Source organism: Vigna unguiculata, chromosome 3 (assembly GCF_004118075.2).
Source record: "Vigna unguiculata cultivar IT97K-499-35 chromosome 3, ASM411807v1, whole genome shotgun sequence".
Classification (NCBI taxonomy): domain Eukaryota; kingdom Viridiplantae; phylum Streptophyta; class Magnoliopsida; order Fabales; family Fabaceae; genus Vigna; species Vigna unguiculata.
In genome coordinates this window covers 24778165-24850253 of record NC_040281.1, presented here as the reverse complement: position 1 = coordinate 24850253, position 72089 = coordinate 24778165, and the positions used below count along the sequence as shown (strand labels likewise).

Here is a 72089-nt window from a genome sequence, read left to right as displayed (position 1 = left end):
TTGAAGTGAATATGTTAATTGCATGGGTTTTGAAAATGAATAAATATGTTAATGGAAGGAAGATATTGTTAAGTTAACCCCATACGTGGGATCGGGACACTGAAAATGTTGGGCACAGAGAGAAGAAGCAGTTGTTGGAAGATGATGAGAAGTTTTTGTAGCTAAGGTGTTGAATGAAAGAGCAAAATCCACCTCATAAAAACACATCGTGGTAATGGGAATGGAATGGGATAGTGTCTCTTTCTCACCGAGGTGGATGACAAGGATGCATGCAATGCCCACGCCACATCAACCATGTATTCCAAAAATGGATCACCTTCACCTTTTTAGATTTTCTTTCTCTTATTTTGCTTTCTTATTTTCTTCTCTTTCCTTTTCTAGCAATTCACTCTGTCTGCATCTTTTCTACCAATTCTATCTTATTTCACCTCCTCATCACATAATTCAACTCTTTTTTTATCATACCCTTACATGTCCCCTATTCACAATTATCCACATATCCCACTATTTTCATTTCATCTCACAAAATCAGGTTTCTTTTCAACATTTATTGAAACCACAATCGATAGTTCACCATACTATTTTATATGATTAAATATTAGATCTTTATATTTAGGGTTAAACATGAAACTTTTATGTAAAATTAAAATTAGCTACTGTTTATAATTTTGATATATTTTGATCTCAAACTTTAAAAATAAATGAAAATAATTCTTTTAATTAAATTACGTTAAATATTTTTGACATGTAAAACATGTTTCATACTAGCATTTGAATTATTTACATCATTTGACATGTTCACATTATAATGTCAACTAGAAAATGTATTTAATATGTCAAAAAAATTTAACATAATTGAATTTCACCAGTGCAGAAAGGATATTTGGCCGCGGTTAATTTTGTTATTCTGCACCGGTTTTAGAACCAAGACATATAAGACCGAGACCAAAAAGGTTAACTTTTGGCTTCGGGTGTTACCCGAAGCCATATCTCTCTATTACTGCCTCGGTTCTGATACAACCGAGGCCTAAGACGATCAAAATTTAAAAAAAATTCAGAAACGAATGGGGTTCTGGAATGCGTCCCTTCCTCACAAACCTCAACACCCAATCTCAATCACCTGCACAAAATCACCAAACCAGAGGCTGTCAAACCAGATTCTTGTAGCGAGTCCAGATCAGTCTTCAACCACACTCAGATCTGCGAGTTTCTCTTCAACCACACTCAGTTCGAGCGACTGCGGCGGGATTTGCTGAGCGCGTTTCCGGAGAAGTCTTCGCTGGGGGAAGCGAGACGGGGGTGGTGTACACGACGTCGTTGCGGGGTGTGAGGAAGACGTTCGAGGACTACAACAGGGTGCACCGCGTGGTGTTTGACGAGCGCGACGTGTCGCTTCACAGGGAGTTTCTCCGGGATGTGAAGGAGTTGGTGGGTGAGGCGGTGGCGCTGCCGTGGGTGTTCGTGAAGGGGAGGTACATGGGGGTTTGGAGGAATTGGTGGAGCTGAACGAGAGTTGTTTGGATTGTGGTGGAAGTTGCAAGATTGTTGTGGATGGGGTTGAGAAACAGAGGTGTCCCGCATCAAGGATGAAGAAGAAAGAAATTTCACCCTGCGACTTTAAGGTTTCTGCACAGATTGAAGAAAGGAAAATTTGGGTCTAAAGCTGGCCATTTTAACTGGCTGTATTACCTCGGGTTCAAACAACCGAGGCATATAAGGCCTTACTGCTTCGGGTCAGTATCAATCGGTGCATAAAGCTTTTGTTTTAAATTTAAAAATCCAAACGGTAGGAAGGGGGAAATTTTGGAGAGGCTTTAGGCCTCAGGTCTCTCAGAACCGAGGCATAAAACTAGTTTCTGCTTTGGGTCAACAAGTAACCGGGACATAAAATGTTGCATAAATTACAAAACTTCCACCGCATGTTTATATGCCTCGTTTCCACTATAATCAAGGCATAAAGTCCGAAGTAAAAAGCGTAAAATGCACTAGTGTTTAAAGAGCTATATCATTTATTTTTAAAGTTTGAAAATCAAAATGTATTAAAATTTCAGATAAGTGAATTACAATTTCACGTTAAAATTTGGGAACTAAATATATTTAACCCTTATATTTATTTGTTTGAAAAACATTTGTTTATCTATAAAAATAAAGGTTTAATTATTCTTTTGATTATGTTTTTGTTCAAAAATGTCAAGTTGGTCATCCATTTTATTTTAGTCTCAATTTGTTTCCGAATTTTGAAAAATTGATGTAATTTGATCATTTTTATTAAATGTTTTAAAATAAATCAACAATCTTTCTTTAAAATTGAAGTTATTAATAAGAATGATGTGTTTTATTAGTGTAATTAACGTAATGCAACTTAAATCACAAGAGCTTACAAGAAAAATAATGTAGGGGACATATAATATAAATTAAATATTTCATCTTCTGCTGTTAAAAATTATGCATACTCTTCTTCTACATCACCTCAAAATACAAATCAGACTAAATGTTTTAAGGTTTGGAGTTTGGTCATATTCTATCTAATTCTCTTAACAAAAGATATGATAATAATAAGTGTAATTAACGTAATGCTAGTTTGAATTTAACTTGGTTTCACATATGTTCTAACATGGATGCGAAAATCCACATTTAACTTAATTTGACAAAAAACTAAAATGTTGTAATATGTAACTTTGAGCTTGTTCATTAAAAGAAAATGGAAGGAAGTTTGAATGAGATAGAAGTAGCAAATTGATTGACCTTATCATATTAGGAGTGAAAGCAATGGAAAAAGGAACTGAGGGCGCAAAATCTTTTAGACCTTGAATTCAAAAGAAACTGGCTTTGCATATTTTTTGAGTGAATGAATATAACCCACGTATTCACCTAGCGAAGAAGTGGTGAATCTTTGCAAAGTTGTGAAACCAGTAATAGGCAACCATCTTCTATATGCTAGCACCCAAAAGTTCCTCACATGAACTAAGAGCCGTGTGAAATCCACATTCCTTTATTTCTTTATTGGGTTCCAAACCAACCGCATCAGGTTCACATCCTGACAGGGATGGAACTCAAAAGCTTCAATTCAGGTTTAGACTTTGTACTTCCTACATGTGTTTAGAGACATCGGATAACCATTGCTTATTGCTCACACTCTGGATAAGGCATTTATTTAGTCAAAACCTTAGCATACGACACACTCACAACACTTTCTCCGAGTAGCATCTCAATACATGTTCGATACACTTTCAAGGAATAACAATTGGGAATTATTTTTGTCTGCTACCTATCAAATTCATTAAGGTGCTAATTTCTTCCAAAGTATCAGTTCAACAATAATACAAGTCGTTAGCATTAGATTTGGCACAGTGATTAGCGTATCAAGATCTCTGTGGTGACATAAATTTGTGCAGAGTTGGGGGTGAGAGAAATAAGTGCATCAAATCACCCAACTGCATATAAGACATGTTTTAATTTTGTTGGGCTTAGAATAATTTTAAATGTATTTGTCATTGGATCTCTAACACGTCCCATTACGTCGAGACATATCGAGTATGAGATTAGACATGAATGGATAATCTTATAATGCGTGATAAGATTGGTCTAACAAATAACAAATCTCGCTAAAATAGATTCTAACATATGGTTTTAATAACATATTAAGAAGTGAATTTTAAACCTAACTCGATCCAACAAAATCGACTTGTAAGATTTACACCTACTTATATACTATAAACTTATCTTTAGTCTGTGGGATCTACTACAAATATATTAGTCGATGGTGTCTTATAGATAGTTAATGTGTTAATCATTTTAATCTGTTTAACACACCGATCAAGAATATGTGAGTTGTATTGTCAATTACATGAATAACACAACAAGAACATATGTATGTTAGTTTATTCATAGAATAAATTTGTTGTTCACAACATTTAATGAAGGCTTTAAGTTTTGATAATTGTGTGGTGAGAGTGGGTAGACATGATTGGTAGGATAGAATTCATGTTGAAAGAAGATACTTAAAGAGGATATGAGAGATATGATAGTAAACTATGGATTGGGAAATCCAATGGAAAGAGAAAGTGGTAGGTGAGACTTGGTGTAGGTAAAAGTGGGATGGCATCCCAACAAGGAATCAACAATTTATGTGTTCTGAATTGGAAAAGGAGAGGAATGGGGCAGAGCCGTACTGCTTTGGCACTTATCTTGTGCAATCTTTTTGCATATCTAACAACAAGATTCACTTTTGCCTCTTTGGATGCGACTCATGGCCTAGCTATCTGTGGCGACCTGCAAATTCCAAAATTAACTTCGCCATGATTGCAAGCGTGGAACAAGAATAATGCTCTTACTTCCAACAATATCTTACACACTCTTTTTAAGATTTACCCACATCTTTTTTTCAAAACTATACCTATTCATTAGCTTCCTATTTCTCCCTCATTTTCTCAACCTTGCATTTTTTTTCTTCCAATTCATATCATCACTACTTCTGAAACATTCCGACCCATAAAGCAATGGCACCTAATAACTCAACTAATAACTTGGGGTTGCCATTTCACCACACAATATTCCTTACACCACTTCCACTTATAGAATCTGCTTTCTCTAATCTTTCTTCTGTACTAATTAATCATTATGAGAATAACAACTTTTTCTTCAATGCAAGACTTTTGCTATACTTTTAACGCAGTTTTCAAAACAGGCTTTTTATCGTTACAACTTCATTAAAAGCTACAAATCCTTCCTTGGAGTCACTTTTTTCGTAGATATGTATTCTCTCTGCTAATGCAACCACGTTTACATCAGGTAGGACTACCATCAATAACAAAATTCTTATTCCCTATGTCTGAGACACCTATATATATCTAAGATTCAAATCCAAACATCATTAATTAAATCGATGCTCTTCTGTGCTTCTGCTTGAAAATGCTAATCCAACATGACATGACCACAATCTGCAATCACTGTTTCAGTTGATTCTTAAATAGGAAAAAAATACAATGTCATGTCACGAGCTACCCGTGTACGTTTTTAGATATTCATTGCTTATTTTCCATTAGATAAAACATTAATTTCTGTAATGGAAACGGAAATAACAACTTGGGATAAAAGAATGATATGTCGGTACGTTTTCGTGCACAAATTTAGATGTTATATGATTGGATTCAATGGAGCCTGTTCATTAGGCTGCGCATGATATGCAATAGTTTTATGGATAGTCTTATACCATTTATATATGCAGAGAAATGTTTTCGTTTTTTCCTCAAATCTAAATTCCCACGCTTGAACTTGTTTCATTGGTCATAGGGAGTCAAAGAAGGGAAACAAAGTTTTTTGTTTACGTTTTTTAACTCATGATTGTAATAATTGATGCATAAAAATAACATTAATATAATATATGATAGCCCTTATGCTACTTGATATGGTATTTTCCTTGCAATGGTCCTCGCAGCCGATTAAGGTAATATGTTTGTTGGAGCGCGTTTGTTAAACATTAAGATTATATATAAACAAAACTATAGGTGACAAAACATGTGAATTACTTCCCTTTTCGCTTCTTCTCTTATTATTAATTAATGTTTCTAATAAAATAAATTAAAATAATTTTTATTTTTATTTTTTATTTAAAAAAAGTTGTCGGATCAACTATAACTTATTCTTTTTCTAATTTTGGTGTATTAATGTTTGTTAGTCCAAGAGTTGAACTCACAACCTCTCACACCTCCCACCTTCTCTTACACTACTTTTTTTGGATGGATATATTATTCACAAGGAATGGTAAGAGATAACTAAAAAGTAGAGTTGTCAAAATGGGCCGTCCGACCTGGTCCAACCCGACCCACCACGGGTTGGTCACTTAGTGAGCCAACCCAACCCGGCTCACTTATTAGCGAGCCAAAAAAATTTGAACCCGGCCTCGTCCCACCACGAGTTGATGGGTTAAACGGGTTGATTCACTAGCCCACTTAATTAAAAAAATATAATTTTTTTTCTTAAGTTAGAAATTATATTTCAGATTAAAATTTAAATAAACTTGAATACAATCTCAATATAATCCAGAATGATGTTAAACTCCAATACAAACCAAAACAAATAAATAAAAATACAAATTACTATCTAAGATCAAAGCATTCTTGTGACTTACTCAATCTTTTATTTAATGCAATACCTTTTTCAACAAACTAATTATAGTTTTTTCAATAATTATATTTTTATTAGTTGAAGCTAGGTTTCCATTTGCCAACCAACCAATGTATTTGGTTACAAAACAACCTAACATTGCAAAGTCCAACATAATGTGTATCACCATGCGAGTTGGTGGGCCAACCCGGCCCATCATGGATTCAACCCGGGTGAGCCGGGTTCTTGGTGGATCGGGTCAAAAATTGACCCGTACTGAAATTTGTAAAAAAATTTCAACCCAACCTGGCCCGAACTCGTGGTGGACCGGGTTGACCCACGGGTTCTGATCCACTTTGATGGCTCTACTAAGAAGTGAGTAGCGTGTTCTTTTAGAGAGATGATACAAGTGATGAGAGAAGATGATTAGGAGGATTCACTGAGAATTCAATCTCACTATCCATAGTGAAATTAGAGGGTGATACAACTGAATTTATCAAATTACCCTTCATTATTTAATTTTTGTTGTATTTGATTTAGCTGTTAAAATCAATATACATGGTTTCACTTCACTTTTTTAATTCTATGTTAATGGTAATAATAATTTATTATGGTTATAATAAAAAATTATTATTTCTAAAATTACTATTAAAAAGAAAAAAAAATTCCATGTAAATAAATTATTTTCCACCTTATATATTAAATTTATTTTCATACAAAATATATTGTATTATTCATCTTTTTATAAATAATTTTTTTATATTTTCAATCATTCAATAAAATTTATAAAATAATTTTAAATTATTTATATATAATTTATATTATCTATAACAATAGGGACATTTTGGTAATGTAATTTTTTTTTCTATTAAAAGTTGTTTTTAATATATCACATTAGTCAATTCAGTCACAGACTTTCACAAATTTTACTCTCTAATCCACTCTAGAATTACCTCTGAATCCCTTAAAAGAAATAATACCAACTTTACTCTCTAATCCTTTCGATCTCTTCCTCTTTCTCTCTCCTTAATCATTCCTCTCAAAAGAACACACTCTCAAAAGAACACAGTCTTATAAATTCCACCAAAACCAACCTTATTTCTTCAAACCTATAACTTACTCTCTTTCTAATTTTGGTGTGTAAAAGTTACATATTTTTTCTTTAACTTAAAGTCTTTCTAATTTTGGTGTGTTAGTTTTTGTTAGCGCAAGAGTTGAACTCATAACCTGTCTTACCTCCCACCATCTCTTATAAACTCTAACCTTATTTCTTCAAATTGTTAGCAAGAGATTGAACACACTACCTTCTCTTCCTTCTACCCACTAGACCACCTTATCATTCCTGAAATTGATATGTGCTTTAGTGAAGAATTAAGTTCCTTTTACAAGTTAAAATAGAGAAGTTATTTTTATTTATCGATAAAATATTTTAAATAAATATAAAAATATGTTGGATTATTTAGGAAGAATTAATGGAAGAAGTAAAAGAAATACCAACTTAGAAAAAAAAAAGGTGAATGGTAATATTAATCAATATAAAATATATTTTTTTTAGTCGATAGACATCATGGGTCGATAATGTAATTAAATTATATTTTTAACTAACCCATTTAATAATGTATTTTTTGAAAAAAAAATTAACATATACAGCGTGTATTTCTATATTTAGTTAATTTTTTTCTGATTAAACTTCTATATGTATAGGGTGTAGATGAGTTGGATTGAATTTAATCACATCTATCATTTAACTCAATAAAATAATTTTGAACTTGGATTCTGTCATCTTTTTTAATAAATTGATCCTTAATCAGGTTGAATTGTTAGGTCATTTGGTCATTGGTTTTGATTTTTTTTCTTTGTTAAAATTATTTCAAAATATTTTTAAAATTTTTGAAATAATTTTAATTATTATTATTATTATAACTATTTGATAGTTTTAGTTAAGTTGAGTATCAATTCAATATACAAAATCCACGACTCAATACGTAGGAGATCGGGTCAAAATGAGTTAGGTTAAGTTTGATTTAATAATAAAGAAACTCCAATTCAATTTGAGTTAGATCAGATTGATTTGGATTGTTGAGTTATTTGACCAAATTAACATTTCTATTTATATGTTTAAATAATCTATATATTCCTATATTCTAAATTGTAATAAAAAAGAAATTAAATTTTTAATTTGGAAAATGAAGCATGGAGGGTGGCGCAAGGAAAAAAAGGATAGAAGCGGTAGAGCATAAATGTGTTTTTAACTCATTTTCACGACGATGATAGAGTTATTGTTAGACATGTCAAAGTGAGTTAAGCTGGCTCACACGGGTTGACTCACCATGAGCTGGGTTGAAAATGAGTGAATTCAACCTGACTCATTTTATGGTGAGCCAGAAATTTTGTTACCCGGCTCAACCCACCACGAGTTGGTGGGTTAAGTGGGTTGGTCCTAGAAAAAGTATTTATTTATTTATTTTTTAGTATTCAAATATTTAAATAAATTTTTAAGTAAACCATGAGATGACAATCATAGTAAAATCAAAAACCAATATTTTGATCAAAAACCAATATATGAAGAATTATTTTCAAGAAAGTATCCTCTAAGAAAGAATGACTAATATTACAAATCTTCTGCTATTCAACAAAATATAAATTAAAAAACTATACATTTTTTTCATGCTAATTTAGAAAAAATTGTTTATAAGACCGTTACTTAAGTAATTTACTATAAAGATTATAATTAAAGATTAAAGTATCAACATATATAACTTGACAATCAAATTAATTAAACATTCAAACTATTCAAATATAATTAAGCAACATTCTAGCATTTAAAAATATGAAATTGTGAACAAATATAATAGGAGTAGTAAATAATTATTAAAAAAATAAAAAATTAAAAAAAATTAAAAAAAAATTGTAAAAAAATGTTGGTGGGTTAAGTGAGCCAACTCACCTTCAACCCGGCTCGAACCCGTTTAACCCGTGGGTTAAGTGAGCCGGGTTGAGTTCAACCCACTTTTGAAAAATTTGAATTTTTCTCAACCCAACCCGGCTCGAACCCGTGGTGAGCCGGGTTGGCTCACAGGTTGAAACCCATTTTGACATCTCTAGTTATTGTCGTGAAAAAAGACATGCGGTAGTTTTGTAAATGAATGCATTTTTAACAATAATTTTAACGGTTATCGTTAAAAGTAATAATTTTAAAAGGTAACAACAATTATTACTTATAAAATCATGATTATGTCAAAGTGACACGGGTTGGCTCACCATGAGCCGGGTTGAAAATGAATAAAAATTCAACCCGACTCATTTTATGGTGAGTCAAAAAATTTGCAATCTGACTAAACCCACAACGGGTTGATGGGTTAAGTGAGTTGACTCACCAACCCACATAAAAAAATTATTTATGTATTTATTTTTAAGTATTTAAATATTTAAATAATTTTTTAAGCAACCCATGATATAACAATCATAGTAAACTCAAGAACTAATGTTTTCATCATGCTCACCACCAATATATGATGAATTGTTTCCAAGAAAGTGTCCATATAGTCCAAGAAAACATGGTTAATATTACACATTTTCCGTCAAGCTATTCAACAAAATATAAATAAAAAAACTACATGTTTTTGTCATGCTAATTTAGAAAAAAATGTTTATAAGACGGTTGCTTGATTAATTTACTATAAAGATTATAGTTAAAGATTAAAGTACCAACATATATAACTTGACAATCAAATTAATTAAACATTCAAACTATTCAAATATTATTGAGCACATTCTAGCATTTAAAAATATGAAATTGTGAACATATATAATTAGTAGTAGTAAATAATTATTAAAAAAAATTGTAAAAAAAATGTTGGTAGGTTAAGTGGGTCAACCCACCCTCAACCCGTTTAAAAACATAATAATATAGGATTGTTATTATGTGAATCCAAATTAAAACTGTATTACTAAAGTTGTTAACATAAAAAATATAAATTATTGTTATCATAAAAGTACTATTACAAGAAAATTCTTAAATAATGACCAATTTTAGTAACCAAAAATAGGTTAGAGACAAATTTCCTAATTAGAGACAAATTATTTTGGTAGTCAAAACCTTGGTAGCTAATATTACTGGCCAATTTAGAAACTAATTATTTTGATAGTCAAATCTTGGTAGCTAATGTTAGTGAACAATTTAGAAATAATTCGTAATAAAGACTATTTTACTTATCAATTTAAAGACCAATTATAATTTTTTGGAACTATTTTAGTTGTCAATAATTTTTAGTTTTTAGATTGGTACCTAAATTGGTCACTATATAGTGACTAATTATTTGTTGTCACAAAAATTGGTCATTATTCAAATATTTTTTTGTAGTGTATTATAATTTTATAAATTAGATACTTCATTGATAAGTATCAGTAAAGTATCTTAAAGTATCGGGCACGAATACGTGACCCAAGTTGAAGTATCGGTGCATCATAGGCCACTACCAATTGTCATGTTCTTGTTTAGGAACTAGTCAAAATGCCTAAAATTAAGAATGGGAATGTGAGCCGACCCACCTTGTTTTGGTTTGCATCGCATTTGGTCTGCACCACATTTGGCCTACAAAAAACAGGTCGGAATGGTTCGTCCCACATAAGAAATACAAGCTAATCTCTATGACACATATCACATAACATTTGGCCTATGACCCGCGTAAGATTTTAATAAATTTGTTTTTAGTTAATTAAATTAGTATAAATAATATTTTCTATGTCCATTTCTTAAAATAAGTAATATTCATAACTATATAGTTTATAATTTTTAAGTATAAGACTATTGAAAATGAAAATTCCTTTGAACTGATCTGAAACAAGAAAATAAATATGAATGAGGGAGCTAGTTTTGGATGGATTGGATGCGAATGAAAGAGCTACTTTTGGATGGACTAGAAAAGAAACGTGAATGAACAAGTTGCTTTGAAGAAATACACATACATATTGTGTTGGTGTTGCTAGATTTTAAGAATTTAAGTTAATGCGAGCTACGAGTTATGCGAGGCGAGCCTAAGCGGACCATTAGGTCAAAATACTCAATCCATCTCACACTTTTTCTTGTGAACTACAAACTAACTCGCATGGTCCACCCTGTATTGTCTTCTCTACTTAAAACAAACATAATAGTAAGGTCTTTTATTATAATTTTGTTTAAAACTTAATTTTTGAAACTTTTTTTCTTGGAGGCCTAAAACAACTAAAAGAAAATTGATTTTTTTTTTGAAAGCCTAAAAGGAAGACTTTACCTGTTTGGCCTTGAGCCGACCCTGCTCTTGTTGCATCACTATTTGTATTGTTTCCGCTCATTATTTGAACGTGTAGGCTACCTATAACCTATATCTATGTTTTATTTTTAAATGTTTTTTTATTGATGTTATGTTACGATTATCTACAAGCCTATTATTTATCATATAGTATAGTTACAAATTGTAGTCTTTTAAGGTATTTTTTTACTATGCCTTGATATACTAGGATTGATTAAGTAAGTGTAGTTTAAAATCCAAAATAAGCGAAGCCATTTTCCTTACATTAATGACCGTCGCACCTTTTGTTGCCACCATTCGCATTACTTTGTTTTCAAATCCATCTTATATTAAACCAGTCTAAGAGATAATTCAACCAAGTCTATTCTTGCCTTTAAGTTCAATATTAAAAAAAGATTTATTTTACAAAACCTTGTAATTTTGTCCTTTCAATTGTTTTTTTAATAGTTCCCTTAAGTTGGTTTTGGTTATAACTTATAACATATGACTAAAAGGTTTTGAAATTCAAATAATTATACTTGGCGTAATGTTGGCCGGGTCCCACAGCCACATGAATATTCGCCGACAAAACTAGATTTGCCTTTCAAACTATTGCCAAAAAGACAAATATTAATTATTAGATAACAGCTCTAGATTTTTCATTTCCTAAATTCGAACTTCCGTTACGATTTCAAATTTTTCCAAAATCAATGACCTAGATTTCTCTAACAAAAAAAACAACTTGTGGATTTCCTCGCATGCATGCTATTAAATAGGGACCAATGCAAAATTCATAAAACTCTTCAAGAACCGTATTGCATAAAAGTTACAACCATAACCAATAAAACCTCATATATCTTAATTCGTAATACTAAAATCAGTTGCATTAAATATTATAAAAAAAAATCTTCATTCTTCATTTGGAACTAGATTTACTCTTCTATAAAAATCTAAAAAGTTATAAGTACTATAATTAATATATATATATATATATATATATATATATATATATATATATATATATATATATATGTGAGTTACGTATATCTTCATATCTTGAAATCTTGATTTCCACTTTTCTAACTTTAAGAGTTACGTATATCTTCATATCTTGATTAAGTGTATATCTATCTTATATGGACCGACTTACTATGAATTAGGTTAAAAAAAGTTAACTAAATTTATTTTTGTTTATAAATTTTATAACTTGGTTCGATCTATTATAAGTTAATGAGTTATTTGAGTTGACCCAATTAAACATGTATTTTGTTCAACTTATTTTATATATTGGTTTAATTAATCGTAAGGTACCCAGTTTGGTACTAGAGTGTTAAATTGGTACCCACTTTTAAAAAAATGTCAATTGCATCCCAACTTTTAAAAATTGCTTCAATTAGGTCCCTTTCAGACAGAGTTGACTAATGCCGTTAGTCAACGTGCCACGTGTCAATCTGTGGTTTTTTTGATTTTTTTTAAAAAAATTTTAATTTTTTTTAATTTTTTTATTTTTTAAAAAAATAAAATAAAAATGCCACGTGTCAAGTCCCTGTGTGTGACACGTGGCATTGTCAGTGCCACGTGGCATTGTAATGCCACGTGTCAGTGTCACTATCAGATGTCATTGTGATGATTTCGATTTAGTCCCCATTTATGTTTTTTCGTTTCAATTTAGTACCTACTTATGTGTATTTGATTCAATTTTGACCTAATAATTTTTAATAATTAAAATATTTTTTAATAAAATTAAAAGTAATTAAGTATTTGATATTTATATTAAAATTTAGTGGTAAAAGTCATTTTAGTACTTATAAATAGCATAACATTCATACAAATAATAAATTTGGTATGAAATTGAGAGAAACATTATAAATATTAGTACTTAATTTTGTAAAAATATTTATACTTAATTATTTTTAATCTTATAAAAAATGGATTACAAAAATATTTTAATTATTAAAAACAATGGGACAAAATTGAATCAGATACACATACTTATGTACTAAATTGAAACAAAAAGACATATGTGGGGACCAAATCGAAATCAACACAATGACATCTAATAGTGACACTGACACGTGGCATTACAATGCCACGTGGAACTGACAATGCCACGTGTCACACACAGGGACTTGACACGTGGCATTTTTATTTTATTTTTTTAAAAAATTAAAAAATAAAAAAAAAATTAAATTTTTTTTTAAAAAAAATCAAAAAAACCACAGATTGACACGTGATACGTGTACTTTTTAAAATTGATCTCTCTGGAAAAATTGATGAAAGATACAATTAAATTCAGATTCTTAAGAAAAATTAAACATTGAAATTTAAACCTAATTTAATCCTACATAAGCAATTTATAACATGGGGTTATTGTATTTTATTTGGACACTTTTTACTATACGTGGGACTTTGGGTTTTTTTTTTTCGATTATCAAAGAAAAATTATTTACAACTTCTCCGGGAGTAAGATTCGGATAGATGGTTGTTGATGTTATATACCTAGAACATGAATTTCCATGAGAAACTTTACGAGAACCTGCTACCATAATCTGTGTGTATAAGCATTCGTCATGTAGTTGTCCCTTTTCTATTCCAGATGTAAATTAAAAGTACACCGCAGTTTGTAGCATATATGCCACTTGAACTTGTGATTCAAATGAAAATGAAAAAAGGTACACAAGAATTGTTGAACAAAATTGTGAACCACGATGAAGCCTGAAAGATATGGAATACAAGCTATGCTAGCTAATGAGAAATCTCTAGATTTTCATTCGTTTGTTTGTTTCACTTTTTGTTCAAAACCATATCCAACAATGAATCTATACATTATGGGTTTATTCATTGACTATTATTTATTTTAAACAAAGCATGTTCATAATTTTCTTCGTTTAGTTGAACCAATATAATAAAAAAGCCAAATCCCTTTCCAATTTCTCCTGGTCTAGGACCACTACCAGAATGTACTTAAATATATATATATATATATATATATATATATATATATATATATATATATATATATATATATATATATATATATATATATATATATATATATATATATTAACAAACCCTATTTTCAATGGTCAATGCTAAATTATGTAACTAGCATAAATTTTCTAAAAGGTTATCTAACTTTTTAATATTGAGAGAAAGAATATTTGTATGTCAATATGTAAATACACTACGAATCATGTTTAACTATATGTTTAAATAAAATTACTTCAATTACATAAAGTGGAAAATTCTTTTTATAAAAAATTGTATTGAAGTATTGAAATAAGTGCGAAAGTTTTTATTTTATTTTACTGTATTAAATGATATTAGTTAACAAACATATACCAAAGAGGAAAGTACAAATTTTGTTTATTTATTATTATGTTAGCATTATGAACTTTAACATATCAATTATGGCAACATTTCAAAGCTCACAAATCATTTGTCAGCAAATAAAAATTTACTAAATAATGAGAAAAGGAGAGCTCATCGAGCAAAAAATCTTCGTACAAATTCTTTGGCTGGGCGAAAAAATCCTAATTTTGCGGACAAAATGTTCTTCAAACACAAAAACTCATGTACAACGACATAATTGCACTAATAACAATTAATTAAAATAGAAAAAAAAACAAAATAAGATAATTTCTAAAGATCAAATGCATAAATACTCAAATTTAAAATGAAAAACACGAACAACACACATTCAAAAATTTTATGATTTTCTTTATATAATAGAAAAATAAGATAGATGAAGAATTTCAAACTAGAACCTTACTCTAGATAGATACCAAAATGATATTTGGTATCTAAGAAAAAATTCAAACTAAAACCTTGCTCTGAATACCAAAATGATATTTGGTATTTAAGAAAAAAAATCAAACAAAACCTAGCCTAGATACCAAATTTATCACTATTACAATTTTTCATATTTTTCAAAAGTTTTGTGTAAATTTTCTCTAAAAATTTGTAAGAAATATTTATAGAAAATCTCTCAAAATAAGAAAGATTATAGATATGATTATGCATGTATGTGACTAACTCAAATAAGTATAATGGAGTTGATAATGGATCATAAGTTTGTGAATTTTTAGTATTGAGGTACTCATGATTAAAAAGTATTTTAACTTGAGGAAGAACATCACTTATAGAAATGGCTCACATTTAAGGGGGAAATCATTAGTGTTCAAGTATAAATTGATTGTTCACATTATGTAGAAATGACATGGTGTATCAAATCGTTTATAAAATTTTTACTTCCTTTTAATACTTTTATTTGTTTTTTTATCATGTAGAATATTATTTTAATAATTTTTTTATATAATTATTTTATTTTCCAACTCATTCACAAATTTAATTTTATCACCGCAATTGTACGAAGATATTTCATGTTCTATAATATCATAATTTAATTTCATTGTCACTAAATTCAAAATATGAAAAATCTATGTCAAAATTCGAATTATTATTAGTTTAATATTTTTTCTATGTGTGACTTCAAGTAGTGTATTATGATCTTTATTATTGTATATAAAAAGGGATTTCATTATAATTTAGAGAAAAGATATAAAGAGACATTTCAAATATTTTTAAAATTGAACATTTGTATTCTTTTTATAATTTTTTTAAAACTATCTCTTAACTTTATCAACTTTACTTCATTAACATTTTCAAAATTAATGAATGTCTTGGTTTTTATGAAATTTTATTTATCTATAATTACATAACCGTTTATATAATTCTTTCACCTTTATTCAATTGTTATTTGGTACTCTGATTTAAAATTTATACAATTATCATTTATTTCTAAATATTTGACATTGAATATGTTCTTTCAATATTGATTATTTGATAATATCATGTAAATAGTAAAAAAGCGAGGGTATGGGCACAAGTACATGTATATGAACTTTTACTTCAGAGATAACTATTAGATCAATCTCTATGGATATTCTCTGAACTTGTCCTTGTTTTAATGAGAAATTCTCGCATTGATTGGTAGAGATATGAATATAGATAATACCCATTTTTTTAATTGGGTAAGGGGACAAAGACGAGTATATACATATTTGTCTTGTCCCTCTTTCCATACTCATCCCAATAACCATCTCCATTTTCATCTAATTTTCATTTAAATTACTAAAATATTAAAATTTTATTAGATAACTTAAAAAACTTTTATATATATAAATAAGTTTTTTAGGTTATCTAATAAACTTTCAATATTTTAGTAATTTATATATATATATATATATATATATATATATATATATATATATATTACTCTCTTAATATTTAGTTTCCTAACTTCTTCCATTTTTGCTATACACACTTTTTCCTCCTCCTCTCTCTTTCTCTCTCTTATTGTTTGGCTCGTTCTATATTCATTAAATTCATTCACATCTCCAAGGTACTTTCCCTCTTATCATAATATTGATTACACATTTTTTGTCGTTGTATAATTATGTTAAAATAGTGTATTATAATTTTAGTGAATCAAATAGTTTTAGATCTCATATTTGATTTGATTATTTCCACCCCTTTCTAGTATTTTTCTTTATTATTTTTTTCACCTAATAGTATTTGAATTTCTCTATTTCAAGTGTTTAATAGTATAAACCATTAATTTACAAGGTAATTTAAAATAACTTATATTTATTCTTTGGTCCTTAATTTTTTTTTTCATTTGTAAAACTTTTTGTTTTGCTAAAAAAATTATTATCTCTTAATGATTCAACTAGTTCGATATCTGAAAAGTTTTCTCAAATCTCCAATGTACTTTGTTAGTTATATAAGATTATGATATATCTTAGATAAATATCTTATCTTTATCTTTTATCTTTAGTTACTTTGTTATTATATTCCTTATTTGTATTTTGGGCTTAGCCCATATTTCTTCTATTATAACTACAATACCCCATGTGTATTTTCTACACAAGGGAGACTAATATCATATATAGTTTTCACTATATTAAACATGGTATCTAGGGCATAAGGTCCTTTAGAAAAATTTTCATTGTCCCTGCCCACTGCAATTGTCGTCGTCCACCACTGTCACCATCACCAGAGCATCAATTTCAACCGGTGATCACATGGTTCTTCTTGTCTCGACCATGTGACCACAACGCCTTTTAGATCATCGCCATCAGAGTCTAGATGCGCTCCCACGCGTTGATCAAAGTTCAATGTCGCTGTCCTTTGTATCCGTGCATGGCGTCGCATGTGTCTTCGCCTCTAACGTCAAACACCTTCATTGGACTTGTTGGGACCTTCTCTCTCTGGATCTGGACTTGTTGCATTGATTTTTCCTCTTTTGATTTTTCGTTCACGGCTTCTTCCTTTGTTGCTCTTATGACCTTTTTTTTTGTCACTAGCACGTCTGACCCGTCCATATATAATAACTATGTCAATGTGCATTTGACTATTGATAAATTATGTGCCACTAATTATGTGACTTGGGCATCAAACGTTAAACTTTGTCTTAAGAGTCAGGGGTATGTTAATCATATTATGAGCTAAACCTCTATATTCATCAGTCATTGTAACAGAAGGTAATGTATTTAGAGAGGATAAAGAGAAAAACAAAGATTTGTTACTAGTAATGTGATTTGTGGCTCCTAAGTCAAGAACCCAAAAACCAAGAGAAGAAGATTGAGTCAGACCAACCAAAGATGTACTTATGCATGCTACATATGTAGTGGAACTAGAAAGTTGTTGATCCTTATACCATTTAAGAAATTTACTAAAAATAACAGATTCATCGGTGATATCGGATTAAGGAGAATCCCCAATAAATGATTGTGAGGGAGGATTCGTCTTAACAACAACAGATCGAATAGGATGACTATGTAATGAATAACACTTGCAATCTTGTTGCCTAGCATGCCACATCATGTTAAGATGTCAATGTAGAGGAATCGTAAACAGAAACAGATGTATCATTGATGGATTTACTTGGTACATGCAAAAGAGTGGAACAAGTAAAAGTCAAAATGGGTACAACAGGTGAACCCAAAATCTGATCATGGACATAAAAATATTTATCAACAAGTCTGTGTAATGCCAATATCATGAAGAACTTTGGTCGTTGCTTTATTTCTTCGACAATAGTAGAGGCAAGAGGTAATAACTCATTAAATTCATGAAAAAGAGCATGAATTTTACCCATATAATCAACCATATAGTTCTGATGTCGAAGAGCAACAACATTGAAAAGATCATGACAATCACCATAAATATGTTGAGTATCATTGGTGTATATTGATTTAGCTTGTTCCTAGATTTCAAAACATGTTTCGTAGGAACAAAAAATGTGTTTTAAAGAAGATTGAAAGGTACCCTTGAGAATAATCAATTTTCAGCCAACAAGAAACTCAAGCGAAATCGATAGCAGTCACGTTCTGAGTAACAAATCTTTGTTCTCCTTTTTATCCTCTCTGGATCCTTTATTGTTTGTTAAAATCATTGATGGATCTAGAGTTTTATCTTATGGTATTGGGACTGTTAACCTTTTTTTCCTTTTTTATACATTGATAATGTTCTTTATGTCCCTAGGTCTCCTTTTAACTTGTTATCTATTAGTCGTCTAACTCGTTCTCTTGATTATGTTATTTCTTTTACAAAAGATTTTATTTGTTTACAAGATCAGAGTTCGAGACATGTGGCGTAGTAATGGAGCCTCCATCTCTTCTTCATGCTCAGTTAGGTCATCATAGTTTTGCTAAATTGCAACAACTTCTTCCCAGTTTGTCCAATTTATTTAGCTTGTTGTGTGAGTTATGTCAATTAGGAAAACGAAGTCATAGTTCTTTTCCTTGTAGTGTCTCACAACGTACTTTGTCACCTTTTGCATTAGTTCACTCTAACACTTAGGGACCTAGTTATGTTAAGTCTAATTTATATTTTCAATATTTTGTTACTTTTAAATGAAAAATTGATCTAAGTTGTTTCCTATATTTCAAACCTTTTATAATGAAATTAAAACTTAGTTTGGGATTCTATTTGAACTTTGTGAAGTGATAATGGTCATGAGTTCCTTTCCCATTCTTTTCAACATTTTATGGCTTTTCATGGTGTTCTTTATGAAACTTTATGTGTTTACACACCTCAACAAATGGGGTGACTGAGCGTAACAATAAAGATATTGTTGAAACAACTCGCACACTTTTAATTCATGGTAGGGTTCCTCAACATTTTTAGGGTGATGTTATTCCTAATGTACATTATCTTATTAATCACTTGTCATCTTCAATTTTAATCAAAAAAATTCCTTATTCTTTTTTATTTCCTCATAAACCTCTACATCCATTACCTCTTAAAGTTTTTGGATCTACATTTTTTGCTTATAATTTTAATTCTGATCTTGACAAGTTATCTCCTAGATCACACAAATTTATTTTTTTAGGATTTACTCTATCACAAAAAAAGATACAATTGTTTTTCTTTTTCTCTTAACTGCTATTTTGTGTTTGCAGATATCACCTTCAATGAGTTTCCTTTTTACTTTTAGGGTCCTTCTTCTGATGTGTCTTTATCTACTATAGTCAATATTCCTATTATTTGTGCTCCTATAGTTGTCAAATTCTCCTCCTCCACCACTAAGTGACTTAATTCAAGTGCCAACTACTTTGTTTACTCTGACTCTAACAATTGACTCTGATCTTCCAATTGTCCTTTGAAAAGTATTTGTTCTACTCATAATCCCTTTCCACATTATATTGCTTATCGTAGGTTATATTCACCTTTTTATACTTGTCTTTGTCTATTTCTTCTATGACCATTCCAAAATTTTTCAGTGATGTCTTAGCCCATCCTGGTTGGTATCAAGCCATGATAGATGAACTCAATGGAACTTGGGAGCTTGTCCCATTATCGTACGGGAAATCTGTTGTTGGTTGCAGGTGGGCTCCTTCCAATTCTCTTGCTTCATTACACTTTGACTCATTGCTTTTGCGCTTTCTTGCCTTTCACTTATTATAATGGCTTCCTCATCTGATTAACGTGTTTTGCTTACCCCTTTTCGTTTTGCTTTTAATGAAAAGGACGAACATTTATATTCTCCCATTCTTGGCAAGGAAAAAGAGTCTCAGCATTTGTGAGACACATGTACTCATTTATTACTCCGTAGGTGACTTTTCTTATGTTTTTGGTGGCCTTATTCGATCTAACCCATTGCCTCATATTTTAAAAGATTTCACTCGACCCACTTTATCGCTTATGATTAAACAACATTCAAAAATTTGACTCTACTATTCCAGTTCTACTTTCTTCAACATTTACCATGTTGCACCTCCCCATTAGAAAACACCTTACTTTAAGTGGTTGGATACAATTAGTGCCACATATAAGGCTCATTGGAAGAAGATTGGTATTTATGACTTCATCCAACTTTCTTAGTGCGACCTTTTTGTTCTTAACTTAGGAATGCTTGTTGTTGTTCACCTATGGAATAAAGACTTTAAGCCATGGAGCTTCCCATGTGGGCCTTATGTACCAACCCTTCCCATACTCTTAGTCGTTGCTACTATTACAAGTCTTAAACCCACAGAAAGCACGTATCACCATTCCGCTTTCCCTCATGATGTCAAGATGGAAGATGACGTACGTTTAGATAAGAAAGCCTACGTCAACTTTCTTGCCAACCACTTTATTGATGACAATGAAGTAGGAGTTTCTCTGGAAGAGCATGTAGCCTTCCTCTTTTATTGGTTGTGTACCCACGTTTCTTGCTGTAGATCGATTCAAACTTCCTTGAAGTTTTTCAACCCTTCTTACCTCCTTCATATTGGTTCTCCGTATATTTGTTTGTTATACTTGTTCGTGTATATACCTCGCTTTCTAAAGTTGTTGATGTGTTAGGTTCACTAACAGGGAAATCTTTCTCGTCCTTTCTAGTTTATCCAGTTGTGGATGACATCCATTTTTGAGTTTTTAATTCCTCTTAATCTTGATTGTCCCACTTTCCATCCTCTTCTTAAAGGTGTAAAGTTGGCCCAATGTTACCCTTCAATGATAGGTAAAGGAAACCCTCGTTCTTACCATATTTACTCAAAGTTTTTATTGGTTAAACCTCCTTTAGATCACACTCCTACTTCTTTCCTCAAACCAATCAATGATAATTGTTGCGTTATTGTGCCTTCATGGTTCACTGCTCGATCCCCAATTCATACTCCCGGTGCATAATATTATTTTATCGAAGTTTGGAGCAAGTATCTTACTTGGGACATTCTAATGTTAGGTTCCGATTAAAAGGATGTTAAGTTTCATCCTTATCATCCTCAGTTCTTTTCCCGTCAATTCAGTTTAAATTAAGACGTTCTTTATCCTCGACTCCAACGTGTTACTAATCCCTCTTTTTCTTCCAATAAAAATATTTTGCTTCAGAAGTTACAAAGGGTTCTACCCAAATCTCCCTTATGTTTTTCCCTCTTAATTTTGAAGATAATTATTATTGTACTCTACGCTTTTTCGAATGGTGGTCCCAATGCTCTTTCAAAAATCACCAACCTTTTGAAGTTTTCAAATAGAAGCTAATTTGGAACATTGTTGATTCATTGCAGGTTACTCTTAGGAAGAATAGAGGTACATACTCATTCTGTCTCGATATTTTAAAATTTAAGAATTATCACCATGTTTTGTATAACTCATTAGAGCTTAAACACACTTTTATCAAAATTGTATATGCCCTTCGAGAAAAAGTAGATAAAAATTGATCAATTTTTAAAATTCAGAACCCTAAAGGAAAAACTCCTTTCGAATGATATTGCCTTAAACACCTTCCTAATTTTCCATCCACCTCTCTTGGTGTTGTTAAATATCTTACTCATCCTAAATGGGCGTCCGAACTCAGATCTAACATAAAAAATATTTTCTCGTAAATCTCCAAACAAAGATGTCACCTTTCTGCACTATCTTATTTTCCTTACCTTAACCTTACAAATACTTTATTACCTCCTTGGTTGACTCTTATTGATCGAGTAAGCATTTTTGCTTGATCGATCTATGATGAGTACATGAGAGGGATAAGGTTCCACTATACCAATTTTACCAATTCGATTGCCATCTTTGGACATTATCTTTGGGAAAACTTCTAACCAGCTTGTACATTTTTTGCACTCTCAAGGCCTTTCACTTCCAAGCCTTCCCGTCAACCTACTTATTCTTCTAGTGCCATTGATGCATAAGTTCCAACTACTCCACCCCAATTGGAAAAGAAAAGAAAAATGATCCCCTATAAAACCTTAAAGGTGAAACTTCTTTCATCTTTTCTACTTTGTTTAGGCCATCCTTTCATTGGATAAATTGACATAAATTTCCATTTACAGATGACCAAATCTTCTTGTGTCAGTTAGACAAGCACACCGGTTGTAACTCTTGAAGAATCTATTGAGGAGGAGGATGAAGTAACCAAGTTGAGATGCTCTCACTTTGTATATTCCTTATCTTTTATGTTTCTTTTATTCTATTATTTGATTTTTCACATGTTCTTAGTCATTTTTTGTAGGCTATTCCTTTTACTTCATCTTCACCCACTTAGATTCCTGCCCCTTATGTTTGGGTTGCAATTTCAACTATTGAGCTTGTCTGAATCTAATCCTTCTTGAGGTAACTAACATCAGCCTCGTCATTGCTTTTGGCTTAAATTTTATCTCATTGACTCCTAATGGAAGAGGCTCCAATGCACACTTATCTGAATTGTAGAATTGGTGATGGATAATAAGTCTGAAAGCGAAAGCGACATGATCGAAGGTTTTGATGTGTTTGGTGAGTGGATTGAAGTTGTGTTTCTTAAGAAATTTTTAACCAACTCTCGAGGAAAGGTCTAGGAAGGGACTTTAGAAGAAAGATTATCTTAATGAACTCATTAAAAAGAGAGAGCTACAATTTTTCCAGAGTTTCTCTATATCAACTCTAAGTTATTTTTACAAGGTTGTGCCCTCCTATTTATAGGCTTAAGGGCTGACGAAAAACCCAGCAAAAGAGAGAGAGAAATTTGAAATATGAAAAAGGCTCCAAAACAAGCATGTTTCAAGTGTGATTGACAAACTGGTCACTCATGATTTCCACATTGCCACGTGTGTAAAATGCAAGATAGATCTTTCCAAGCAATTGTTCTATGGTTTCTAAGGGCACAAGCTAGCCTAAATACATCCCTAATCCGCTTGCCAAATGATCGAGGTCGTACCCAACCAAATTAAACAGTTAAAATATGGGACTTAGGAATTAACCTAAGGTCATCTCCTAGTGACCATTGTTTTCAATCAAAGTTTTCCAGATTCAAACACAACAAAGGGAAAGGGGGTGACAGATTCAAGTTAATTGACAAAATGTTAACAACAGATTAAATGAAACGAAATAGTGATTAAAATGTATTGAATGGATTCAAATACAATTCTACTTATCATAGCCAACCAAATTAACACCTTTGTTCACTCTTAATCCACTAGAGAATAACCCACTAAGAAAAAGTTACAAACTAGTTTCAACACGCAATTAAGCAATGCATATATCCATGAATTCGTGACAGTCAAGCTACATACATTAAGCATGAACATAACCCAACCCAAACACATGCACTTAATTTGTAAATTAAGCATAAACTTAATAACCACATACACTACACGAATTCAAGATAAAGAAATGGCAGAAATTGCAAAACCAACACAACCTCAAAGTTTCATTGCATTTTTCATTAAGGAGTCAATACACAAAATTTAGCAAGCCATGGAAATGGAGCAATAAAACATAGATGAACAAAAATGCCTCATGGAGAATAATCAAGAACACAAATAACCAAAACAAAACATCAAACCCTAAGTTGGGTCATATGGAAACGTAAATTCATGAGCAAAACGAGATTTATAAAGCTTTCATGGAACAAAAATGGTTGTTGTAACATAGAAAACGAAAACCCCATAGATGGGTGTTGTTCTAGGTCACTACAAATTAGAAAACAAAATGCCCAAGCTACTAAATGTGCAGAAAATGTAAACCCAACAATGGTTGTTGTCAATAGCACATAAAAACATGAGAAAATAGTGCTAAAACATCAAAACTTGGGTGGCACCTCCATGGATCACCACACAAAGCTCAAAAATGTGAAAATGGAATATGAGGAAGAAGGTGGAGGTTGCCCACACGAAAATGAGACCTAAACTCGTGGTCACGTTATTCTATCACTCAATATTTACAAAAATGGCACTAAGGGTTGCATAATTACAAAAATGTCACTATAAGTCTAAAATGCTAACTCAATCACTTGAATGACATGGAAATGATGTGGAAGCTCTTTTCATCTTAAGATTAATGTCCAAGCTCCAAAATTTCTTAACAAAAATATCTACAAAATAATTAGAAATGAAAATTAGACCAATTAATGCCAAATTAATCAAAATTCGGAATAATGATCCAATGAAGCCCAATTGATGAAAATGCACTAACAATAGACAATTAAGCAAGAAAAAACCATCAAGATGGGCACAAAAAGACAATGGAATAAGGGAAAGTAATGACTCATCACCATGACGTGGTTACTCAATGAGCCAATTATCAAAGGCAAAAACCTACTTTATTGAACGTGTACTAGATTAATCGATTTAGTTGGCTCATAATTGATTAAACTGGACAAGTTCGTATACTAAGTGCCTAAAATACACAACCTAAAATTTATTCTATGCTATGGAGCCAAAATACAATGCACAAATGAAAAGGTGTTCTACTTGGTCCAAATACAAAGCCTAATATAAACCTATTTAACATCGAACAAAACAAAGAAATAAGATGGAGCCATGGCACTGATCGATGTTGCAGCTCCTTGGATGGGTTTCTATAAACTCCTTTCTTACTTTTTTGCCCAAAAGGTTCAAGAAACTGTACGTCTCCCATAACCCATTACTAATGTACCCCTTACTAAAGTAATCATACACCCTAGTGAGCATTTTAGTGATCGTACCATTGAGCATCCTGAAGATAATACCACTAGGGTTGCTGAGAAAAATAAGGATGTTGCTAATGAAGAAGAAGCTGAAGACGATAACAATGTTGATGCTATTGAGAAGGACATCGATATTGAAATAATTGACGTCGACACAACGAATGAAATTAATATAACTATAGCAACTTCTACTGATGTTTACCGAATTGGTACAAGTATTATCGATGCTTCTTTTGATGATCTTATCAAAAATCTCTTCACATTCTCTAGTTTGTACAAACTCCTCAGCTTTTGTGATAAACCTTCGCTAGTTCTTGCCCTTCACCACCATCAACTAATCCTAGAATGGCCTAATTCATTAATGATTTCCAAGCTTTCATGTATGTAGGGCCTCTCGAGGATATCTTGGAAACAAAAACGTGTTTCAATATCTTGTTAATCGGCCGAACAATTAAATGACCAAGCCTTATTTACTAGTGAATTTGATGCTAAAATCACTGTTATTGTTGAACTTAGTAACGAAGCTCGATCAACCCACAAATAAAGGTGCCTCTTGTCTGTTGAACTTGTGAAAACTAAATATTTGAAGGTTAGCAAGTTAATTATATAAATACCAATAAGTTCAAGTTTGAGGTGATCAAGGTTGAGCAAACTCTCGACCCATCACTTCTCCCTATGCTATTTACTCAACAAGGGGCAGTCACCAAGCAAATTGTCAACCTTCAAGCACAAATGTAGAAGATCATGGAAGATATAATCAATATTCATACTACCAAAATTGCCCTCGATGATGAAGCTACATGGCTAACGTTAAAATTGAAGGGGACTGCTCGATCCCTTCAAACCTTTCTAATCTCTTTGCTCGACCAAGAAGATCGAGAGGTTGCTCCAACAATCTCGTTGTCTTTGTCCAAGATGCACTTTTATTTGTATGTATTTATTTCCCATTTCCTTGTTTTAATTTATGTTGCTTCTATATGGAGAATATTCTTTTAGATACTTCCCATTAACTGAGATACGTGATTGTCCACCGAAATAATTAACAATTACATAAGTGTTTCTTGATAATACTTTAAGAATGTCAAATTGACCATCCCAACTAGGGTACAACTTACCAAAGTGCCTTGATTTATTTTCCAAAGGCAAAATTACTTTCCATACTAAGTCACCTTCTTAAAATGCTTTCTTTTTCAACCTCTTATTATCTGATCGGGCAATATTTGATTTGTGAAGCAACATTTGTTCAAATGCATGTAGTTTTCTCTCATCTAAGTCAATCAATTCATCATATGTTGTGTCCCAATAATCAAATCGAGGTAAATCATTTTGCCTTTGAACTCTTGTAGTGATAGAAGACTACCCTTTGAAAAAACATAAGAACTTTGTGGAGGAACCATTGTAATTCAAAGGACCTATGACAAGGTCAAGGACCAAAAGCTTGGAAGAATATATCTCTTTGAAGCTCATGATGCTCCATGAAACTTGAAGTTTAGAGGACATGAAAATCATGGCTTGGAGCATACTTATATAATAGGTTTAGGCAATTAAAAGTATTTGTAATTTTCTTTTAGTTTTAAAAAAATTATAACTTTCATTGGGCGACGAGTCGTGTAACATCTCAGCTGGATATTACTAATTTAAATAAAATAAAGTAGAAATAAATACAAACTCGCATTTATTCTTATTGTCTTTCCTAAAACCGCAGGAAATTTTAAACATTTATTAAACTCATTCAATTCCAATAATCCATATTAGTTCATATTCCAGTAAAAATACGGTTTACAAAAATCTGAAAATAAAATGATAGTAACTTCCATAAAAAGTTTCCCACCCTAGCCCCTCTCCGGCTCTATGCCTCTCCGACATCACCTGGAACATCATCTGCTCCCTTGTGAAAAGTTACACGATCATCACCGAACACACACAAAAAGGGTGAGCTCATAACAATACAAATATACAATTAATAAAAATAGAGATTCACCCCAAACTACTTTAATTCATCCAAATTGCTTAATCTTAACAATCGATACTCGAGGATTTCATATCATCATCTCATTATACAAATGAAACTACTAATCCATTTACCCATACAATTAATAAACAATGGACCAAGGATATATCATGATTTCACGAACCTGCCCGCTCGTGGTCCAACCTCTACGAACCTGTCCGCTCCTAGTCCAACTCTACAGACTTCCCCGCCCGTAGTCCAACACACGTGATCTAATAGCTACGAACCTCTCCACTCATATCCTCACACGAGAGCAACATAATATGAACCTCCTCGCTCATATTATCATGTGTTCATCACCAGTCATGAACCTACCCGCTCATGACACTATGAAGCATCTCCTGGTCAATTCCACATCTCAACATATCAAAACGAAATTAAGAAAAACACACTGCACTATACAAGGTACATACTCAAGCTAGTCTTAGGGACAATGCTTCCACGAACTTGTCCGCTCGTGGTCCAACTCTACAAACCTCCATGCTCGTAGTCCAACTCTACAGACCTCCCCGCCCGTAGTCCAACACGCGTGATCCATCCAGCTATGAACCTCCCCGCTTGCAGCATTTCTCAAGTGTGAGTACAGAACATACGACCCTCCCCGCTCGCATCCTTACACGAAAGTATCCTTAATATGAACCTCTCATCTCATATTAATCATGCATTCCAACACCAATCACGAACCTACTCGCTCGTGATATGATCAAACATATTCAAGACCATGACAACATAACAAGCCATGCAAAATGCTACAAAACAACACACTGCTCGTGCGCTATCACCTAGCGTTGCCTAGGCGCCGCCAGGCGAAGTTGCGTTGCAGACCGCCTAGCGGTCCCAACACCCTATCGAAAACCACACTTCACAGGACCCCCCTCTATTTGTAGGTATCGCCTGGCAGCCACTCTGCACCGGCAAACACTACAATAGTAACGCAAATTTATTGGTTTAAGCACTGTAGAATCAGTTCTAATATATCAATGATAACAGACCCGCATCCAAAATACCAATACACAGGTGTATAATGCAACATGACTCAAACTTGGAAGATTACATCTCATACACATTAATCTCATATAGATATTCATATGTATTCACCAATTCAACCCATGCCAACACTGGAATTTAACTACAAGTTAATCTTACTCACAGAGACTCTAAAACAACAACCATTTGAATTGAAAACAACAACAACATTGCATTTAGAACAACAGTAACATTCCTATAAAAAAACAATAGCAGCTACATTGCAAATAAACAAACAGCAACAACAAGAATTATATTTCATCAGAGGCAGCACTGTATTCACCAAACCTTTAAAGGAAATTAACTTTTACAATCTATGTATTACTTAAATATTTAATGCAACACTTTTTCTTTTTTTTATTAAAATAATATATCTTTTTCCTATATAACTTATTACTATCACCTCTAATTTTCATTTGAAGATACCAAAGGTCACGTCAATCTCCCTTACTCCCAAACATATTATAAAAAAACAATTGCCAAATGCTACATTTCCACTTCATGAATAAAAAACTACCTTGTGCATTGCCATAACAACAAGAACAAAACCCAACAACGCACTTTGGCATTATATGGCAACCAACATTTACTATAAATTCTCTTTCTATTCCAACTAGTATAAACAATTAAAACACAATTTATAATAAAGAAAGTTACCGTATCCAACCAAATGAATTTTTATCCCAAATAAAATATTATTTTATATTGTCAAGATTATATTATATATATATATATATATATATATATATATATATATATATTCTAGCCAAATATAAACAACTTAGATTTAATTACTGTTGTAAACCGTACACCAACGTAAAGTCTTGTATAACTCATATACAACTTAAGATCCTTAAACTCCATAAGAATATAATATTAAATATAACATTTTGAATGAAATTGAACGTGAATAAAGGTGCCAGATAACCTCCTGCCATCCTATTTATAAAATCCAAAACTGTTATGAACTTATCATTTCTTATAATATAAAATAAAACCAAACGTAGTTATAGTTATAAAATGAAAGCCATTTTATTAAAGAAAGTTTCACATGCTCAAAACATAAATCATGATTTGGCCTGATAAATATATTTTAAAACCCTTGTTATTTGACGTCCATAAAAAAAACTCAAACATCTAAATGTTAAGTTTCATCCAAGTAAACTCCCACATGGAACCAAATAAAATAATGGTATTTAGTATTATTTTGAACCAGTCTAGAATTTAAAGAAGAACATCTTTACAAAATTATTGCAAATATCAAAACAAAACTTCACCACATTTGGAAAACTTGACTAAGTGCTAAGTTGTGCTAGTTCATATTTAAACCTCAATTTTAGTGTAATATCAACACATAACATTAAGCAAAACACCCACACAACCCATTCATCTGCTACTCTAACAAACAAATGTTAAAATTACATACACATATTCAACCATGATGCCAAAAATTCTTTAACTGGTTAACTCATAATTTTTCTAATCTCCCAATTAAATCAATTTTTGTAATTCATCAACACACTTAAACACCTATTCATCCACCGAAACTTTAATTCCAAACCTCCAATTAATCCTCAGATTCCATTCATATACCAAAAATCAACAACTTAAAAGTTTAATTTCTCAAACTACTTCTCCCATATTCAATCCTAAATTCAACCTTTAACATCATTCGTCATAAATCATATCAAAATCACATAAACTCTAAACACATAAATCTTTCTAATACAATAACAACCTTACCTCCAAAAAATCAAAAGAAAATCATAAGATAACACATACTCACATAAAAACATAAGATCTAGTTAGCTCCCCTTACCTGATATCCTTGCTCCAAAAGCCCTTCTCGAATTTCCTTCATGATCCAAAATGGTTACAACCCTTGCCTCTAACACCTAAAAAGGCATTATTTTGTGCTAGCCAAGGTTCAAACTCTCATCCACCAAATTACCAAGCATGTACACAACCAACAAGTCATTTCATATTTCTTAACATTTTATTCACTTCTCTAATTATGACACCATGTCAGGTGTTCATGCATGCACACAAAATAATTAAACAATTAAAATCTCCCATTAATGGAATACACAAGACTCGAATCCAAGTTCTCTCAACATCACTCCACACGCTCAACCACTTGAGCTACAATTACTCATTGTCATAACTCTATGCATTACTTACTATAAAGATCCCTCTAAATGAATTTATGTTAAATAAAAATTTATTTATTTATTTATTTATTTTATTTCCTTGGGTCTTACAAGTCGTTGATGGCCGATGAGTAGCTGGGCAAGTGCCACTCACTGGGCGACGAATATGTGTCTGCAGTTTATGTTTTTAGTTATTTTTGCGACCCAATGTCTTTGGGCTTTCTTTCAAGGTTTCTGGAGTTTCTTATTGTTTGTGTCTATATATACTGGCACCAAAAATAGATGAAGACACCTTTGATGGTCATTATATGAAATTGGTTTTCATTAATAAAGGATTCTCTTGGCCCTTGTTTTAGAACACCAATTCTTATCAAAGACTCAAATATGTGTGGTGAATCTTCCTTGACTTATCAATATGCTAGATTGTAGCATGCCCATCCTTGTTTAATTGTTTGTTCTACTCTGATTTTCTTTGTTTATTTACATAATGAATCCAAATTCAGAAATGATTGTACTCTTTTCTAGATAGGATCCTATCATATAGACTGCAAATTTATATATGCATAAAAATTACATCATGTCTATAAATCGATCTATAAGGTGAAGTATCCTAACGACGATGAAGGTTTGCCAAGTGATTCATGTTGAATCAACACAATTTCTAGGTTTCTACTAAGCACCGCCTAGCGGCAATGAATACCCTCCAGGCGACACACACTGAATATGTTAGTTTTCTCTGTTTTATGGATTCTGTGATATTGCGAGTGTTTGTCAAGTTTCTTATGTATGTCTAAATGATGACGTTATTGATTTTTGGAAATATCCACGTATGGATGGTGATTTTGATGATTTGATGCTTACAAAACTATGTGGGTGCAAAATGAGTTAGGAAGGAATGTCAAATAAGATTTTGGGTTCCAATTATAGTTATTTGGTAATTGTATGACTTAATTGAAGGTGTGTGCATGTTGGAAACTGAATTGAGAGTGAGTTGTGCTATTGGATGACTAGATCACAATGAGGGGGAAACTTTAAGGTGTGTTCCTTTGTGTAGATGGATATGGGGGAGAGTGTGAAGATGGATTTGTGTAGATTTAGGTGGATGGATATTTGTGTTTTTTTGAGTGGATTTAGAGAGTAAAGTGAGTGAATTTGGAGATAATTTTTATGAAATTTAGTGAAAGATTTGATTGATGTGATAGATAAAATTATATGTTAAAATAGATATATTTATTAAGTTACCATAATACCCTTGTGTAAAAAAAGAGAATGATTTTGTAATTTGATGTTATAAAAATAATTATAATTAATTAATAAGAAATAAAAAAAATATTAAAATTATATAAAATTTTAAAATAAAAAAAATTAAATTTTTATGAATGTAAAAGAAATTATATAATTAAATTTTTTTAAAAAATTGTATAATTAAATTTTTTTTAAAAATTATATAATTAAATTTTAAACTAAAGTTAAATAATGTTAAAAAAAAGTTAAAAAAATTTTTAAAAAATTGAAAAGAAGTCAAGAAAAAGGTAAAGAAAAAAAAGAAAAAAGAAAACCAACGGTGTCGTAACCAGTGTCGCCCCTTTGAAAAACAAGGCACCGGTTACGTAACCGGTGCCATCACTCTCTCACTCACCTCAACACCGGTGCCCACACCGGTGCCATCCAACCCCAACACCACAGCACCTCACCACCATTGCAAGACACCGTGCCTCGCTCACCACCCTCACCTGCCAGTGCCATCCACTCACCACCCCAACACCTGACATGCCCCCTGCAACACCACTCACAACACCGGTACCCACATCGGTGCCTTCCCATCCTCCACTGCATGTGAAATGAAAAGTGAGGACAATTACGGTAATGTGCTCGTATTACTCCCTAATCTGCTAATTCTATGGTGGATGAAAAAAATTGGGTATCCCTCAAATCCGCACTCGCTTATCCGTTTAAATCCATACAATTGAACATTTCAATGTTCATCAATCCGCGCTCGCTAATTTGTTTGAACAGTGTAATCAGTGCAAGCGAACAAGCCCTTAGGGTTCTCGCACACAGGAAAATCTGGGTTTTTACCCAGAACCTGAAGCACCGCCTGATGGCAAGCTATGTGCCACCAGGCGACAACCAGTGACTTGTAGTTTTGTGGCTGGTTGTGCGAGGGGCGAACTGGGAATGTCTTTGGGGTTTAATGGGAATCATGCATGTAGTAATAGGATAAAACTAGAAGAATCATATTGTTGTGGTTTTCACACACTAAGAGGGTGGAAAGTTATGAGTAACATGACTTGAAAATGAGAGTTTGACGGTAGGAAATAATGCATGTGCATTTTTGGTAAAATTAGAGGAGTTGGTATGATTTATGATATTTTGTAGTGACTGTTTATGTATCTTTGTCCACAAGCGGGACTATTCTTTCCTAGTTTAAGTGCAAATTCTAAGGGGTGATTGCATAAATACCTAAACGTATAAATCATTGGAATATACTTATATTAGGTGACTTAGAAAATGTGCCATGATGTAATATAAGAATACATACTATAATAGTGGAATGTTGTTGTTGTCAATTATTATGAGCATGGGTCCTTTCTTATCAAAGTTAAATTATTGGCATATTTTAATTGAAGATATTATATGAATTGATATATGAGGATGATAGTATAAGTTAGGGTGTATTGTAATTCTAGATTGTTTTGTGCAATTTGGATGTGTTGCCTAAGGTGTTTGAGGTGTAAAAACCTGATTTGGGGGTGCTAAACCAACAGTTGCCACGCTACTAGTATAGCGTCTAGCGAAAAAGGGGAGGTCGCCATGCGATAGAAGGAACCATGGAAGCCCTTGGAATGCGCAGCGCCTGGCGGTGAGGAGGGTTCCGCCAAGCGAGCCAAGATAGTGACCACTGGAACGCGTGGCGCCTGGTGGCATGTGGTGCCAGCCAGGCGGTCTAGAGTGAGGTTTCACCTGACGACATTGGAGTTGCGCCTGACAATTATGCGTGTAAGTGGAGTTGCATTGGAGGATTTTATAAAACTTTACTCTTCGTAAACATCAATCATTTATGTGAAACAAAATTCTGCAAACTCTTTTTCAATAATTTTTTTTCCTACTTATTGATATCCTTAAGATTATTATTTTAATTTTTTTAATATTAGTTTTATAGTCTATATAATATATTTTAGTATGTTAAAACTAAAAAATATGAGAGAAACATTTATATATATATATATATATATATATATATATATATATATATATATTATGACTTAAATTGATTAACTTAAACTATATCCAAAACTCTTAACCCAAAGTCATTATTAATAAAATATTGATAGAATGAGAGAGAAACAAATATTTAACATGTGTCGTAGATAATAACATTTAGTTATATGTTTAAATTAAAGTCAATGATATTATGACTCCCATTTTTTTATTCTCATCTTTTACTTCCTGACATGACTTAGTGTGAACCATTGATTAATGTACCACTATCTTTTCCTTTGAAAGAATCAATGACCTACACTAAACAATGTCAAGGAGTAAAGGATGAGAGTCAAAAATGGGAGTCGTAGTATAATTTTCCTTAAATTAATAACAAACACACAAAATGATAAGGAAATTATATTTTGTCTACCAAATTATTACAACTTTTTTACTACATGAGTTGGTAACCCCCGTGGCATCTATTTTTTGTTTTTCATATTCTTTAAAGTCCACGCTAGTAACACCAGGGGAGGGAGAAAGGCGGATTCTCTCGAAATCCTTCTTCTTTCTCTTTTCTCATTCCCCATGTTCTTGTTTCTCTTTTTCGCCTTCTATTGGTGGCACCCAAAGTGTATTGTTCGTGTTTAGGAACCTAGCCTACTTAAGGATTTCATTTTCTTAGCCCCTTCTCCGCAATCCCTTTAATCCTTTATGTGAAACAAAGAGCTTTTATAGTTATCTGACTTGTGAAAGAGATGTCTTCTTCATTGAATTGGTTATCGTGAAAATGGAGTCTTTTATTGTGCGTGGTTATCGCATATTGGAAGGTTTTTGTTGTTATGTCTGTCTTTGCCTTTGGTTCTTCTTCCGTTGATGCCATAATGCCATTTATAGGAAAATTTCTCGCATAGTGTTGGAACTACAGTTTGATCAAATTTTTATTTTTCTTAGTTTTTGGGTTTGTTTTTTTGTTATTCTTTTTGTTGGTTGATTGTGTTTATTTCAGGATTTGTTGATAGTGAACCTAATTTTGTGTGTGAAACCTAACTACTATGTTGTGCACAGTTTGTATGTTTACATTGTTTTTTTGTGCTTAAAATTTCCTTTGTGCGACCCATTTGTACCTGCCTTACTTATATTAAGTGTTCACCTGACTTGTAGATTTTACACAATGATAATCAGATATTTTACACAAAGTTTATGTTAAAGTGAATAACTTTACCCAATCATTGGAAATTTGAACACACATTTGTACTTGACTAAACATGGTTTGCCTTATTGTGTTTTAAGGTTGTGTGCAGTAGGTGAGCCTTATGTTGTATATAGTATGTGTTTTTACACTATACCATGAGCTTGAAATTGTCTATAGCTGACTCATTTCTGCATTTTTTCTCACCTGGCTTAGATTAAGTGTTGACCCAACTTATATTCGGTGTTCACTTGACTTGTACATTTTGCATAATTATAATCATATATTTTACACAAATTTTCTCAAGTGAATAACTTTACCCAATCATTGCAAATTGCTTACACATTTGTAATTAACCATACATGGTTTGCCTTATTTGGTTTTAGGTTGTGTGTAGTATGTGTGCCTTATGTTGTGTGCAATATGTGTTTTTACACTATATTTACGAGCTTTAAATTTCTGTGGTTGACACATTCTACATTTGTGTTCACCTAACTTAGATTAAGTGTTGACCTGACATATATTAAGTACTCACATGGCTTGTACATTTTGCACACTGATTATTGGATATTTTACACATTTTTCACACAATATAATAGGTAATGTTTGTTTACTTAATATGGATTATGTAAAAATATGGGTAACAGTAAAATTAAAAGGTCCATAAAAATATCAGTAACAGTAGAATTTTTATTTTTATTATTATTTTTTAAATTATATTAAAATATTTCCAACAATAGTCAATATGGATTCTATTTTCTTGTTTGATCTCTTTTTAATTTGTCTTGTTTCTTCTTACTTTCTACTCTTTTAAGAGTCCTTTTTGTAGGATTTTAGCATATTACATTCCTTGAATCTCATGTTATCTGTGCGTACCAATTTTTTTCATCCTCATTTCTTATTAGAATGTTTTTTCATTATATTTTTGTTGTTGTTGTTTTTATTTTGTTTTGAATTTGTATTAGAATTAGAAATGTGTTTCTTTTGTCCAGTTTTGTTTTTCGGTACTTTTCGATCTATGGGTTTCGAGAGTTTTTTTGCATATATATTGACGAGGAACTAGAATTTTTCTACAAAACTATTAATTAAATTAGGATTTAGTCTTTTGGTGGAAAATAGGTTAATTTGAGCATAATTCAAAGTTAGGTTTTCTGCGGGAAAATAATTCAAGTTTAGAGGGGAAAAAAACTTACTATCAAGTTGAAAAGAACAATAGTTTTTTTCAATTATTTTTATTAATTATTAATCTTAAAATAAACTCTACAGGTTTGTGAAAAGGTTGAGACTTGAGAAGGAGAAAAATACTTGAGACTTCAAGATACTACAAGTCTACTATAGAGATTACTTTCTTGATAATCAAAACCAGGTGTTACCATTCGTTTTATATTGATGAAGTTATTGAACAATTAAAAGGTCTTCTTTTAGTTTTTTGAAAAGTACAAAGAAAATGAATTTGAAAATGCATTTATTTCTAAGTTTCATGAAAAACGTATTAGACGCATAAAAAAACAATTTGATGAAAATGTTGAGAATGAAACTGTAAAATCTCTTTTCAAGAATCATTAGAATTGATTATTTTTTGTATATTGTTGATAAAGAAATTACCAGACTTTAAAGTAAATTGGAACAATTTAAAATATATGAAAAAAATATATTTTTATTTATTGTTAAAAGATTAAAGTCACTAGATTAGACATCTTTGAAAGAAAAATACTTAAATCTTGAAAAATCTTTAAAACATGATAATTTTTTAAATATTGGTGAATTTGATTTATTTTTCAAATTAAATATAATTATAAATTTAAAAAATGATAAATTGATTGACATTCTTAATTATATAAAAATAATAAATTCTTTTTCAAATAGATATATAACTAACGTTAATAGATTAGTCTCATTATCTATTAATATATATATATATATATATATATATATATATATAATATATAATATATATATATATATATATATTATATATATTATTTTATTGGATAAAAGTTACACTTTTTTTGCATTAAATACGACAACTGTTAGCCAATAATTATTTGCATGACGCACACCGACTAAACATCGATTAGAAAGTGACCCAGCTTTCGGTCGGTTTTGCCTTACATGCCCCTCCTTACTTTCTTGCCGTTGACCTAACTATTTAAAAAAAAAAACAATAGTTTATCCTTTTCAATGTTTATTTAAATTTACTAGTGATTTTTTATCCAACATAGTATGTATTTGTCAGAAGACCTCAAAGATAAAACAATTAAAGTTCCTATTTTCGGTTTAATGAAAAGTCTTCAAAAATATTTTTATTACTAATATTTTATTAAATTAATTATAAAATCATGTTTAAATAAAAAATCTAAAAAAAAATAGTACTAATAAATTTTTACTAAATCAATTATAAAATTATATTTAGAAAAAAACATCAAAAAATTTAGTATTAATATTATTATATTAAATTAATTATAATTTTATATTTAAGAATAAAATTTAATTAAATTATCAGTTTATTAGTGTTAAAATATTTTTTCAATAATTTATAACGTTGTTGTTTAGGATAAAAAAGTTATTATTTATATTTTATTTTTATTTTTATTTTATTCTTTCATCTCCTACAACTTCTCACTACAAAAAACTCTTATAATGATCAATTTTGGTGGTCAACAAGAATATGTTTAGTGATCAATTTCCTAATTAGAAACAAATTCTTTTGGTAGTCAAGTAACTAATGTTAATTACCAATTCAGAAATCAATTTTAATTTTTTAAAACTATTTTAATTATCAATAATTTTTAGTTTATAAATTGGTATCCAAACTGGTAAATATAATGTTTTTTTTTTCACTAAAATTAGTCATTATTCAAAGATTTTCTAGTAGTGTCTCGTCTATTGACTTCACCCATTGTTTCTCCTTGTTTTCTCCTATTCTAGAGTTTCTCTTGAGAGTTTTGACCGATTTCATTTTTGAATCTTATATTGTTTGTGTGTACCAATATTTTTATCTTCATTTCTAGTTATTATGTTTTTCTTTCTATTTCATTTGTTGTTAATTTTATTCTATTTGTTGAATTTCTATTAAGATTATAAATGTATTTTCTTTATCTGGTTTTTGTTTCTTGGTATTTTTTGATTTATGGGTTTCGAGAGTTTTTCTGCATATATTATGATGAAGAACTGAAATTTTGAGTTTTTCTACATATATTTCGATGAAGAATTGAAATTTTGACTTGGATTGAATTGCAGAACTATTAACTAGGTTCGGTTTTAACATTTTGGTAATTTAATAAATAGTTAAATTGAATTGTAGAAAAATTAAATAAAATTAATTACTGACAATTTAATAGTTAATTTTATATAAAATAAAAACTCAAAAAATAATATTTTAAATAAAATGTCAAATTCTTAAGTTTATTTTAAGCATGTCAAACCCGTGAAGAGTCTCTAGTACTAACTTATACACCTTTTTTTATTCCTTTCATTTTACTTCTTTCGATTTCTTTGGATTTTATTTATGCTATGAGTACTTTAATTTATTATTACATCATCGGAATTCTCTTTGATTAATAATTTAAATGACTAATTGAATTAGAATTGATGTAACAAGTTAGTTTAAGTACTCTTTTTTTTCATTAGTAAAAAAGCATGTATGAATATGAAAGTATTTAGAGACTCAACACTATAAAAGTATATCTTTTGATACTTAAGACCTAACCTACTATCTCTAAAAAAAATGGAAGATATTAACTATTTCTAAATGTATAAATAATATCTAAACCATCATTACATAGAACATATATTAAAATAAATTTAGCGCAATCTTCTCATTATATTTGACTAGAATAAATATTATAGGATAAATTAATATTTATCTAATTGAAAATTTAAGATAAATTCATATCTTTGAATATAAAACCTATATTTCATATTTATAACAAATAATTATAATGTTGGGATTAGAAATTCATATATTTGATTTGATAAGTTTAACTTTACATAAATAAATCTTAAGAAATATCTATAGCTATATATACATTTTTTTATGTCTACATTTATTTTTTTATTTTTATCTTTAAATAAAAAAATTTAAACTAAAATAATTATTTTATCAATTTTACTTTTTAGATATATATTTCTTTAAATTTAATATTCTTTTTATTGATTTTTTTAAACTTAATCATTTTTTAATTATAAAATTACATAGTAAATAAAAACTTTTTAACATGAAATTGTAAAAATTATTTAATTTAAATTTATAATTACGATAATAACAACAACAATAATAATATTTATTACATTTTATTATCATTTAAAAAAAGTAAACATATTATCAAGATCACTTCTGCTTCTACTCTCGTTTTAATAGTCGTTTATCACGATAACTATGGTTTTTATATTATCTTATAGTTGTTATCACACAATAAAGTTAAGTTATAAAGTTCTATGTATATTTAGCATATCGATGACCCAGATGTTATTGAAATATTATGTTTTTCTTTACTAGACATCATTTTATATTGGATACTTTTACTTTGATGTTAACAAATTTTTACACACTTTATATCCATTATTATTCTTTAACTTTTTCTTTTTTATAAATATAAAAAATCATTTTTTATGAGTAAAATATTCTTAAAATTAAGTTGTTAAGTAGTGTATCACACGATAAGAAATTATTTCATTAACAATCAATTTTAGTGTCAAAAAGTTATTAGTTATGATAATAACCAATTTAAATATCAATATACATGATTAAAAGTTATTAGTTAATAAATTTGTTGTTATTATTATTATTATTAAAAATTTATAATTCGTTGTTAAATTAGTCACTAATTAATTAGAGACTAATTTAGAAACCAATTCATTTGTAGTAAAACCTTAATAACTAATGTTTAGTGATCAATTTTCATCTGTAACTAAAACCTTGATAGCTAAACTTTAGCAATCAATTTAGGGATTAATTATAAATTTTTATTCATAATATTGACTATTTTATTAACCAACAATTTTTTGTTCTGTAATTTGGTATTTAAATTGGTCATTATAGTGCCTAACAATATTTTATTTAAAAAAATATTTTCCTTTTATATTTTATATAAATCTTTAATATGCAAAAAATAATATTATTTTATTTCAAGGTTTTATTTATATTTATTATATATAAAATAATTTTTTATTATTGAAACAAGCTGTCACATGCTTATTTTCCAAGCATAGTTTGTAATTACCCTTTTAACCTCAACCTCAACTGTCATTGTCCCCGTCATATATATAGATCCCATTTCAACACCCTCGTTTCGTAAAACCTAATAGAGAAGAAAAAAAATGTGTCTAAATCCAAATGTCAAATCCATTTTAAAAGTTCTGAAACCTTCTTAAGTTGCTATTATAAAAGTGAGAGGAAAATACGTTTCCACCTTCATTTAGTTCTAACGAGACATGGAATGTGAAATATTGCCAAATTCTCACACAAAATTATTCATTATAGATAAATTTTTTAATAAAGAAATAGTAAAAAGTATACTTCTATTATATTCAGTATTTTCTTTTATAGACAGAATTAGTGTTTCAAACTACAACTTATAGACGGATATTTTTTTCAAAATATTGTAACCATACGTGCGGGAGAAAATGAAGACTATCACTGTCATGTTTAACTCACGGTATTTATGTTACCTTATCATCCACGAGTGTCGCTAATTGTTGGTGTATATTTATTGAAATTATTTGACATGTGCTGGGCATATATACAAACCTTATTACCCGGTCTTGTTGGATATAGGGTCAATGGTGAAATCATGGTATGGTACAGTAGAAAATTTTAGGTAGTTTGTCTAGTAGAATCTCTTCTCTCTGTTTTTTCTTTCTTTCTTTCTTTATACACAAAACACAAACTCTGAAACGATCGAAATGAACTGAGCCTGTAAAACTTTATCTAACATGAAAAATGACGTTTTCATTGCCTTTTTTCCCATGGCAGTATTCCGCACAGTAGTGATGGAAGTTATGGTAAAATATGAATCGACAAAAATGATGATTCTAGAGATTTCCACTTTAAATTTGATTATAGTTAGATAAAGACCTGTGCCCCCACCATGTTTCTGCCTCTATAAAACCCAAGCTTAACTCAAACGGATCATTCATTGACTTGAAAACCCTTCAAAGCAAACGCATTATTCTTCTTCCACCCATCACATTTCCATAAAAACCAGCAATAGCGGGAACACAGAGAGAGAATTGCTACGTGTGTATGGAGATCATTGTTGTTTTCTTATGCATTTTCCTGTTCTTCTCATACCTTCTTTCTTATCCATTAATAAAGAAGCAGAAGAAACCTCAACACATACCTAAGCCGAAGCTTCCCCCTGGTTCAATGGGTTGGCCTTACATAGGAGAGACCCTTCAACTCTATTCTCAGGACCCTAACATCTTCTTTGCATCTAAGCAAAAAAGGTTCTTAATTGGCCTCATCATAATCATCATTTTTGTTTTCCATTTTAAGCTTTCTCTTGCATGGAGCTTAAACGAACGAACATGGTGGATGTAGTGCTAACTTAGTTTTACAATTTCTTAATTGATCAGATACGGAGAAATCTTTAAGACACACATACTAGGTTGTCCATGCGTGATGTTGGCCAGCCCCGAGGCTGCACGTTTTGTGTTGGTGACTCATGCTCACTTGTTCAAGCCCACATACCCCAAAAGCAAAGAGAAGCTAATAGGCCCTTCTGCATTGTTCTTTCACCAAGGAGAATACCACAGTCGCATCAGGAAGCTGGTGCAAACCTCTCTTTCTCCTGAAACCATTCGAAAACTCATCCCAGACATCGAAACCGAGGTTGTTTCCTCCTTGGAATCGTGGGTTTCCGCTGGACAAGTCATTAACGCTTTCCAAGAAATGAAAAAGGTTGACATGATGTGTTTCGAGTTTGTGAACCTCATTTTGCTGTAGTAAGAGTAGTAGTGGGTCTAGTTTCGGTTTATATCTTGTCTTATTCAATACTTTTATTGCATGGCGTTGAGTTTTGTTTTCATTTGTTGATTCCTTATTAATTTTCTTCTCACTGGGTCCTCCATTATTGTATGGTGATCACGATTTCACAACCTTAACTCTTTCTTCTTTGCAGTTCTCTTTCAATATTGGCATCCTCTCTGTCTTTGGACACTTGGAACGCAAATATAGAGACCAGCTTAAGGAAAACTACTGCATAGTGGAGAAAGGGTACAACTCTTTTCCAAACAGGATACCTGGAACTGCATACTCAAAAGCACTTTTGGTAAGCTATAACTCATGCATTTATCATACACAAATGTTACATGTTACCTGTAAGAAATATTTACATACTTTGTTGCTCTCGACCACGTTTTTTCATTAAAATTTTTACCTCAAAAAGACCAAGTACGGTAACAATCAGACTGACTACTTATTGGTCCACTGACGTACTCTTTTAAACGTGATTTTTGTTGTTGATAGAAATATGTTAAAAATCACAAAATTTCGTGAATCTTTCTTCCTGTTAAGTGGGTTTCAGACACTATTTTGTATTTATCTTTAAGTTTGAGTAGTTTATTAGGAAAAGTGTGATAAACAGTGTGATAGTACTAACTTACTGGTCTGAGAAAATGATTTGATACTTGGGATCAGATCCCGTGTCTGATGAATAATATTTTTTGACATGATTTGAAGGCAAGGAGGAGAATCAGAGAGATTATAAGTGAGATAATCTGCAAGAGAAAGGAGCAGAGATTGGTGGATAAGGATCTGTTAGGCCACTTGCTGAACTACAAGGATGAAAAGGGAGAAACGCCAAGTGACGACCAAATTGCTGATAATGTAATTGGGGTACTATTTGCAGCTCAGGATACTACAGCAAGTGTTCTAACATGGATTCTCAAGTATCTTCATGATGACCAGAAACTTCTTGAAGCAGTAAAAGTAAGACTTGTTTTTTTTTTTTTTCTCCCAAAAAGATTTTGCAGATCCATGTAGGCCACCACAAAAAGTTAGGCTAATTAATGAGTCAACGGAACTGTTTTTGCAGGGAGAGCAAATGGCAGTGTATGAAGCTAATGAAGAAGGGAAGAAGCCATTGACATGGAGTCAGACCAGAAATATGCCAATTACTCATAGGGTATGTATATATGGTACATATAAAATATGATGCAAAACAATTTCTTGTCTTGGTTTGATCTGAATGTATAACTTTGCAGGTAATTTTGGAAAGCCTTAGGATGGCAAGTATCATTTCATTTACTTTTAGGGAAGCTGTGGTTGATGTTGTGTACAAAGGTAAGAATTTGAGACAGAATATTCTTTTACCTGTACATTTATGGGAATTTTAATCCTCAAAACCTTTTACTATTTCCTACGTGATTGCTAAACTGTTGTTTCTTGCAACTGTTAAGGATATCTTATACCCAAGGGTTGGAAAGTCATGCCACTGTTCAGGAACATCCATCATAATCCAGAATTCCACCCTTCTCCTCACAACTTTGACCCTTCAAGGTTTGAGGTACGTCATGCTGCAAATAAATTTGTCTACAACTACTCAAACAAATATAGAACATATATTAATTTCAATTGTATATATGGCTGCAGGTTGCTCCAAAGCCCAATACTTTCATGCCATTTGGCAATGGAGTGCATTCATGTCCAGGAAATGAACTTGCCAAATTGAACATGTTCATTTTGATTCATCATCTAGTAACAAAGTATAGGTAAAAAGTGTTTACATTGTTACTTAAATCTCTGCACTATAATGATGAGAGGATCCAGATTTTCTACCGGATCTTGTAGTATTATTCTCTGATATGTCTTCAAAGCCTTTATATATTTTAAAACATTAAAATTAGTGTTCGTTATTTATATATTTTGAAGACAAAACAGAAAAATTGAGCATTACAGAAAAATTGAGCAGAAAATTAAAATTATGATGAGAGTGCTTAATAGTGACAGTGTTGAATTATTTGGATGACAGGTGGGAGATTGTGGGATATCAGAACGGAATCCAATATAGTCCATTCCCAGTCCCTATGCATGGTCTACCAACAAGATTTTGGAGAAACCAATGGAATCAAAGATGAAATCTTCCTTTATTCATCATATATATTCAACTTTTTGGAATTCCATGCCACCCCAACTTCATATATTGATTCCTCCTCCTTAACCCAAAACAACTTCACCTCCTATTTTAAAGCGAGGACCCAAACATTGGTCTCTTCTTCTTCCAAGTAACATCATGTTTATCCTATTTGTAAATGGTGGCATAGCTCAGTACAATTAATTACTCTCAGTGTGTAACTTGTTCCAATAATAATAAATGTTATCAACTAATGGTAATTTAGTTCATCATCACCTCTTTTCAATGGTCCTATAATATAATATCATATATATAACCTTTTGAACATCAAAAACAAAGTCTAGGATTCCAGACTATTGATTTCGAGGTGTATATATCGTCCCCGTTTTCAAGATTACTCATGGATCTATGGTACAGAGTTTAGCTTGATTGTGTCCTTCCACCTCACTTCTCAAAGAACCGTTGACAAGTTAAACTCTTAAACAAATGGGGCATGAGATCACAAACATAATACTAAAATGGATATTCAACTTGAATAGTGCTTAGAGTGAAGAAAACAAATCTATCACCGATCTTTGATATTGGTTGTGGTAGTAGTGAGAAGGTGTGAGTGTGAAAAAGCCATGTGTTGGTAGTTGATTAGCCGGTTGAAAAAGGAGATGCCCTTGGGTAGAGGGATTGTAAGGGTTTCTAGGGCATGAAGGTTGTTCATGTTTGGTGGTGATGCGGGGACCAAAATCGTACATCAAAATAATTGGACCTTGTGGATTGGATGGAGATTTTCAAGAGTCTGATACTGTGCCTTCTGCATTTCCACAGTGGACCAAAAGTAATTTTCTGAGGGGCACCCTTCATTTTTGTTGTACCAACACCACTAACACTTTCATATACTATTACCAACTACTACTGTCTTTATCACAATTCATATTCCTTTTATGTGTTTCATTCGCACATGATATTTTCTCTCCTACCCTTTTTAATTGTTCAGAGCTATTTATCTAACAAAAAAAAAGTAATTAATAATATAGTAATAAATAGTTCCTGAAGTTGAATCTAAAATTGAAATATGTTTATATCTTAAATTTTGATATATTTTGATTTCTAAATTGTGATACATTTTGAAAGAGAGGAAGTGATTATCTAATAATATGTTATTCAACATAATATTGAAATTCATAATTTGATATGTATGCAAATTAAAAACTGATTGTGGATTGGGACGATGTAAAATATTTTTGTAAGATATATCGATTGCTAGAGTTAATGTAGTATTCACCAGTGCAGGAAGGCTTTTTGGCAGCGGTTATTTTTCATATTCTGCACCGGTTCCCGGACCGAGGCATATTGGGGCGAGGCCAAAGGAGGATAGCCTTTGGCCTCGGTTGCAACCCGAGGCCATAGAGCCCCTCTTCTGCCTCGGTTCCCACGTACCCGAAGCCATAGAGCTCCTCTTCTGCCTCAGTTTTCTGGCCTAACCGAAGCCATTTGTGCTCACGTTTTTACATTTTTAAAAAATTCGTTCACGTTTTGGCCTCGGTTCGCGTAGTACCCGAGGCCATATGTCAATTTTAGGCCTCGGTTGGAGTAGTACCCGAGGCCATATGTCACTTTTATGGCCTCGGTTGGGGTATTACCCGAGGCCATATGTCACCTTTTTGCCTCGGTTCTGGTATGAACCGAGGCCTAATATGTTTTTTTTTTAATGCGATTTCTGTTTTGGTGTTATTCCCACATTTAAACCTGCAAATTTTATTCAACACCCAGCACAGACCAGAATAGAGCAGAACAAGATATTTTATAATGCATCCACAATTCAAATTCATTTAAAAGATAATTACAAATCATTTACAATCAAGATAGATGTCCTAATCAATAGTATTGTACATTTCAATTATATATTTGGCACATGCTATCCTACCAAACTTGATGGATTTTGCGGGAATTGCTGCAGGACTCTTGAATGTCTACAAAATAATAGATTAAGTTAAGTTAGTATATAAAAAGGAAATATTGCAAAGTATTCGTTTTAATTCAAATATATATTACTGTTTCCCAATTTGTTGTAATACGAGCACGCACAGTGGTTGTCATCCACTGCATTATATAGTAACCGCACTCATATGAGCCGGTTTGTCTATTACACTACATTATATCAACAACGTTGCAATTAATTAAGGAAGAAAATCAAACAAACAATTATAAAGATATGGATAAAAATATCAAACCTGGAGAGAACACCATACAAGACCTTTTGCCTTAGCCGTTGATCTCCCTAACAACATGTTATGTGCAGCAATTGAACTATGATATAGGGAATAAGTTAGGATATTTTTATATAACATGTCATATTCATAAGATTGATATTGAGGTTCTTACCAATCTATCACTTGTCTAAGATGGTTGGGGGGAGGGCGATGCAAAGAGCAAAACCACACAGCAAGGTTCTCCCTTAGGGAAACCACAAGTAACTGTCAATGACGTCTGATAAGAAAATAAATTCATTGTTATGCATTAAAATGACTGATTATATTCATAAGTTAACAAAAATGACTTACCCAGCAACATAAGGGACAAAATAAATTTCTTTTCGATGTTGAAAGCATTTGGTCACATATGCTTGGCTGTCATCAAACTTGTTGCCTTCATGGGTGAGTTGGGGGTCTATAAATCCATATAGATCATTCAGCCCCATAGTTTCAGTGACACCAGACAGATACCTAAACTAAAAATTGATTTGATATAAGTAAATAGATAAATATATCAAATAACTATATATAATGACTAAAAGACTTACATCATCCATAACTGAATAATGGTAATATTGAGTTCCTCTTGTCCTCGTGCAAGCTCCAAGACATCTTGGGAATGCAAGTAAAGTGGCATGTTTGTATCTCTCCCAAAAATGTTAGCATCCCAAGGAACCTGCATCGGCTTATCAGCTATGATTTCTGCAAGTTGGAGCAATGCACCAAGAGGATCGTCCAAAGAGAGAAGAATCTTCTTTGATTGAGGTTTTTCCTATATTGATGCAATTTCAGTTAAAATGGAATATAATTTAAGTTTGAATATAATAAACATGTAAACTTAAAAATGTAGTATATTTGTGGGTTTAAGAGTCTGTACCGGAGGGTCTATAACAACCAAATCTCTAGGCCAGGCGAGGAAACAATGCAATGCATGTGCCACAGTATACACCTCATCTGTTGGCACAGGAACTAAAGCAAACGGCATGAGAACCTCCTCTACCGTGACCTTAACCTCATCCTCTGATAACTCCATGCCATGAAGAACTTTGGCTGCCTCAAATACTTTTCCACGAGCCACTAGTGTCTTCTCTGTACCATCCCAAATATATAGCTGACATGGATGAGTGTCATCCATGTCATCCCCAGGTGGAGCTGAATAACTCCCCTTTCCGCTTCTACCTGTTAGACTCAATGATTTATTAATGTTATTCAATTACTTTATTAAATATCATTTATTCAATTCATAACTTATAGAAAACAAATTTACCCGTGGGAGGCACAAATGGGTCTAGTTCTGGCGGATGATCCACTGGCGAACAAATGCCATAATGCTTAAATTGGCGCATTAGTTCTTCTCTCACCTGCGCCGTGATCATTTCCTTTAGTCTTTGTTCATAATCAGCGCCATGACTGCATGAAGACTGACGAGAGGAGGAACAAAAAAATTGGCGTATCCCGACTCCTGATCCAGCACCACGCACACGTCCAGGGTGCTCAGGTCGTCCAATTGCAGCAGCAAGTATGTCATGACGACCTTTTGGAATGAATCCTCCTTGGGAGGTCTGCTCAACCAACGAATCTTACAATGTAACAAAAAAATTTATAAATAAAAATACAATTTAAAACATGAACGAGCAATTTAGATAAGAATTGTATCTTAGTATTTTCTCAGAGATTTCTCGTGCAGAGTCAGAAGTGTAGTTGCCCGATGAGCGTAAACGGGCCTAGATTTGAAGGAGGCTCAGTATCTTCACCCTCAGAAGGTGGGGGCCTAGATTTTTTCTTTTCTGTCATTATCTTCTCTTCAAGTTTTCTATACCCACCACGAGATAATATGTGCGGGTTTTTATTTTGAGCACTTATGCTTTGAGCCTTTTTCCTCTTTACCTGTAACATATAAAACTCACTTTATGAATTAGTTAAAATTTTGCATAATTATCAATTGTGCTATTGATGATTTCAAATAAACATACCTGTCATCCCTCAGATGTCCGCAGCTCAAGAAACTGACGCCACGTGTCTTCATCAATCCAAGTGTATTTCAACAATGGATTTTCATTCTTTTTATGTCCAAAGACATACCTAGACGTCAACTTGGTCTTAAAACCACGAAATTTCTCAACCACCGATGACAAACATTTTTGTCTTAGCGTCGGCACATTTGGAATATCAAATGTTAGCTGCAAATATAGAAAATGTCATCAACAATATTTATCATATTATCAACAAAATCAAAGTATAATGTTAATAACATTAATATTATTTACCAATAAATCTTGCCATATCATTTCCCGATCAGCTTTAGTGACATGATCAAAAGATGGCGTAAGGATTGATATTCTCTCTCGTGCCAACATTCCTAAATAGCTTTTGAAGACGTCCCCATAACGACCACTAGGCTCACCAGTGTCGACGTTAATATCAACATGTGTTTTCTGACCTTTAGCTCTTCTAATTAAGAGCTCTCTCAACCTAGTGGCTCCTCTGGTGGGTCTCTTAGTAGGTGCTTCATCCTCTGATGAAGTATAATGTTCAGCCATGTATCTGTGAAATGAAAACATAAAAAAACATTAATAAGCAACTGACAAATTAATATATAAAACATTATTTAACAAAACACCTAAATTTTAACAAGAATATGAAATTCATACATAAAGTTATTGATTGGTCATATGTATATTCCTTCATCGTGATCTTCTCGAATTGCATGTACATCATCAACTAGATGGATTTCATCAACATTTATCGTTCTTCTAAATGGGTGGGTGACAGCAATATTAAGATCACTCATATTCTCGTCATTAGGATCAATCTGTTTTTTTCCATGAAGAGCGACAAACCAATGTTCAGACGCAAGATCTTTAACATAGAAAACCTGAGATGCTTGTTGTGCCATGATAAATGGCTCGTCTCGATAACCCACCTTTCGAAAATCCACTAGAGTCATTCCTGATTCATCTATTTTGACACCACTCTTATTGTCAATCCACTTACATTTGAACAGTGGAATAGTAAACATGGTATAATCAACCTCTCATATCTCTTGTATTACACCATAGTATGTCATTGATCCTACTACGAGATTTTGATCTTTAGATGTAGAAAATTGTAGCGACTTAGCTTCAAGACTGACTCCACTATTTTGTATTGTGCTTTTATCATCAAGAGACTTTGTATAGAATGTGCAATTATTGATTTCATAACTTGTACAACAAATGACATCAAATTTCAACCCATTTGCTAACCACATCAAAGTCTCAGAGCATTGCGAATCTTTCAAAACCTCAGATTTAAACCAAGGCATGAATGTTCTATTATGCTCCATCAAATGCCATTTCTCTGATTGTCTTGGATTGTTCTCTTTCACAATGACTTTATGTGCAGATAAGTAAGGCATTACCTCATTTGTGTTGTTCAATATGTATAGGTGTGCTTGCATCAACTCTTCGCGATTTTTGGTAACTGCACTCACACCTCGTATGCTGTTACTTATAGAACACCTGTTCAACCATGATCTGTGAGGAACTCCTATCGGTTTTGCTTTTGCCATGTAATCTGAACAAAACTTGACACTTTCTTCAGCAATATATCTTTCGATCATTGAAGCTTCTAGACGATATTGATTTTTCACATACCCTTTCAAAATCTTCATGTAACGTTCAATGGGATACATTCATCTTAAGTATACTGGTCCACAAAACTTGATTTCTCTCACCACATGAACAAGTAAATGTACCATAATGTCAAAAAATGATGGAGGGAAAAACATCTCTAGCTGACACAAGATGATAACAATTTCGGCTTAAAGTTCATCTAACTTTAAAGGATCAATGACTTTGCTACAAATTGAAGAGAAGAATGCACACAAACGCGTTATAGTTTGTCTAAAATTTTTGGGTAAAATTCCACGAATAGCTACAGGTAACAATTGTTGCATTAAGATGTGGCAATCGTGAGACTTTAGGCCAACAAGCTTTAAGTCTTGCATGGACACTAAACTCTGAATATTTGAAGAGTATCCTTGAGGTATCTTGACACTCTTTAAACATAAGCAAAAACTTATCTTCTCTTGCCTGGACATAGTGTAACATGCAGGGGGCAAATAAGTGCGCCTACCAACCTCCCTTGGTGTCAAGTCTTCTCGGATCTTCATTTCAACCAAATCCAAACGAGCATTTACTCCATCTTTTGTCTTTCCCTGAATGTTGAGTAGTGTACCAATCAAGCTATCACACACATTCTTCTCTACATGCATGACATCTATGCAATGCCTAACTTCTAACTTCGACCAATATGGAAGGTCAAAGAATATTGATTTTTTCTTCCAAGGGCTCGATGCAGATGACTTCTTAGACGTTTTACCAAATACATGATGTACTTTATTAACTTTTTCATGAATTTGAATGCCAGTTAATGGAGTCGGTGCTTTGTCGTTCTCTTGATGTCCATTGAATGCTTTCTTTAACCTTCGATAAGGATGATTAGCTTGTAAAAACCTTCGATGGCACAGATACATGGTCTTCCTTCCGTTTTTCAATTGATGAGATGCAGTGTTTTCTTCACATATAGGACATGCTTTATGACCCTTGACACTGTACCCTGACAAATTACCATAAGCTGGAAAGTCATTAATGGTGCAAAATAACATTGCATGCATCATGAAAGTTTCAGAAGCAATAGCATCAAATACTTCAACACCATCAACCCACAACAACTTCAAGTCTTCAACTAGAGGATTGAGATATACATCTATGTCATTTCCAGGCTGCTTTGGACCAGATATCATCATAGACAACATCATGTATTTTCTCTTCATGCAGAGTCCAGGAGATAAGTTGTAAATGAATAATATAACAGGCCAACAACTGTGGTTTGTACTTAAATTACCAAATGGATTCATTCCATCGGTAGCTAAGCTAAAACGAATATTTCTACATTCTTCACCGAACTTGGGAAATTCCTGATCAATATTTTTCCATTGCATTGAATCAGCTGGATGACGAAGGAGTCCGTCACATCTTCTCTCAGTTGCATGCCATCTAAAGTTTTTAGCGTCTTTAGGATTTGCAAACAAACGCTTAAGTCTGGGCACGATTGGAAGGTACCAGACTACTTTCAAAGCAGATCCTTCCTTCTCTATTTGACCATTATCTTCACTGTTTCTTTTCTGCTTGTACCGTGATGACCCACACTTTGGACATTTTTTCAAATCTTCAAATTCTTTTCTGTATAATATGCAATCATTAGGACATGTGTGTATCCTTTTATACTACATACCCATCGGACAAAGAATTTTCTTGGCGTCATAGTTTCGAGTGGGTAGAGTATTTCCTTCGGGAAGCATTTCATTCAAGAGCACGAGCAATTCTGTGAAGCTTTTATCTGTCCAACCATTGGTCGCTTCAAATTCATAAGTCTTAAAATCGCTGATAATCGCGTGAACTTAGTTGAACCAACATACAACGGAGTTTCCGCATCAGCAGACATCGTCTCATACACATGCGCTTGTGCAAAAGCTTCTGCGCCAACATCCCGTATCATGTCCTCCATATTGTCTTCTTCTACTTCTACTTGCTCTTCAAATTGCTCTTCCCGTCGCTCTTCCCATCGCTCTTTCATGGAGGAATTGGCAAGATATTCAGTCCGAGAAACAGTTGGAATGTGTATTAATTCGTCGTGCCATGTCCATATTGTATAACTTCTAAGGAAACCATCACAAATAAGATGTTCCCTAACTTGAGTTACATTCAATTTTCTTCCATTCAAACAGTTGAAACAAGGACATCTGAACTTCACCTCATCATCACTTCTCCCCTTATAACGTTGCGCAAATTTTATAAATTCCTCTACTCCATTCTCATACTCAACGCTAATACGTGGTAAATTAATCCAATCGCGATCCATACTGAAATTGCGTGAACAATTTCAGTAATCTTTGAATCAATGCTCACGTTGTAATCAAGGTGTGACCCTATCCCATTTAAGAAGATTCACTTTCTTTATTTTATTGTTACATATTACTTTTAAAATACATATCTTAAATTTCATGAAATTTTGCCAGCATTTCGCATTGGCCTTCAGGATACACGAAATGAAAGTGATTATAAACCACAATCAAATATGCACCCGAAGATCAATAGAAACACAATTGACAAATATTCATGAATTTTAAGATATGTATTTTAACATATATATATATATATATATATATATATATATATATATATATATATATATATATATATATATATATATATATATATATATATATATATATATGCACTAATAAATTACTAGAAAGTGATTAATCTTCTTAAACTGTCCAATCGGACAATTCAAGATTCAATACATTTAAATTATTAGTATTGTATCCCCTTATATCTAATTTAAAAAAAATGTAATTTTTTCAAAATGAAAACTCGGGGACAATACATAATTTACGTATTGAATCTCAAACGGGAAACTAAGGCTAACTCACATATAAGAAAAACAAACATGATTTAACAAATAATTAATAAAATATATAAAGCAAACAACATATTGGCATCATAGGAAAATATTAGAATTAGGAACCTAGGAGTGCGTAAAAAAAGCAGATGATAGTGGAAGATGATGCAATTCAACGCGTTCGAAAGCTACAAGAGATAACAAAAAACACAAGAGAAAGTCATAAGTAACAAATAAAAGCAAAAACAGCAATTTCCTTAACATCATATATTACCTATTTAATTATAGTGTTTTTACAATTCTCTTAAATTCAGACTTAATGCTCTACATTTGAAGACACAATGCTCTTAAATTGAGACTCAATCCTTTCACAAAATTAATCAAAACACTCCAAACAATTTCAATCTCAATCCAAATTAACACTCACAATAACTAAAATTTAAAATTAACATACACAAAAATAGAAAATCAAACAAAAACGCGTTGGAAATTTACCTTAAAACAAACCGCGGCGCGACAATTGCGGCAAAAGAACGAAAATGTTCGCATGGTGGTGTTGGACGCTGGAACACTTGCAGAGAGACAGAGAGAGGGACGACTGGCCGGAGCAGCGTGGCCGGACGCAAGACGAGACGGCGGCAGGGGGCTCGCGTGGTGGTGGACGGATGCGAGACGAGACGCGGCAGGGGGCTCGCGTGGTGGTGGCCGGACGCGAGACAAGACGGCGGAGGCAGGAGGCTCGCATGGTGGTCTCACCGGAAGTTGCGGAGAGAAGAGGAGACAACGACGACGGTAGTGCAACGGTGGCAATGGCAGCACGAGAGGCGGTGGCAATGGCAGCACGAAGCTCGCGTTGTTGGAGTGGCCGGAACTTGTAGAGAGTGGCCGGAATTTGCAGAGAGAAATGGAGGAGCAGCTTGCGCGCGCGAGGAAGAAAGGGGTTCTATTTTTGAGCCCTAATTAAACCATATGGCCTCGGTTCAATTTAGAACCGAGGCATATAACCCCTATTTGGCCCCGGTTCCCTAACACCCGAGGCATATAACCCCTTTGGCACCGGCTTTTCCCCAACCGAAGCCTATAGGTCCCAACATCAATGGCATTTTTGAAATTTCTGGCAACCTTTTTGGCTTCGGGCCTCCTTAACCGAGGCCTATAACTGCTTTTGGCACCGGTTTTTTTTGAACCGATGCCTATAACTGCTTTTGGCACCGGTTTTTGTGTGAATCGAGGCCTATAAGTTGCCTTTAATTTCAAAATTATCACCGCACCGTTATATGCTTCGGTTCCTCGCCAACCGAGACCTATAAGGCGAGGTAAAAACGCAATTCTGCACTAGTGATTATTAGTTTCTAGCGTCTCGTTCATCTTGTTTATTGTCACTCATGGATCATAATGCAATTAGCAATGAAATTAAATCATTCAAACCATCACTCCTACCATCTAACTATCCCGTTGAACCAAAGTTATGTACACAAAACAATAGATTTAACAAGATGTCACAGAGTTCATAGCGGGTGGTGGCCCTCACCAAGAGGTTTACAAACCTCACAAGGGATAAAGAATTAGATATATATAAAAGTAATTCATTTCGGCTTACACAAGTCGACTTGTAGTTGAGTTTAAAAAAGAGTCAATTTAACTTCTTTTACTTTTTTATAAACCAATTTGTAATTTATACATTTGACTCGACCTATCACAAATTGATGGATTAAGTTGATTGATTCACTTGAGAATATTTTATTTTTACTTTATATATTTAATGTAATACAATGAATATGAATTGATTGAACTCATCTATTTATATATAGCAGTGTAATTAAAGTGTTTACCTATTTCACATATATTATTATAAATATAGTAGTTAAAAATTAAAATGTCAACCTAGATAATTAGACAAACAAATAAATTAAGCATTCAAGCTATTAATATATTATTAAACAATATTTTAATATGTAAGAATATCATATTGTCAACTTACATAATTAGAAATAATAAATAATTCTAATAAAAGAGATATAAAAGGTTGTTAGTGGTGGATTATGGATTAATCTACTTTAAATCTGACTCATACCTATTTAATTTAGAAGTGAAGTGAACTAGTTTGAGTTACATTTAAAATGTTAATTTTTTTTCAACTCGGCTCGAATATATTTAATCTACATGGTAAATTAGTTGGATTGAGTTTGACCTACACTTAAGAAAAAAAAAACTACTTTTCTTCTAACCCAATCTAGCTTAAACTCGTGATGAAATGGGTTGGTTTGAACTTTGAAACTCATTTTAACATCTTTGAAAGGAACAAAGACACAAACTCATGTAACAAGACAAAAAGAGACTTACAGAGATTATTACAAAAAATCACAATAAATAAACGATGTTAATGATAACTAAATTCACATTTTTTTCTTAATTATAAATCATAACTATGCATCTTTATACATTAATGTAGTATGTGCATTGTAAAAATATGTTTTTATACTCGTGAAAAAGAGAACTATAATAAGGATAAAAGGGTATCATGATCATCTAGAAGCTAGTTTCCTTAGGGAAATTAAAATCAAACCACTTACATAAAAACCTACGTCATAGGTAACAAGGCTACATATAAAGGAGACACATTGCTTTATTACATAGCAAAAGTATACCTTGAAGCATGTTTTGTCAAGAATATTAAAGGTCAAACCAATTTTTAAAAAGTATGCAGGTTTAGATATACATCGCATCATTGTGTTGCTATGTACAATAATATTATTTCAATTTCATTACAATAAAAACAATTGTACAACTATACATTCACATGACAATATGACAATGTCAACATCATTATTTATATTTATTAGATGATATTATTATTGTTGTCAATATCAAAACTTTTTTAGAGGTCATATCACACTCGTGTTCTTTTAATTTCTAGAATAATTATTAGCCCCAAAATTTGTTTACTTTTTTAAAATGTGTTTCGTGTGTATCAAAAGAGAAATATTTAGTAGAAAAATATTTTTGAAATAATATATATATATATATATATATATATAATATAATATAAAACATGACACTATCAACATTATTATATGTCCCATCTTTTTTTATTTTTTTTTAAGTATGTTTATGTTTGTACGCATTAAAAAGGCATATTAATATAAATTTGTCTTAATGAGAGTGAAAAATAAAACTACAGTATGAAAAAGGTAAATATGAATCACATGATTACATACATATACATGGATGAAGAAAATACAATGTGATTATTTAAAAGCTACATTTTTAACTAAACTTACTATATTTGAGTGTTTGTAACATAAGATATACTAACGAATGATCGTTATAAAAAAAATTGTATTACCATTGGATATTTATGCACACAAATTAATCGGTGAATAACTTAATTACCCACAAATTATATCCCTTAACATGGTTAGGTAGCATAAGGAACCTTGTTTTAGTATTATTGATAGGAAATAAGTAAGAAAAGAAGTGAAAGTATATGTGGATAATGGTACATGATGGTGAGTGTGACAATTAGTGGGGTAAGTATGCTAAGGTATTCAATTTACCAAAACCCTAATACATAATGATGTTTATTTTTCTTTTTATAAAATATCATGTATCTATGAATAAATAATAGGAGGAACTCAAGAGAAAATTTTCTCAAGTCACATTTGAAGTTGCATTTCTTGCTAGAGAATTATAATCATTTTCCTTAAACTTAAACTTAGTAGAGAAGAAAAGAATTAGGATTCAAACTTGGATTATGGCTATATAAGTGGCAAGATAAGATGTCAAATTTATAAAGTTAGTCTCATTCATGATGACCGGTATGAGATAACTTCAACAACAAATGCATCAAAGTTCAAGTCAATCTCATAATCAAAAAGATATTGTTAAGCTAATTAAAGATATTTATAATTATAGAAAGGATAATGAGAGACTAAGTCAACAATTACAATGACTTGTTAATATCATTTTTTAATATCATCTTTCTTTCCCTTCCGCTCGATGTACAAAACATATTTTAAGAATAAAAACAAAAGAAAGAACAATAAAAAGACTCGTTACTGAAACCAACCTTAAAATTTAGATTATTCAAATTTCTATTGTTAAATCATTTTGTTGAGAATTACCCTAAATTGTTTTCATTTACTTTTTTTTCTTTATTATAGATAGACTTGTCAATTTGTCTAGGATTTGTCCTTAATCTACATGGATTAGGACAAAAAAGTCCACAATGTTAGAAAGTCCACATAAAAAAAAACCCTAAAATACCAAAATTACAACAAAAAGCCCCATAGGTCAAGTTGAACCCATGGGTCATTTCTTAATAATTTACTTTTTTAAAAATGAAAATGCAAAAAAAAATACTTAAGAAAAATCTTGATACACATAAAAAATATTTACTCAATCCAAATTCAAACTTAATATGAGTAAAAATAGGTCAAACTCTTAGGTCAAGTTAGTCAGATTGACACCATCTAAAGTTAGTCAGCATGGGCTTAAGTCAAGCTTAAATGAATCAAGTTTAAGTCAGGCCAAGATAAGCCAAGATGGTTGAGCCTATGTTATCAGTCCCACCTCATATCAATTATATTTGTCCCACCTCAAGTCGAGTTTAGTCGGACCTACCTTTGGTTGAATTGAGTCAAACCAACCTTTGACCAAGTCCATTTGGACCCACACAGAGTTGAGTTGAGTCAAGTCAACATTGTGCCAAGTCGAGTAGACTCGCATTAAGTCGATGTTGTTCCAATTCAAATAATGTCATAGTAATTTAGGATGAGATAGGAGTGACCCATGTCAAATCCACGTGACAAAAAATATCAAGTCAAGTCAAATTCAAGTTGGATCAAGTCGGTCCAATCAAACAAATTGGATTAAACCCTAACCTTCCTATTAAGTTGCAACTAGTAAAAATTAAATAAGAATCAACTTATAATTAATGTAAACTATTTGAAGATACAATTTACAATTTAAAATGTTTTAAAGACACGTATTATCATGGAGTTAATTTTAACCCTAATCTTAAGTGAAATTTTTAGAAGTTGAGAATTTTTAGCTTACTTAATTAGTGAGCCTATATAAGAGATGCACTACAAAAAATGATGTAAATTGTGACAGTTATTTTCGTAAAATGTGACAGTTTTAACCGCCACAATTTACGTTTTGACAGTTTTGAAAACTGTCGTAATTCGTGCTGTCACAAAGTATAATGTGGCAGTTTCAAGCGAACCGCCGCAACAACTGCCACTTTTTACATTGTATAAAGTGGTAGTTTCCTGAAGTAAATTGTGGCAGTTAAAACTACCGTAAGTTTTTAAATAAAATTAAATATGCTAAAAATAATGACACTTAAAAACGCCACAATTCACATTATGTTACGATGTTTATAACCATCACTATTATCACTTTTGATTTGAATATTTTATTGTTTATTATTATTCATGTATATTTATAATTTTATAATTCAATAAAATTTATTTTTACTAATGAAAATTTAAAATTTATAAAAGAATATACTACAAAAAATTAACAAACATAATATTTTATTAAATATAAAAAATTTATAGTAAGTACCATGTTCAAGTATAAAAAAAAAATCATTACAAATTTATAATGGAATTCTATAACTTAAGTTTTTATCATAATCATAAAATGTTTTTATACTAAAGCTCAAATATAGTTGATGTTCATTTGGTCTAGTGTGACCAAGAAAGTTTATCTGTCAATCCTTTTTGCTAAAGAATGCACATGACTCTTGGCTTGATCATATGATTTGTCAATATTGTCTCCATCGTCAATTGAACTAGTATTTGAACCATTCCACGATCCTTCCTTTTGAACCTCTTTATGTTCAAAATCTCCAAGATTAGAGTATAGGTGTTTGCCTTTTAGCTCCCTGCGTAGTTGAACCTATTTTGCCTTTTGCACAAATAATCTACATGAAATCAGAATAAGTGAGCTAGTGTGTACTTAAAGTCTAACATTTCAACTTCACCCTCAAAAAGTTAAAACTTTTACACCTTTTAAAGTCATAAGACAAGTTTGTTCTTGTTAATAAAAACCTTAGCCTTAATTATTTTCTTAAACATGTAACCCAAGTGGAATTTTGTTTCGATTTCAATAGAAATCAACAAATTATAAGAATTGTCACCACAAAGGTGAAAACTAATGTTATAAAACCTAATAATAGTTTTAACAAAGTAGAAGAATCTTTTGAAAAGGAAAATCCACATGCAGTAATTCAAATTCAAATTCTACTATTGGTTTAACATATACAGTAATTCAACATGATCTGTAATCAATTAAAGTTCACAATATGAATAAATAAACATCAAATAATTTATGCATTGATAATATAACGAGCTTTTACATTATCATGCTGTAAAAGAATTTCATAAGATAAGTTTATGGTCTTGCATAAGCAAATTACTCATAAGACATCCCTGTCACCATTTCTAAGAGATTGACAAAGTGAAATCATTTACACTTTCCATACAAAAAAAATATATTTTAACTTATAATGAAAGGGGACAAGACAAAAACCAACCTCATTTGGTACCATCAGGTGAAAGATGTGGAACATGGCAATAAACTCTAGGACATGCTGTGAAGATATCAGATTCATCATTCAAAAAAGAGAAGTTTCCTGCCTTTACAATGTGCCTTCCAAAGTAAGATGAGTGTTGCCATGATATTTATGAACAGAGTTAGACCATGTCAGAGCAAGTAGAGACCAAAACAATCACGAAACTTAACTAATACAGATGGATAAAAAAATTCAGATTGTTTTAATTAGAAAAGAAAGACCCATTTTCATGAACATTACATCATAGATCAATCAATCACCTAGAAAAAGAAAAACCAAAATGATTGATGATATTAACTCGCCCTAAGGTTCAATTCTCTCGAAGTTAGTAACTTGACAAACAAATCCAACCACGAAAACTAGTTCATCATACCATATGCCATCTAAATAAGAGGACGTTATCGTGCTCAAAATTTTTCACATATAGAACAAATTACAAATCAACTTACATGGTGAGTTTATTAACTTTTTCACTACTTATAGTCATAAATTTCCCATCTGTTAGAAAGTGCCAAATTAAAGACATGATATAGACAAAAAGAATTCACAACAAATTTAAGGTCTAAATGGTTGAAGAGGAAAGAAAAACCAGTGTGAAAAATTGAGAATAGTATTGTACCTCCCTCTCCACCATATCAAGTTTTAAGCATCCTTCCTAGTCACACCACAGTCCATTAATGCAGCAGATACAACAACATATGTTAGAACCCAATACCAAACATCCTAAAAATCCACACACGTTCCCAAATTTCTAACCTAATTTATAAGCCATTTTCCCTAATTTATAACAAAAAGTAGAAAAAAAACCCTTACAAGCGAAATGAAGAAAGGTTGAAACACCCATACCTTTTCTTGATCGATATGTGTTCAGTGCAAATGCCCTACAACACGAGACTGAGACCAAGATATTAAGACTCAAAACACTCAAAGAAAATTATGTTAAACTTTCTCCAGCCAAATCAAAATGCTCGATAAAACCCTAAATCAATTTTTTTTCTTAAACTTACTAATCACTAGACAAATGGGTGCAAAAAGTGAAGCAAGAGTGAAGTGACCGAATATTCGAGCTTGAAAGGTTCGAGAACTTGAAACGTCGAGGCACTTTAAACATTGGGACACTTGAAATGTCGGGGAAGAGAAGTCAAAATGTTGGGAGGAGAAGTTGAAATGTTGAAATAAATGAGAAGCGAGAGATAAGATTGGGAAGGAGAAATCAAAATAAAGGATCGTGAAAGTGAAATGCAAAGTTGAGAATAAGGGAAAAAAATCCGGAAAAAAACTGAGAGGGAAAATTTTCAAACGTAAGAGGAAATTTGAACCCGAGAAAATTTTAGTATTTAGATTTATTAAAATATGTCGGTTAAAATGTTGTATTTTACATGTAAAATATGGCGGTTTAAAAAGTGGCGGTTAAAATCATCATATTTTACATGTAAATTGTGGTAGTTAAAAAATCGTCGTATTATATTATAAAATGTGGCGATTTTTAACAACCGTCATAATAAAATCGTTACAATTTACATGATTTTTTATAGTGATGTATTTAGAAGTAGTTTGAGACTAATGTTGATATAACTGATCGTATATATCGATGATTTTGAATTTAATTAACAATACACACGCAGTTTTTTTATTTAAATAAGTGTTTGAATCTAATATTAAACATTTGAGATTAAATATACGATGTCAAATGAATTGTATTTCACATTTGAAATATTCAATTATACAAGTATAATCTATACAAGTATAATCTTGCGTTACTTATATATTGAACAAGTTCTCATACTATCCACAAAGATATGCTTAGGCATGTTGGTAATTTATTCGAAAAATTTGCAATGTATTGGTTCCTAAGAAAGCTATCGCGAACCTAATTTGTACATAAATTACCGACGGATTTATTCAAAAGTAAATTAAAAAAGCATATGGAATAATTTTTTTCTGTCATTTCGACTATAAATTTTATTTTATTTTAAACATAAATAGACTTTCTTATTTGATATTATACTTATTATTTTGTAGTTCTTATAAAAATTCTACTTTACTCTAACATAGTTGTCAAGCGTTTTATTTCAATAGTTTTTAATTAATAATTGTTGTAAGAAATATTAATTACAAAACATTTAAAACTAAAAAGACAAAATAATTGAATCGGATAAAATATTAAACTATTATTGTTACACAATCCAAAATTTATTTACACCTTACTTTTCTATGATAGAAGAACTTTATATAAATCTATTATATAGTAAGTTGTTTTAATAAAAATTTATTATATTAAAAATTGATAGAATAATACAAAATTATTAAAATATAAATAAAACCTAAAACTTATTTAAGTCCATAGTACATGACTTTTTAAAATTGTAACTACCCCGATAATTTTCCATCATCTCTGTTTAGCCCCCGACCTAACTGTGTCAAGACCCAACTCATTCCCTTTTCTCAATAAATTAGATTTTTTTTTTTAACTGGACCAAACTCTATGTAAACCATTTTAGTCATTTTAATAAACTTAGGGAAAAAGAAACTAAAAATAATTTTAGATTAAAAATTAAAAACACATTTAATTATTCTAACAATTTAAGTCACATTGACAAAAACTAATTTTAGCTTTATATATATATATATATATATATATATATATTAATTATAATTCATGTATATTTTATATATTTTATTTAATTTTAAGTATAATTATTATTTTATAAAATAAAATAATATATAAAATATATTTAATTATGTTTTAAATCTTTGATAAATTATAAAATTTTAAATTAATAAAATGACATATAATAAATATAACTTGACAATATAACAATCACGTAAGTCACTTATCGGTCCTATCACTTGATTAATAGAAAAATATTAAAAACATGACTTTAATAAAAAAATTAAATTTATTGAATATTTATTAGATCACAAAAATTTATCATAAACTCAAATATTTTCAAATTTATCAGAAAAATAAATAATTAAACCTATCAAATAATATTTTGACTTTATATTAATCATTCATTTAGAGGATAGACACCTATGACAAAAGTATCCAGTCAATTTAGACCATAAACTTTTGGGGTATTATTTCCTGCACCCCATACTTTTTTGCTACCTTCCATCACTTATTTTATCACTTCCGGAATTCTGGGGAACATAATAAACCCTTCCAGAAATTTTACCCTTCCGGAATTTTTTTTCCGACAATCAACCACTGCCCCTCTTACGCCGGGAAGTGTTTGATAGGGTGGGAGGAAATTTGAAGGGGTGCAGCAAGTTTTAGCCCAATTTTTCCACAGACTCTTCAAACCAAGCCCACCACAATGGACTTTTCACATCACAACATTCAACGGCAATCTCAAATTCAAAATTTTATAATAGATACAATTTCAGAAACAAATATCATCAGTTACAATCACCTTCAAGTCTTTTAAGTTTAATAAATAATGGTTAAAAGAAAAAGAATAATTTGTAAGAACCTGAAAAAAAGATGAGAAAAATTGTTAGAGAAAAAGCTGAGATTACAAGAATGATAGCATTTAGTGAACTTATACTATATGACAAGATTTTCCTTATCAATAGTAAGTCCTTTCTATGACGCCATCTCTTGTACCGTTCAAGGATTATATAATTTTATTCTATTTTTTAAGATGGCCAAAATTACACATGCAAATCGACGTCATATTTATGTCTGTTGTTGAGAAGACATTTCCACCACACAAAATCACTCAAACTAGAAACAAAAAAGCAAATAGTCACAGAGCCAAAGAGTACATTTATAATGTGATAATGAGAATGCTTAATTGGAAGGAATTGAAGAAGCAGCTAGAAGACCAAAACGGGAAATAATGAACAGTCAATAAGATACATGAATTCCATTGCAAGTGTGCAGTTATGAAGTTCAAAACATCAATCTAAGATATAGCTTATGTGTGGCATATTCATTTATTGTCTCATCACTTTGTAATACTGATATTAGGTACTTAAACTTAGAAACCTAAGATATAGCTTTAGGATATGACTAAAATTACCTAGAAAAGTGCCCTATCTTTTCCCATTCAATTATCATTGCCTTCATTTAGAAATTTCAATTAATATTCATAACACCAACCAACCCACCCAATCAATCCAGACTCACATCTTATTCCAAATCCAACATCAAGCCATTCAGCACTCAGACCCAAATTAGAAGTATTGGTGAACTGATTTTGGAATGTACATAATGGTACAAAGGATATGCCTCAACAGTACCCGAAAATGTTATTTCTCCGAAAAAGAGCACTCATTCCTCTCTGTCTCACTAGCCCCATTTCCAAAGTGTCTTAGCAAATTCTGCGGAAATAACCATGTGTGAAGCTCTCCATGTGACAAATCCCACCCCCAAACCATTCTATCTAGTTTGACACGGGAACTAGGAGTAGCAATAGCGACAATGACGCAGGTAGAGGAGACCGGAAACAACAGTTGCATCGATAATAATAATGATGTTACCGCTTCCAATACTTCGGATTTATGGTGATTTGTACTACATACCAATTATCGGTCCCTTAAGTTCTTTGTTGGTCCCTTAAGTTCTTTGTTAAGGGTGTTCAGCTCAGTTTATTCTCTTTGTATCCCGATTAGTGAAATCGGAACATTGACATCTATTATGAGACGACAACTTTCTTTACTCTTAACTAGAAGATTAATATTCATATCGTATCTCGTTACGGTTTTATTTTTAAAAAACGTCTAAATTAGAAAGAGGAATAAATATTTAAACTGTATTTGATCTCGACCATTACACTTGTAGATGACTTAGTAAAACATGATAGTAAAAGATGATGAAGAACAAAGAATAGACTCATTTGTGATTTTTTAATGGAGAGATAATTAAACAAATAACTATTAGTTGTCCATTTCTATACTTTTGACAGCAAAACTATTGATTAAAAAAACTCCCACTGCAGAAAATTAAATGGACTGCATACTATAAAAACTCTACAATTCCTTCAATCCGATAACTTTTTAAGGTTTGGGGTATTAAGCTACCACAAACAGAAGAGTGCTCACAAGAAACACAACATGCATGGAATGAAGTAAACCAATCTAAAATTTACAAAAAAACAGAGAGCAAAGCATATGGGGAGAGAGGAGCAATAAAATTCTTTGCCCTAGAAACCGGCAACAAAATGATAATCACTGCAACAAAACACTTGCATTACTAACATGAAACCTTCTAAGTATTCCCTGGAAGCAACCGAAGACCCTAGAAGGAAACCTAAAATTTACACTTGAAAATTACAATTATTATAAAATAGTGTGACTAACAAATATATTTCAAAAGCGGTAACATGCATTTTTGTTTTGTTAACTTAAAAAATATATTAAATTTTTTATAAATTTAAAAAATGAGAAACATAATAATATTTTTTTGAAAAATAAATAATTTATAATAGACATGAACATTTTTCTGTTGTAACAATGCCAATATAGGTTTCCTGTGAAAGAAAAAAGATGACTATGAAATGCAATTAAGTTAAAAATAATATTGATCTAACATACGTGGAAAATAATAAAATGTTAATTATTATTGGGGAAAAAATTTAATCGGCAATTTTAATAATTATTTTTATAGTTTTATTTTATCAATATGCGTTACACTACATTAATCCAAAATATTTTGTAGATTCTTTTATTTATCTAGTATTAAATAATATTTATCAATTGAACAAAAGAAGGTATGATCTTAATTTGACAAACAAATTATATGATTTTTTTTTATTTTAACGTAAAATATGCAATTAAATAGATATTTATGATATCATCTCATAAATTTCGCAATAATAAATGCATATTTAATAAAGTTGTTAAAATGTTTATTTCACAAAATTAATCATATAAAGCAATTGAACATATCCACAAATAAATAGAAAGGCTCACAAAAACAAAACTAAAAAATAGGTTTAAATACAATTTTGGTCCCTATTTTCGTCTACTTTCATCAATTTGGTTCTCATTTTTTATAAATGTTTAATAAGATCACAATTTTCGTCAAATTTGTTCAATTTAATAATTTTTTTAACAGCTTTTAAATCATTAATGAATGTGAAAGTGCATGTCACAATGGAAAGTCATTGTTACTGTCATGTGTTAGTCAGTATAGACATGACATGTGTTATATTCAATTCAGTCATTATTTTCAATAACTTTGCTTAATTTAGTCTCAATTTTTGTTAGTTTTGTTCCATTTAATCTCAAATTTGTCTCTCTCCAAATTGAGACCAAATTTAATTTTTACATAAATGTTATACTAGAATTTTTATTAAAATTTATTTTTTATTTAATATTTCTTTCATTATTTTTAAACCAACTCTAACTATATTATTGGAATATAATTATTAGATTTATGTTTCATTTTTACTACATGTAAAAAATAGTGTTAGAGTTGGTTTAAAAATATTGAAGAATTTTTCTTCTAATTTTGAAAATAATGAAGAATATTCCTTCTAATTTTATAAATATTGAAAATTTTTCCATATAAGTTTAAAAATGATGAAGAACTTTTCTTCTAATTGTAAAAATAAATTAGAATCATCCTTCTAATTTTAAATACAATAAATAATTTTCCTAATAATTTTAAAAATAATGAATAATTTTTCCTTATAATTTTAAAAATAACAAAGAATTTTCCTTATAATTTTAAAAATAATAAATAATTTTTCTTCTAATTTTATAAATATTGAAGAATTTTCCTTATAATTTTAAAAATAAGGAAGAACTATTCTTCTAATATTAAAAATAAATTAGAATTATCCTTCTAATTTCAAATACAATAAATTATTTCCTTTCTAATTTTAAAAATAATGAAGATTTTTCCTTCTATTTTTATAAATATTGAAAAATTTTCCTAATAATTTTAAAAATAATGAAGAATTTTCCATCTAATTTTAAAAAACAAATTAGAATTTTCTTTCTTATTTTAAAAATAATGAAAAATTTTCCTTATACTTTTATAAATATTGAAGAATTTTCCTAATAATTTTAAAAATAATGAAGAATTTTTTATATAATTTTAAAAATAAATTATAATTTTTCTTCTAATTTTAAAAATAATCAAGAATTTTTCTTCTAATTTTAAAAATATTGAAGATTTTCCTTCTAATTTTAAAATATTGAAGATTTTCCTTCTAATTTTAAAATATTGAAGATTTTTTTCTTCTAATTTTAAAAAGAGTATATATAATGGAAAAGATAATGGACATTTATTATTATTATTATCATCGTTTTTCTCAACTTAGTCTATGTATAGTTTTTTTCAAGTTAAAATATTTCTTTTCTCAATTTTCATGAAGTTTTTTTAAATAAGTCATAATTTTATTTTTGTGTTCAAATATATCCAAATTTTCATAAATTTTGTTCAATTTGGTCTTTTTTTGCTAACACCATTTTAATCATTAGCGACCATATGTCACTTTGTGATTTTTTTTAATTTTTTTAATTTTTTTTAATTTTTTTTAAATGTACACGTGTCAACCTAGTAATGTGTCATGTGTCAAAGTTAATGTTTTATATTCAATTTGGTCTCTATATTTGTTATTTTTGTTCAATTTAGTTCTAATTTTATTTAAGATTTACCAATTCTGTCGTTGTCGAAGATGAGACTAAATTTAATTTTTATATAAAAGTTATAATGATGTAAATTTTAATATATTATATAAAACATTTAATAAAAAATGTGAATTTTAATATAAAAATTACATTTAGTTTAAATTTGGGGAGGGAAAAAATTGGTTCATGTTAACAAAGATTGTGACTAAATTGAACAAAACTAACGAATATAGGAACTAAATTAAATATAAAATATTGACTCTTACACGTGACATGTTGTTGGATTGACACGTGAACATTTAAAAAATTAAAAAAATTAAAAAAAATCACAAAGTGACACGTGATAGTCAGTGTTTATAACCGTTAATGATTTAAACAGTGTTAGCAAAAAATAACCAAATTGAACAAAATTGACAAAAATTGGTACAAAAGGGTATTTTAATTTTTTTTTACCATTGTAGATAGTTACACTAATTACAAATATTTTTCATTGTTATTTCAGATCGAATACACAATGTCACCTCTAGAGATGGCAACGGGGCGGGGCGGGCATGTAAGACCCGTGGGATTTAATTAATTAAATAAATAATTAATTAATAAATGCGGGTGGGGAAATGATTATTTTATTAAATTATGGTTGATATGACGTGGTAAAGTACTAGCTCAAGTGGTTGAGAGTACTTTAATTGTGTGATAGGACTTGGGTTTGAGTCTTATGTATGTTAACTTTTGTGATTGTTTTATTATTTAAATCTGTGAAGTCATGTTATGATATGATATGAAAATTGAATTATGATTGTTAGCATGAAATATGAGTTGGTTAAGTGGTTTGATATTGGTGTGGCAATTGCATGGTTATAGGTTCAAGCCTTGGAGAACTTACATTAAACATTAATTCTTTTTTTGGGTGTTTTGGCTTGGAATTGAATATGAAAAGTTGGGAAGAAAACCCTAGAGTGGGCAGCAGAGAGGTGGCTGGAAAATGGCCATAAGGATGTGGTAAATTGCATTTAACAACTCAATTATGACTTAATTTTTGGGTATAGTAATTAACATAGTTTTAGACACCCTTTAAAAAGAAGGATTTGGCTTAAACCCTTTAAAAAGAAGGATTTGGCTTAAAGTTAGGGTTTTGCAAAGCTGAGAGGATACCAGAAAATTAGGCACGAAAATCAGAGAGATAGGTGAGGTGGACTGAGGTTCTGGAGTCAAGTGAGAGCACACCAATAGAGGAGGGAACGTGGTGATCATTGGAGTTCTTCAAAGCAAACCAATTCTTAGCAAAAGGATCCAGGTTAGGGGACCTGAGCCCACTTCTTTTTATGTATTTACTTATTTTGTATGGAAGCATGAACCATTGGGAGTGTATTTATGTTAAATTTTTGTGGAATTGCACGTTTCTGGAAAATTTCAAGAAACCGCCTGACGGGCTGTTCATAGCCGCTTGGCGGCATATGGTAGTGTAGTGAAATTCTGGGTTCCCTGAGGAACCGCCTCGCGGTGAATCCCGGTACCGCCAGGCGCCATAAACCTGCAACCCAGTTTCTGGGTTTTTCGATGAACTGCCTGGCGGTGATGAATACCCATCAGGCAACGCGAGTGGAATTGGCTCGGTTTTGGTGTTCTGTGTGTTCTGGAGTGATTCTGATCGGGGAAAAATGTAGTTCCACCGAATGATTGATGAATTGAGTCATTATATTGTAGAAATCCATAGGGTCGAGTGGCAATATGATAAAGTGCTATGAAATCTCTGTTTGATTGAATGTTGTGGTATCCTGTGGTATGATTGAACGCGAAATGTTATGAATTGCAGTAGAAACTGATGATTAATGTGGCTAGGTTTTGGGTTACTCTGAATGTGGTTGGAATCTGAATGGAGAATGAAGGGAATTAGCAAAGCAGGATAAGTGGTAGGGGCACGGGTTCTGGAAAATAACCTGGAGTTGGCCGATGGAGTGTATCGCCTAGCGGCACGCAGCTTGCCGCAAGACGTCGACGCGGAAGTTACCATGTTGCGTTGACGAGATGAATGCTGAGGGGTTGTGATAGAGGACTATCCCAAGATTCCATACAAGAAGAACTTGAAGATGAACTTTTGGGTTTTCTTTTAGAAATTAGTTATGTTTTATGTTTTTGGGTTTTGAGCTTTCTTTTATAATTAGTTTATGCTTTTATGTTTTGGGCTTGGGCCTTCTTGTAGGGTTTGCAGGTTTGCTTAAACTTATGTGCCTATAAATAAAGGTACTAAAAACTGATGTAAAAAAAACTTTTAGTCATATATTGAATTTGATTTCATTAAAGAGAGGGTTCTATTTGTTCTTGGCTTAGGCCTCTGGTTCTTATCAAAGATTAACATCTTTGTGGCGAATCTTCATTTGACTTATCAATCTGCTAGATTGTGGCGTCCTCCATCTCTGTCTTATTCCGCGTTCTTCTCTGATTTATTCGTGTCGTGCCTCTTGAGGGTTCAAATTCAGAAACCATCATACTCTTTCCTGGATAGGATCGTATCATCTGGTATCTAGAGCAAGGTTCTGGTTTGAATTTCCTCTTCTATGTTATTTTTCTGTCATATGAAACAAAAAAAAAACTACAATTTTTAATGTCTGCTTGTTCTGTGTTTTGTTTTGAATTTTGTTTGTTTCCTTTGTAAGGAGTAAAACCCCTAAGGTTGTTTCCAATTTGGTTGAATTTTTTTTTATTTGGCATAATTTTTTTTCCTTTTTGTTCTCTATTTAAATTGTGTATTTCTACATTTGATTCGTGGAAATTATTTGTTATTGTGTTTGGGATTTGCAAGTGCCCTTACTTTGATTTATATGAGTATGAGGGTTTGAAGGATCAATTGTTTAATTTGTTTTTGTGTTGAACTGCAAAAAAAAAAATATAAATACAAAATTGTGGATCAAGTCAAAAGGAAACAAATATATATTGAAAAAAAAAGTAGAAAAAGAAGGATCCAAAAAAAAAAGGAGAGTTCAACACAACTTTTATTGCAATTTTATTTATGGTTTATTGATATTTACTTGCAATCAGTCTTTCTCTTAGAGTCTCCGTGTTGTCTCATTTAAATATCTTTGGTAGTCCTATTATTTTCTAATTTTAATTTTCTTGTTTTGTGTCTTTACAATTCCTTGAAGTTTTGTCTAGTGTTTTGAATCTTCTTTGTCCTCTTAAGTCAAGATTTAGGTCTCGCAACTTTCTTCACATTGTTTGTTCACTCTTTCCTTAAGCTACTAGAGTTCTTTGCCAAGCACTAAAGGGAATTTGAGTGGTAAAAGGCAAGAGAGTACATTCAAGAAAAAGCCTATATGTGTGATACACGAGTGGAAAATTGAGTGAAACACTTAGTAGAGTGGTGAGGTCAAAAAAAAATATTATTGCTAACATTTTCTTGCAAGACATGACTTCTTCCAATAATAGTGATCCTGTCTCACCTAAGACTGCAACACTCATGGTTGCACTTGATAAGCTCACATTACAAATGAATCAAATGCAACAACATAATCAACAACAGTTCGAAAGGCTCCAAAAGTTTAATGAAGATGTGAGCGTGAGATTAGAGGGAGTGGAGAGAAGAAGAAGGAGACATGATGATTCAGACCATTCTTCTCATAATGATGAAGCGACACATGTTTTGAGGCCACGGTGAGGCCAAAGACGTGAGGCATTTGGGAACCACATGCTTAGGAGGGATAATGATGAGGAGGAGCATGATTTTAGGCCAAGACAAGGCCAAAGACGAGAGGAGTTCGGGAACCACACACCTCGAAGAGATAAGATGTGGAAGAAGATTATAATTCCTAAATTTAATTGAGCTAATGACCCGGAAGCTTACCTGGCATGGGAAATGAAGCTTGACCAAATCTTCAACTCTTACGATTATGAGGATGATGATAAGGTGCTTATGGCTTCCTTGGTGTTTGAAGGTTATGCTATGAATTGGTGGAATCAAATCACCATGGACATAGCTAGAAGAAGGCGATTGCCAATTTCTACATGGGAGCAATTAAAGGTATCTATGAAGGAAAAATGTGTGCCTCCTTATTATAAAAAACAGATCTTCAACAAATTACAACGACTTACACAGGAAAATAAGAGTGTTGAAGAGTATGTTCAAGAGATGGAGGTCACCTTGATGAAAGCTGAAGTGGAAGAAACACATATGGCTACAATGGCTAGATTCTTGAATGGATTAAATAGGGAGATTCAAGATGTGGTGAAAATGCACCATTATGAGACCTTGGAGGATCTTATTCACCAAGCCACCAAAGTGGAACAACAACTCAAGAGACGAAGCGCCTATAGGAAGTCATCCACCTCATGGAGAGATACGGAGAAATATAAGAAGGAGGAAGCTACTTCTACCATTCCTAAATCTAAGGAGAAGGAGTCCTCAAATGGTAAAGTAACTTCTCAAGCTAGTAATAATGATTCTTCACGTTCTAGTGCAATAAAATGTTTTAAATGTTTGGGTAGAGGACATATCGCAATTGAATGTCCCAACAAAAGAACTATGATGTTGTTGGCGAATGGTGAGTACATTAGTGAGCATTCCGCGGGTGAATCATCTGAATCATCTAGTAGTGATGAGGAGGAAAATGAGTGTGAAGTCCCCCCTGTGGAGGGAGATCTCTTGATGGTTAGGCGGTTGTTGGGTAGTATGAATAAAGAGGAAGATGAGACCCAAAGAAGAAATATTTTCCATTCTAGATGTATGGTTAAAGGAAAGGTGTGTTCACTCATCATTGATGGAGGAAGTTGTACAAATGTAACTAGTAAACGGCTAGTGGAAAAGCTTGGTTTGGTGACATCTATGCACCCTAGTCCTTATACTTTGCAATGGTTGAGTAAGGATGGAGAATTGGTGGTAGATAAGCAAGTGAACATTGCTTTCTCTATTGGTAAATATGTCAATGAGGTAGTATGTGATGTGGTACCTATGGAGGCGAGTCACTTATTGTTGGGGAGGCCTTGGCAATATGATAGAAAGGTAACCCATGATGGTCTAACCAATAAGTATTCTTTCCTGTTTAAGGGGCAGAAGGTGTCCCTAACACCTTTATCTCCTAGAGAAGTTTGTGAAGATCAAATTAAGATGAGCGTGAGAAGAGAGCAAGAGAGAAAAGAAGGAAGAGAGAAAATTCCAGAAAAAGACAAGAAAAAGGAAGGTAAAAAAATAAGGAGTGGTAAAAGCCTTTTATTGAGAGAAAAAGAAATAAACAGAGTGTTGGTTAAGAACCAACCCTTATATTTGCTTATGCCTAACA

The 72089-nt window shown here is 31.5% G+C and overlaps 2 protein-coding genes across 2 annotated transcripts in view; both read left to right on the top strand.

Annotated features, from left to right (window-relative positions):
* The first annotated feature begins 41034 nt into the window (after positions 1-41034).
* LOC114177395 (abscisic acid 8'-hydroxylase 4) lies at positions 41035-44225 on the top strand. The gene is made up of 9 exons (XM_028062717.1): positions 41035-41329; positions 41459-41783; positions 42004-42153; positions 42564-42812; positions 42919-43008; positions 43088-43166; positions 43283-43389; positions 43476-43594; positions 43855-44225. Exons 1-9 carry the CDS (start codon positions 41127-41129, stop codon positions 43958-43960), a joined length of 1428 nt encoding a protein of 475 aa, XP_027918518.1. The 5' UTR covers positions 41035-41126; the 3' UTR covers positions 43961-44225.
* Positions 44226-70669: 26444 nt separating this feature from the next.
* Positions 70670-72089, top strand: part of LOC114175201 — a 2604-nt gene continuing 1184 nt past the window's right edge. The window contains exon 1 of the mRNA XM_028059963.1: positions 70670-71812. Within this exon, the coding sequence (XP_027915764.1) occupies positions 70670-71812 (1143 nt within the window). The remainder of the gene's footprint in view (positions 71813-72089) is intronic.

Bases quoted from the DNA above. Each gene is read 5' to 3' on its own strand.
- LOC114177395 (XM_028062717.1), top strand. From the start codon at position 41,127: ATGGAGATCATTGTTGTTTTCTTATGCATTTTCCTGTTCTTCTCATAC. The intron at 42,154-42,563 runs GTAAGCTATAAC...CATGATTTGAAG, and splicing joins CATACTCAAAAGCACTTTTG to GCAAGGAGGAGAATCAGAGA. The intron at 43,167-43,282 runs GTAAGAATTTGA...GCAACTGTTAAG, and splicing joins GGTTGATGTTGTGTACAAAG to GATATCTTATACCCAAGGGT.